Raw genomic sequence first — 65,670 nt, 5'->3', positions numbered from 1 at the left:
AACATGGAGAAACTCATTTGAGTCTCGCAACAGCCACAGGAGGCCCGGGCACAATCGAGATGCCCGTTCCAAGTGCGGGGATGCAGGCAGAGAGAAGTGAGTCATCAGCTCAGGGTCACAGAGCTGGCAAGGACAAAGCCAGATCTGAACTGGTCATTTTGGGACAGACCCACAGGGCAGAGTCCTGTCTGGGAAAGAGTCCACACAGCACGGTCCTGGGCAAGTCCTTTGGCCTCTCTGAGCCTCCTGGGGTGTTTTTGCTTTTGTTTTTATTTTTGTTTTCATCCGTCAAATGGGATCTACTGTCTCATGTAATACAGCCAGCAGCAATTCTAGGAAATAAGGCATTATTCTTACCTCTTTACAGGCCAGAAAGCCAAGGATTCAAGACTGAAGGCTCAGGTCATAGGACTGGGAAGTGGTGGAGCAGAGATCTGAACTGAGCTCCGCCTGACCCCAGGGCTTCGATTCTGAATCAGGTCACCTGCAGTTGCCCAAGTGCCACAAAGCAGGAGAGCAGAGGTCCTCAAGCTTGGAGAACTGGTCCCACACGGCCCCACCCCCCAGGGTTTCAGATTCAGTAGAGCTTGCTTTTTGAGTAAGTTCCCAGGCCATGCGGATGCTACTGGCCCAGGGACTACACGGAGAACCCCTGCAATAGAACCTGGTGTCAGATCGCGTGTCCCTGGGTTCAAATCCTGGCTCTGGCTGTTGCTGGCTCTGTAACAGAGGGATGGGGGTATGGGGGGGGGTGTCGCTTAACCTCTTCCTCTGAGAAACAGAGAGAATGTAACATCTGTCACTTCAATTTGCTGGAAGGATTGAAGGGAATAATGACAAAGGGAAAGCTGTTCTCAAGGTGCTGGCACCTAGTCAATGCTCAGAGATGCTCGCTGGCATAACGATCCTCTAGCCGGGAAACTCCCCGCCTCCCCAGACAGACTGGAAGCTTCCAGAGGGCAAAGGACTGATGCTTCCTCTTCTCCTGTCTACGGGCCACCTCCCGGGGCTTGAACAGAGATGGTATCTCGGAACAAGCACAGAAGGCGCAATGGGATGTAGCCCTCATTTATCAAGGCACCCCAAGGGGCCTCTGAGCCACAGCACAGGGCCTCCTGGAGCAGGACGGGGAGGAGGGGCACAAGCAGCATCGAGGAGCCCCAGACTGACCTGGCCCTCAACCTTCCTCCAAGCCCTGCCCACCTCCAGTAATCCCTTTTGGGGCCAGTGCTGGCCTCCGGAGATCCTGGTGGAAGAGTTGATAGCCAAGCAATCAACACAGCTCAGTCCTGCTATGCTGTGCCACTCTGAGCCAACCTCTAATCCCTTTCGGGTCTTAGTTTCTTCATGGAAAAATTGAGCAAGAACTCAGAATAGAAGGTAAGGGTAGGGCCTCTAGTCCCAGGATAATTGGGTTCACCCTCCACCTTTCCCCTGATTTACAAGCTGGATGACTTTTAGCAAATCACCCCACCCCCACCCCCGGGACATTAGGGAGCTTCTGTTTCCTTGTTGGTAAAACAGACTTGTTCGAAGCTCCCAAGGGCGCTGTGAAGGGTCTGCGAGATGATACGGTGAAAGAGCTAAGCGTGGCTCCTATCAGTAGAGTAGGCAGCTATCCTGTGCAAACGAGGAAAGAGAATAACCCTCACCGGTGACCACCACACACCATCTCTTGATAGGCTCCCCTGGCCGCCTGCCCTCTACACCCTTGGGTTTGAGACTGTCTTCATTTTCCTTCCCAGGACGGGGTGGGGAACAGCCTCTCAGAAAAGGCACATCTCAACAGAGGCTTGGAAGAACGAGGGGTGCAATCAGTTATCACCCACTGATGTAGCTGAGCGTCTTTGTGCCGCGCTGGACTGTAAGCCGTACAAGGAGCTGCTCTTGCTGCCATTTTATCCCCAGAGCCTATGACAGAGACTAAGCGCCTTACAAATCCTTGCTGCGTGAATGAAAGAGGAGCCCAGGTCCTGTAACAGACACACTCCCCGCCCAGGAGGGCAGGCCAAAGAGTCTCCTCTGGCTAGTGTGGTTAGGAAGAGAGCATCCAGGGACTCCCAGATTCTTTCTTTGCCTGCAAAAGCCTCAGACACTTGGAATCGTAAATTCTTTGAATCCTGGAATCTCTGGGTGGAGAGAAGCTTTGCTGTTACCCAGCCCCACCTCCTCCCAGTAGCGCCTGCCCTGGGGCAGGGCTGGGGAGGCCTGATGGCTGGGCTAGGAAGGGAACTTCCGGGAGTGGGCCGGGGGGAAGGGAAAGTTGAGGGTGAAAATGCAACTTTTTCATCAAGGCAGAAAAGCAAATCAAAGGTCGGAGAGGTTTAATCCTGGCTCTGCTACTTCCTGGCTTTGTTCTTTTAGGCAAATTCCTTCACGCCTCTGAGCCCTCAGTTTCCGTATTTATAAAATGGGGTTGATAATGACAACACCTAGCCACGTGGAATTTGGGGGAGGATTAAATGAGATAATGCATGAAACTAAGCCAAGCCCATATAAACACTCAAAAAAGTTTCGTTATTAACATTATTATTATTATTGCGGAGGGTTAGTAATTCACCAGGGACTCTGGCCCCAAACCTCACACCCACGTTCACATCTGACAGTCCCCCCGTCCCCTTCACTATTTACATAGCTGATTTCATGTCGCTTTGAGAGGTCACTGACATTTCTGACAGATAGAAGACAGGGTGGTTGTTTTTTTTCCTCCATGAAGAAGCCCAAATAACAAATAATATATAAAGAAATAAAATCAGCTGGAGTGTCGTTGTCAGCCTTGACCACTCAGAGAAGGCCTGACAAAGAGCACAGGTGGCTGGAAGGTAGGGGGAAAGAGCCCAAGACTGAGGACCTGGGTTCAAGGCCAGGGTCTGCTTTGATGTACTGTTTGGCTTGGGGGCCAGGGAGGGGGGAGGTTCCTGCCCTTTGGCAACAAGGTAAAGCTGAACTTTGGGGACTCTTGAGCACCTTCCATTCCCCCACATCTGCGGGTCTTAAATCTGTAATGACCCAAACATGCCGTCTCCTCAGAAATGGAAAGAGGGTCAGGTGAGCCAGACCTGGACAAAGCGCAGGACGCAATGCCCCCTCACCTCAACTCCCCCCCGACCCCGTCCCACCCACTCAGAGTCAAGTGTTCCTCACCCATCCCAGCGTCCCTGTGACCACGCCACACCACCTTCTCTGAGTGGCTCTGAGAGGGAGGGGAGAAAAAACAGGTACCAGAGATATTCACGAACTTACTGGACTGGGATCCAACCCAGGAGCGAGAAACTCTCAATACTCCTCTGCTGCTTTCTAAAAAGTAATTTTCAGGGTGCCTGGGTGGCTCAGTGGTTTAAGCATCTGACTCTTGGCTTTGGCTCAGGTTATGATCTCAGGGTCCTGAGATCGAATCCCACATATGGCTCTGCACTCTTCACGGAGTCTGCTGGAGATGATCCCTCTCCCCCTCTCCTTCTGCTCCTTCCCTGGCTCTTGTGTTCTCTCTCTCTCTCTCTCAAATAAATAAATAAAATCTTTTTTAAAAATAAAAAGTAATTTTAATCATTAGGGCAATCCTAAGTGTCTCTCCTGGTTCTCATTTTACAGGTGAATGGCTGTCATCCTCAACTTGAGCTCTTTACAATAAGGAAACAGGCCCTAAGAAGTGGCTTGCAGAGGCAGAGCTAGATTTAAATGGAGGGCTGTTACAGGCTCCGTGATAGACCCCTTCCTCCCTTGGGACTCAGTTTTCTCCTCTGTAGAATGGGGTGGTAACTCCAGAATCTGTAAGATCCAAGTTGGGACTTTTTTGCTGCTCTGAGCCCAGGTCCGCACCCAGAAGCCTCCAACAGCCCTGTGGGCCTGGGCGGAAAGAAGGGCAGGTGTAGACCTGACTGTCCCGCCAGGGATGTGGGGGAGGGGGGACACCCGCGCCAGACTCACAAAAACAACTAAATAAATCAGGGCCGGGAACTCCTAATTCTTCCCGGCTGTAGCTGCTACCGCTACGCCTGCCCAGCCTGGCCTGCCATCGCCTGGCCAGTTCCTGGGGCCTGGGAGGGGGACAAGGCACGGCCAAGAGCGCAGAGTCCAGCCAACAGAGCCGGAGTGATGCCTGGCCATCAACTTGGCCCCGACTCCCAGAGATGAGGGGAGGCCCCGGGTGCTGGATGACTCAGACAACCCAGACCCCCTCCTGGGTGGGCACGTTTGGCGCCTGTGTCTATTTTTAGAGCAGGCTCCAGGCTTGAGCGCAGAGGGGCAGGAAAGGGGAGGGGGAAGCCTCATAGGGGCGCAGGCGCCTGACCAGCTCCTCCCGCTCTGGGCTCAAGCCCCAGGTCATCCAGCTGTCTATCTAGAAAAGAATGGAAACACAATACCAGGTGGGGAGAATTACAGGGGGTGAGGTGTAGGCCCGAGAACGCATCCCCCGCTCCACCCGCCTCCCTGCAAGGCCTGGCAGTTCCAAGGAGCTGGGCGTGGCCTCCCCAGAGAAATGACCTCTCTTAAGTAGGGCCAGGAGCCTCGCGACGGCGGGTCTGGCTGGCTATGGGACTGGGGGCCAGGGCGAGAGCCAAGTGGCTAGGGAAGGAGGAGAAAAGGCTTCCAAGTTGGGGGATCCCCATCACATCCCGCCGTCGGCCACGCCTCCAGCCTACTCTGGTCACGCCCCCCTAGGCCACACCCACAGCCGCTGGCTTCGCGGACTCCACACTAGGCCCCGCCTCCCATCTGGTTCCGTCGGGCCCTGGCCAACCTTGCATCCTGCCTCCAAGGTCCAGAAAGGCCTAGATGCCAGGCGTCTGACGGCCTGGGACTGGACCTGGGCCTGCCTCGGGAGGCCGGGACTGAAGAGACAGGAATGGGTGCCTCCTCCCCCAGCATGGGGTCGGGGAAAAGGAGAGCGTCGGGGGGTGGCGGTCAACCACAACGCCATTGACAGGGAGGTCTCTAAGCTGAGGGCGTATCTGTGGGAGCCCGGCGCTTTTTGAGGCCCAAGTGGCTGAGGCCCCTCGAAACACAGAAACACTACTGTATTCGCGGGCACAGAGCGGTATGCTGAGGCACCTGAGGCAGACGTCTTTGGACTGATACCCCCACCACTGGACCCTAGAGGTTGAGTGCTGGGGCGTGGGGGCAGCTGATTGCCCCAAATGCTTGAGTTCTCTTGGCGAGTTCAGGGTTTGGAGAGGCCCAAGTGAAGGCCAATCCCTGGGTGGGGGGAGGGGGGAGGGGGTAGAGGATTGTTGGGGGGGGGAGGAGCTGGTCTCTTAGCACCAGCCCTCCATCTAGTGGGAAGTTTGGGAATCGCAGAGGGGATGCAGAGTTGGGGTGAGGGGGAGGTGTTCTTTGCACTTTGAATCCTTCCTCTCCCTGGCGGTCCTGCTGACCCCTACCGCCACCATCCTCCCCAACCCAATCTGCTCCATCTCAGGGATTCGCCCCAGATAGTCATTTGAAGCTCTGTCCTCCCCTCTCCCCTATCCATATGGATGGTGTCCCCTTCTGTCCAGCGAGGCCACCACCCCGGGGGTTCAGGCAGCTGCCCTCCTTTGCCTGGATCTCTGCAGTTCCCGCCAACTGCTGCCCTTGCCTCCAACTTTCCCCTTTCCCCCTCCATTCTTCTACTGCTAGCCAACTAGAGTTTCTGAATCAGAAATCTGGTCCTGTCACTTCCTTGATTAATATCTTTCAAAGATTTTTTTTATGATCAAGATGAACAGCCAGACCTTGGCTGGGGACTTGGGAGGCTTTTCACCACTTAACCCCATCTCCTTCACACAGGCCAGCTGTCAGTTCTTCACACATTCCTGCTGGCGCTCACCAAGAGTCCTTCCCACCTGCTGTTCCTTTCTCCCGGAACACTCTTCCTTGCTGTTCTCAAGACTCAGGCTGGCAGAAACTCTGCTCCTTGGGAGGCCATTCCTGGCCCCCTCTCAGAATGAGTTTGGTGTCCCTTGTCTGAGTTCCCACAGTCCTGGGTGCCTCCCTGCCCCTCTCAGAGCGTCACTGCCTGGGTCTCATCACTTATGCACTCCTGTGACAGGATAATTTATAGAGATGTTCATTGTTTTGCTCCCCTCCCAGTTCCATGCTGATAGCCCAGCCCTTTGGTTTTCCTAGCCTCGGGGAAGTGTGCAGGGCTGAACACAACAGTTGTTTGAAGTCTGATGGCTCATCCTGACTTTGGAAAAAGCTAACCTTCTGGAAGTGACTGTGCTGGGTATTCCCAAGGGATGGGGAGAAGAGGAGGGCCAGTGAGGGCTGAGAACAGAGGCAGAGCAGCTAGCTGCAGAGTGGGCAGAAGGGGGATCCTAGGAGTGGTAGGGATGTGTGTCCAGCAGCCCCACCCCTGACTGGTGGCAGGAGCTGTGGAGGACTGAGAGTGGTGCACGGGGGTAGGGAGAGGGCACAGAGAAGGAGCCCAGGCACTAGGTTCTAGCCTCAGTGCTCCAAACTGGCAGAGGAATGGCTGAGTTGCCAAGCCTCGAACCTTGAGCGACCACATGAACCGAGACAATGGGCATCTCTGTGATTGAGGTTGCCGGAAGACAGGTGCTGCCTCCTCCCTGCTTAGCCCCAGTGGGACAACAGGTCCTTGTGCAAGACTCTGGAGGAGGTGGCAAAGGGACCCCAGGGATGGTTGAGATTGCATTTGCTGCCAACTTGTAGGACAGGGCTTAGCGTGGGTCAGATTGGAGCTGACTTAACAAGAATACAGAAATGGAGTGTTTCTTGAGTTTGTCCGCCAAGATTTCTCCCTGGCGCACCTGTCTGTTGTATCTGCACCACGGGGCTGGGACTGTGCCCCATCCTGAACTGAATTGTTGGGACTTAGCAGGGTGCCTGGCACATAGTAAGTGCTCAAAATACATATGCTGAATTCACTTTTCCTTGGTAGCTACAGAAATCTTCCTAAAACCTATGTCCGTTTCAGTGATTCCCCTGCAACCCTCAGAATAAAATCCAAACTCCTATCCTGTCCAGCAAGGCCCACTGTGATCAGAACCCTTCTCCCTCACCGCCTCATCAAGGCAGCCCATCTCCTCCCCTCACTCCACCCCTACTCTGCACTCTCCTCTCCTCTCCAACCAAACCACAGGATTCACAGCTTCCCAGACCTGCCAGCCTGTTTCAGGCCCGTGCCTCCTTTGGTTACCTGGCCCCTGCCCCTTTCTCCACCTACTGAGTTTTCAATCAGTCTTCAAAGCTCAGCACAAGCATTTCCTTCCTTAAGAAGACTTCCCTAATGTACTCCCCACAAAGGCAGAGGAGACCCCTCCGGCTCTGGAGCGGACTGCTCACGTCGGAGGTCAGACTCCCTCTTCCCCCTAGCCCCGGCTCCCAGGTGGCGGTTTCTTTAGTGCCCCGCACCCTGCCATGTACACCGTAGGCTTTCCAGAAATGCTCACTGTTCACTGAACCTTAGTCCTGACCCTCCACGGACTCACGATGTAATCTCGAGCCACCTCTCCCCTCTGTGGGCCTTGTTTTTCCTCACTGCCCTATGGGGGTGGGAGTGGAATGCAATGGTCTCTCATGGCCCTTCTTTCTCTCAGCTGGGTAGGGCAGTGATGGTGCATGGAAGACCATTCACCTGTGTGTCCTGCCGGCTGGCCAAAGGCAGAGCATGCTCAGATGTGCAGCTGCACCTGTAGATCCCCGTGCGCGGCCACCTGAGAGCAAGTCCTTGCCTATATGGGGGCACGTGTGCAAAGGCGTGCATGGTCTTCTGGATGTTGATCCTGTCCACCCAACCCCCCTCCCCAATCAACCACTGGCCCTGACAGTGAGAAATTCAGCAGGAGCCAGAGATGCCAGTCCAGCAGCAAGTTAATATGCAAGGAATGAGCCTCCTGCAATATGCATGGCCTGAGGCTGGTGTCCCATGGGGCTTTGTCCTTCCCAGGCTTGCGCGTGCAATACCCTCCCTCCACCCCCAGGTCTAGACACAGACACGGCCAGCCTGTGGTATGAAGAGCCAGAGATTTAGCTCCAGGTGTCCCCCACTTGACGTCCTATGGGAACCTTAAACTCCACATTCATTCCTTCATCCATTCAACAATGGCTCTTAAGTTCACATCATGTGCCAAGCAGCGACATATATGTCAATGAATATCACCCTGTCCTGCACTCAGAGGTTCGCAGTCTAGTGGGGGAGACAGACAACAAACAGGAAACAGGTGCTGTAGTTTCAAAAAGCAGTACTAAGGAAATATTAGGCTGATGGGATACAAAATGACTCAGAGGGGCAAAGTGTATGTAAGGAAGGCCTTTCTGAGGGGATGGCTTCAATCAAAAGATGAGGAGCCAGCAAAGCAGATAACTAGGAAAGAACGTTTCAAGCAGAGAGTACAGCACATACAAAGGCCCTGGGGTAGGTGAAAGCATGAAATGTATTTGAGGAGGAAAAAGGAAGCCACATAGCTAGAGCTCCATCAGTGAGGAGAGAGTGGCAGGGGACACATCAGAGCTTTGGACACAGTAGGGAGCCTTAACTTTATTCTGAGAGCAAGGGAATGCCCCTAGAAGGTTCTGGGTAGAGGAAACCAAATCTATCCTTTCTCTCTGTGCCTCTTCTCCTTGGTATCCTTCTTTATTTTTTTTTTTTTTTGAGAGAGATTTTATTATTTGACAGATGGAGTGCACAAGTAGGGGGAACAGCAGAGGGAGAGGGAGAAGCAGGCTCCCCGATGAGCAGGGAGCCCAATGTGGGAGTCAGTCTGGGGACTCCAGGATCATGACATGAGCCAAAGGCAGACACTTAGCGACTGAGCCACCTAGGCGCCCTCTTGGTATCCTTCTTAAAGACTATGTCTTCCTCCTCATCATATCATCAGTTCCCAGCACAGGGCTTGGCATGAGCTGGCATCAGACAATGTTTGCTGAATGAATGAATGGCCGGTTCAGGCTGTCCTGGCTCAAGGCTTGAATAAGTGAGTGGCTCAGAGTGGGTGAGCTGGGCCACTGGGGAGTCCTCAGGCAGCTCAGATGGGAGTCATCTGAGCAAGATTAATATATTTAGGAGCCCTGCCCACTGAAAAGAATCTGGTGTTCTTCATACATAATTCATAATAGAAATAATACTATTCTGTGAAGCATAATACTTACAAGCATGCTGAAATGGAAACAACTTCTTTTTGGGGATTTTTCAATTGCAAAATTCTGGATAAGTTCATCGAAGCAGAATTTCTTTCTGTGTGTGTGTGTGTGTGTGTGTGTTGCTGCTGGCTTGCAGGTGCCCCAAGCTGGATTATCTGACCCTTGGGTCAACCATGCTAGAAGGCAGGCCTGACCCAATGGTCCCCTCAGTGATATGGTCTTGGCTTTGAGCTCAGGACAACGTCAAATGCCAAAGTGGCCCCAGTGGCCCAGGCCTGATAGCAAGTGGCCCACAGAAGCACTGTTGGCAGTTCCTCAAGGCTGCGCCTGATGTGGCAGGGGCTCAGTGCAAGAACCCATGCCACCCCCTGGGCCACCAAGGCTTTGATGCCCCTGCCCATCTCTGACCCTCTGAAAACTGTACAAAGTAACCAAGGCACCAAGAAACTTCTCAGAGGAAGAATCTAGGGCTCAGAAAGGTTGTTTAACTTGCAGTCACTCAGCAAGTGGAGATCAAGTTGCAATTTAACATGAGACTGGCCCCCAAGCTGACTTCATTCCCCTCCTCCTCTGGGTGGGCCAGACAAGGCAAGAGCACCAAGAGGCACAGCCTATCTGTCCAGATCTGATTCCCAGAGATGAGAAGAATGAACTGTGGCGCTGAACCCAGCTCAGCCTTGTGGTGGGCTCTACAATGGGCTCAGCCTCTTTAGATGCCCGCTGATCTCTAAGCTCAAAGCACTCCTAAGCCATTCCCAGGGCTTACCTTTGTCTCCAGGTCTCCATGTGGGTCCCACAGCATTATATAGACACAGTGCTAGGGACACAGAGGGTCTCCAAAAGCTTGAACAGAAGCTCTGGGCTTGAGCTCTGGGTCCTAGGATTCACTTTTACTTCTTACTTACTCCCACAGTGGCGGACTTCACAGGTTCTATCCATCATTCAATGCCAACCACACATGCTCTGCTTATGGACCCTGTAGGGAATTAGACTCAGTCCCCTCGGGGGAGGAACATTGACCTCCCTTCCCCACCTCAATGCACTCCCTGGAGACAGGGTTCTGGAAACTCAAACAAAGCAGATCAGAGATTCTCAGGGAGAATGGGAAGGCGGGTGGCTCAGAGCAGCACCCCCACGTGCAGTCCAGTTTCCCCAAGGCAACCCCGGAGTAAGCTCTGCCTCCACTGGGCTCTAGCACACTCCATCCCCGCAACCCCCAGTGGGTGGGAAGTGACAAATGAGCCTGAGGAAGCGGAGAAGGGGAGGCAGCGATCAATAGCATTAACATGATGCCCAAATTAAATATTGACTTTCCTGGTTGACTCTAGGGATGCCTGGATTGATGGCTGGGGCTCTGCCATGCACTGCAGGGAATGGGGACACACCAGCCTGGAGCAAGCCCAGCGGGGAGGCTTGGGGGGAGGGCTCCCCACTGCTCCTCCTGACCAGGCAGAGAGGGCTGCAGAGAGCCCTGGGCACATGCCTGTATCTCCATCTTGTACCCTGGGAACCCCCGGGGGAATCCAAAGTTTCCTCCTCCCAGAGGTCTTAGAGCTGAGGTTTTGTTGAACACCCACCTCTACCCTCCATCTGCTCTGCAGGACTTGCCACTGGCCTGCAGCCCAATAAATGAGTAGAATCAATCTCCATGATGATATCCATTCCCAGGTCTCAGGACCCTGCCTCCCCGAATGGCAGAGCTGGTTATTTTTGGTCTGTCATTATGTAGGATCTTGGGGACAGGGTAAGGATGACCTCTTCATTGCTTGGAAATATTCCATCATCCTTACCAGCTAATTTACCTTCAGACCCTACAGCGGACCCTAAGCTTCCTGTCCCTTTTCGTAGCCCCACTGCAAGAGTTGTCTATACCGTCTTCATTTCTTTACCTCCTGCTCACTCTATAGCCTACTCCAATATGGCCTCTTGCCGCACCCATGACCCTAGTCCAGCTCTGTGTTCCACTTCCGTGAGTCTGACCACCTACTTCCTACTTGAAATTCCCCTTTGACCACCTCCAAGGTATTTCCAGGTTAACACACTCAAGGCCAAAGTCATAATGTGTCTCCCCCAAAGCTGGTTCTCTTCTGGTGCTCCAAATCTAATGGCACATCATAAGAAAGAAGCCCATGAGTTGTCCTTGGCTCCTTCCCATACTGTCTATATCAGGGGCCGACAACTCCACCCACTACATACATATAAATTCCGTGCCCCCTCTACTCTAAGTTCCCTTCGTGGATGGTCCCCTCACTGGTCTCTCTGCATCCATCCTTACTCTTCGTTAATAACCCACCCCTATCCATTTCCCATCCACTCAGTGCAATCCTGTTAATAAATAAATCTGATCATGCCGGTGCCCGGCTTGACACCCTTCTTGACTTCCCACTAGCCTGCACACCAAAGCCCTTATGGGAGGCTCCCCTGCCCTGGACATTAAGATGTATGTTGAGGGCCTGAGAGGGTAGGGGTCTTCCTGGGGTTGGTGGCCTTGGAGAAGTGCAGGGAAGAATAACAGGGGGTGCTAGGGACTGGCCCTAAAAAGCCCAACTGTGTGACCCCATGAACTGCCACAGTAGGCAAGAAGCCTTGAGGGAACTAAGTCCAGAGAGGCAGAAGTTCACAGCATCCTGCACCCAGAGTCTCCCTCAGGCCTCCTTGATCACCTAATTTCTTTTTAATTGGTGCCTAATGAAGTGAATTAAACCCTACCAAGTTTTATGTCTGTTCAAGTGCCAGTCCTAACCTGCCTCCCTTCTCCCAGGGTCTGGGGCTGCAGGTAGAAGGAAGGAAGACAGGCTGTGAGGTAAGGGAAAGGTCTCCTTGGGACACCCCCTCCCTGTCCACCTATATCCCCTGAATACCTAGATTCTAGGAACACTGACTTAAGACCTACTTCATGCTGGTACTGTGCTGGGACTCTTCCTTGCGTCACCTTCTTGAACCCTCACCATGACCCAGTGAGGCAAGTGGTACTTGTGACCTCCTTTCCACAGATGACACTAAACTAACTTGTCCAAGGTCACTGTCTTTATTCTAACTAGAGCTGTGCCATCCAGTATGGTAGCCACTAGCCACACATGGTTACTGAAGACTCAGAATGTCACCAGGTTGAACTGAGATGTGCTGTTCATGTGAAACGAACACTAGATTTCAAAGACTTAGTATGAAAAAGAACAAAAAGTATGTCATTGGTAATTTATGGAGTATGTGTTGAAATGATGTTTTCTGTATATTGGGCTAAATATATTATTTTTTAAAAATCTCAGGTGCCTGGGTGGCTTAGTTTGTTAAGCATCTCCCTTTGGCTCAGGTCATGATCCCCGGGTCCTGGGACTGAGTCCCCCATCAGGCTCCGTGCTCAGCAGGGAACCTGCTTCTCCTTCTGCCTGATGCTCCCCTTGCTTGTGTTCTCTCTCTCTTTGACAAATAGGTAATAAAATCTTTAAAAACAAACAAACAAATAAAATAAATCTCACCTCTTTTTAAAAATGGCTACTAGAGAATTTGGAATTTACAATTGCATATGTAATTTTCATTTTCTTGTTGGACATTGTCCCAGGGTCTGTTCTTACAAAGGTAGGGCTGGTTTGCTCACCCATGACCCTGCCATGGCCCGGAAGGCAAGGGAAGCTGCGGCTGAACTTGGGTGAGCCTCTGGGGCTGTCCTATCTCTTGGGAGGGTGGCCTGTCCCTTTCAGCACCCTGGACAGCGCCCTGGCTCCCCCTCTGGGCCTGGTACTGTGTACATGTCACCAGCAAAATGCTCCCCAGGAATAATACCAGCGAGGAAGGCTGGATAGTAATTATCGATATCTTCATTCTGCAGATAAAGAAACCAAGGCTGGTTTGTGCATTCCCTCTGTTCAGTCAGTAAAGATCTGCTGATGCCTACTCTGGAGCCCTCGACTGAGCTCACAAACATGAACCACATCAACGTGAATATCACCAGTTCTGTGAGCAGTGTGACAGTGAAAGTGCATGCGAGGTCTGAGATGGGGGGTTCAGGGATGGCTTCATAGATGGGCCACTTGGGCTGGATCTAGAAGGGTGAAGGGATTTGCCAGTGCGAGCAGGAGGGAGTTCCAAGCAGAAGAAATGGCATGTGCCTAGGCACAGAGGTGAGAGAGACAGGTTAGGAGAGGTAGACAAGGGTCACATCACCAAGGGCCTTGAATTCTAGGCTAATTCTAGGATCCCTAGGAGGCTTCTGGGCAGGGCAATGGGCAGGCCAGGTGGACAAAATCCTGGAGACAGGAGGCAGAGAGAATAAGGAGGATGATGAGCGGACAGATTCAAGTACAGGAAAGAAATGACAGGTTGATTGCTATCAGCCCTAAAAGAAGGGCTATCAGGCCTACAGATAAGGAAACTCAAGGCTGATAGGGCCTGTCTAAGGTCACACCTGCTGCTGCTAGGCAGTGCCTGGGGGAGTGAGGACTGCGGGGGCCAAAAAGCACAGAGCCTCAGCCCAGGAAAGCTCTGGCCCCGACCACAGATGTGAGTCTCCTGCCTTGGGAGCCTCTGTGCTACAGCTGTGGTTGCTGCTTGAGCAGAATCAACAAGGTGAATACTAAGCTGCCTTAATCCAGACACAGGGCGAGAAACCACAAGAGGGGAGGGGCAAGTGCATGGTAGCTCAGCCCCAGAGAACCCCTGGTGGCCAGCGAAGCCCAGAGCCAGGAAGAAAGGAGACGGGAATATAGGAAAGACACTGAGAAGACACTAGGTGGTAGCTCAAAGGAAAGCCTGGCCCGTGGTTGGGCGGGGGCGGGGAGGGGCGGTGGTTGGCACTGCTGGTCCAAAGTCAAGGCCAGGGGCTTTGTTTATGCCAGCCACGCCCATCACAGCACCCCAACCTCTACCTGGGCCATGCACAGCCCTTCCTTGGGGAGTTTCTGATTGGAATTTATGAGAAAGTTTCTTCCTCTCTGGGGGCAAAGCCAGTGACGGGAGCTAGGAAGCCTAGTTGCGGGGAGTGAGGAAGCTTGCCTAAAAGAATGAAGCTGACACAGAGCAGCTATAAGGCACAGAACATCTGGAGGCACTCTCACCCTGGGTCACAAGACCTATGGACAGCTACACATGCCCGCCACTATCTTCCCTGCAGCTTGCAACTCCTGAGTGAACAAAGTTCTCTTTTATGCAGGCTGGCTGGGATCAAGAGTCTGCCACTCACAGTCACAGGCCCCAGTATAGTCACTTACAAGGTGTGTGTTTGGGAAAGTCATGTCCCCTCTCTGAGCCCTGATTTTCTCATCTGTCAAATGGGGGAGTCACAGTACCTACCTTGAAGTCTCAAATGAGGTCGTTCCTGAGAGAGCCCTGTGCACTGTGTGTGCCTGGGCTGCCGGGGGCGGGGGGTAGCAGGGAGGCCTGGAAGAGCCCAGGGCCTAGAGGCACAGGTCTGAGGACTCTGCTGCTGCTCCTCTGACCAGGCCCACAGCAGGCAGGATTCAGAGAAGACTGAGGGAGCCTGGACCTTGTGGCCAGCCCCTCCTCCAGGGGCTTTTAGCTGTGACCCCTGCCGCAACAGCCAGTCCCTCCCCCCTTCTCCCCCATCTAGGCTCCCACAGCACCTAACCCCTCCCTCTGAAGGGTTGACCACCCCGAGACTGGGTCCCTGGGGAGTGGCCCAGGGGTGCCTGTGCTGCTGAATGACCAGGCTGGCAGCCGCACCCGTGGCCCCTTCCCAATGCTGCCTGACCACAGGAGTGCCACTGCCCACCCTCTAAGACATTTCCATGTGCCAATCCTACACCTCTTCTTCCTGGGCGCCACCATCCACTCGGGCGATGTGTGAGGAATACAACCCAGCACAAGCCTCCCACCCTGGCCCTCTGGCCCCTCCCCTCTACACCCACCCTGAGCCCTGGACCCCGAGGCTCCATGGCCACCCAGTGCCCTGGACCCCGAGGCTCCATGGCCACCCAGCGCCCTGCCGCTCCCCTGCAGCCAGGAAGCTCAGGTCCCAGGGAGTTGAACTCCAGCTTCTTGTCCTGTCAGGGGGAGACTGATAAAGATGGAGGGCGGCTCCGCTGCCCACGGAGCCTGGGCTGCAAATCCCAGCTCTGACTCTGATAGTGGCCTTGAGCAAATCACTTCCCAATTCTGGCCTCGTTTTCCCACCCAGAGACCTAAAACCTTCCAGTTATTCTGAGGGATCAGGGGTTGTGTGTCCGAAGCTCCTAGCACAGAGCACAGCTCGAGACCAAGTGCCAAGAGATAATAGATAAAAGCCTTTAGAAGTGTCTCCCGCGCCAGGCCCTCGCTCAGCGCTTTGCTCATATTAACATGCCTCATCCTCTCAACAACCCTGTGAGGTGGGTACTATTACCAGCCCTATTTCACAGAAACCAAGGTCACTATGCTCTGCCTTGGCTCCAGCCCTGGCAGTCTGGCCTGTGAGTCCCAGGGAATAGTAACCATGACCACCACAGCCAAGGGGGAAGGCCAGCTGCCAGGGGCCCCATCCCACATTCCCAATCTGCTTACCCCAACCCAGGCCCTGACAGGAGACAGGATGTGCCCAAGGTCACCCAGGGAGTCAGGGGCAAAGACAGAGTCAGAGCCCAGGTGCCCCCTCCCAGTCAGGGTAGGCCTGAACCCATAATACAACTGGAGGAGACCCAGTGAGGTGAACCAAGGAGACAGGGGAACAAAACTGGGGTCCCGGGGCTGGGCCTTCACCCGCGGGAAGCAAACAGCTCGGCAGCAAAATCCACAGAGTGAAGTTTATTCCCGACAAAGTTTCCCTCCCCCCTCCCCAGCCCGGGACAGGGACAGACAGCTGGGGTGAAGATGGGGGGCCTCTGAGAAACAGGGAAGGGCCATGGCCCCCCCAGGCCATGCCGTGTCTGGCTCCCCCAGCCCGGCTGAGTCCACTGCGCCTCCCTGCCCAGCCCTCGGGAGAGGGGAGGGGGCGCCGGCTCCTGGGTGGTTCCAAAGTGGAGTGTGAAAATAGAGAGATATATATATTTATACGCAGTGGGCAGTCCGGTGTGCACTCACACCTCTGTCTGGAAGTCACCATCAGGTGGCTCTGCGGGCTCCCAGGCGGCTGCTCGGTGCAAGCCCAGCCGTTCTCGGGGCTTGGGGGGAAGCGAGCCCAACGTCATCGACTTGAAGGTGCTCCAGCTCTGGTGTCTCCGCTGTTGGGACAAGCTGGGATGCTCCCCAGGGCTGGGCTTCTCCTGTGAGAGGCAGTGGGAAGGACCCGTGGAGATGGGCCCATACCCTCTCGCTCGTTGGGCAGGACAAGCGGAGGAGGCCCAGAGAGGGCCAGAAAAGCCCAAAGTTACCCAGCATCCAGGCGCCTGAGTAGAGTTCAGACCCGGATCTGCTTGGCTCCAGAGCTGGAGGAATGAGCCCTGTGTACTGAGAGGCCCCTAGGGTCATGTCTTCTGTGTGCCCATCCTCCTCGAGATCCTGCCGGAGCCCCGGCAAGGCTCCCCATGCCCAGGCAGCCCCAGAACTGTCACTTATGCCATGGGTAGGCCCTTGGTGAGGTGGGCGGAGGTTGCCCAGGAAGGGGAGGAGGACTGGGAGGGAAGAAACCCCTCAGAACCCGCCTGACTCTGACTCTGACCCAGCCCGGGGGACTTATACTACACATGCTCCACTCGGCTGTCCCACCTGAGGACACACTCCACTGCTTCTCCCTCTGCAACGGGGGCCACGGGTCCAGGTCGGACCCTGGGGGGCCCTGTGTCGGGGTGGGCCCTGAGCTGTGGGCAGGGAACACTCGGGAGGGGCCCTCACCTTGGCTGTGGACTGGCTGCGGTAGCGGTCGAAAGTGTGGAATTTCTGGTTGAGCTCGTGGTAGAGTTCCGAGTGCCGCTTCCGGGTGTGCATCACCTTCTGGGAGCCGCAGGGGGTCAGAGGAGGGGGAGGGGACTGCACCGGGGGGCAAGGTGAACTAGCCCCTACCCCTGCTCCCCAGCATCCTGGCACCCCACATCTCTGCCTGCCGCTGGCCCTCTAGGACAAGGCCCGGCTCTCCCTCGACTTCCCAGCTCTGGGCTTGGGCTCGGATTGGGGGATGGTAGGAAGATGCCCACAGAAGCCACGTGCTTGGGGTCCTTGGGTCAGGCTCTGCAGTGAGGTTTTGGCTCATGTTAGGAATGGACCCTCTGGGGACAGACAACATGGACAGATGCCCCCCAACACACTCACACACACACACTCACACACACACGTGCACCGCTTACCTCAAAGTCCAGGTCTGAATATCGTAACTTCTTTCGCTGGGAGGGAGCAACAAGGAGACAGTGAAGGAGAAGAAAGTGTTTTAACTGCACGCGGGGGCTTTAGAGCAGGAGCCCTGGTACTCCACATCTGCCCTCACACCCCCTGCCAGCCCGGGCCCAAGAGCCAGGAGCTCTTAAGGGGAGCCCTTGGGACTGGAGCAACAGGACAGAAGCCTGGGGGATGAGGAGCTGAGGTGTGACCCCACCGCAGGCCCGCACTCCCACCGCTCCTGCAAGGCCCGCACACACCCAGACCTGCAGGCAGACACACAGGGAGTGCACACACACAGACACACCACAGACACTCCAGCCAAGTGTCACCGAGACATGGATTTCTACATGGGATCACAGAGCAAACTGTCCGTCGTCTGGGCCCCGGACTCTACCCTTTCGCCCCATCCTGCCCCATTCTCTGCCAGCCACAGGCACCCCTCTCCTTGGAACCTTCCACTTGCCCCGTGAACACAAGGACTCGGTTTTCAGTCCTTCCTTGGACTCCGCCTTGCTGACAAACCAGGTCTTGCCTCCCTGGCCTCTGCACCCCTCCAGCCCCTCGCTTGCCCAAGAGCACGTTCAAGGCCCTGTGCACCTATGCAGCGTACAGTGCCGTTCAAGAACGAGGACTTAGAGTCTTAGTGTTGGCACCAGGAGTACTCATGAGAGCAACATCAACTGTCCCGGGTTACACTGGGTAAACTGGGGTCCGGGGAGGGGAAGGGACTTCCCCCAAGGCCCTCAGGGATGATGCTAAGACCACCAGCTAAGACTTCCTAAGTCCTGGGCCCAGCAGACGTGGTCATCGCCACTGGCCTCCATGACACTACACCTTCCTGGTCTTCCCACCATCCCTGGCTTCCCCCGCATGAGGCCCTCCATGCTCAGCCCTAGACATTCTCGTGCCCTTGACCAAGCACCACCACGCGTGTGCCCTCCCTGTTCTGGCCACATCTCTCTTTCTGGAGGCAGCAGGACATCTCTTCCTGTCCCCTGTTGCCCACAGGCACCACACACACAGCTGTGCCCAACTAAAAAAACTCCGAATTCCCCACCCCAAACCCATTCCTCCGCCTCCACTCCACTGCAGTTGTCTGCACCAGAATCCTGGACGTCATCCTTGACCCCTCAAGACACCGCCACATTTATTGCTACCTCCCACACACAGAGCCCAAAACTGGCCCCTCCTCCGTGGCCCAGCCCCGGGCAGGTGTCCACAGAACAAAACCTGCCGTGACGCCGACCGAGCTCCTCCCTGGCTCTGGAGTCGTTTTGTCTTTGTTACGCCTTCCTGTTTCTGCCATCTGCAGCAGGAGCGGGCACCAAATGTTCAAGAAACATTTTTGGGAGAGAAACTAAACTTGCAAACCTCTAGCTGCTAACTTAATTTCCTTTGTGCGGAGGATGAGGAGAGATGTCGGAGGCCAAACACGAGCAGCCTACGGTGTCTGAGCTGTGACTCCAGCCCGTCCTTATCTGTGTTTCCATCATCCCTCCAGGGTTCTAGAATGCCCTAGAGTTCTGCAGTGGCCCACTGCTTGTCACCTGCTTGTTCCCAGTAATTCCCTGAGGAAGCTGGAGGGAAGGTGGGGCATCCACAGAAAACACACAGACAGGGAGACAAAGGGGCTTTTCTCAGGAAGAGGGGCTTTTCTCAGGAAGACAGGCTTTTCTCGGGGGCTTTTTTCAGGAAGAAAGGGTCAAGGACCAGAGGCCTAGGGCCAGTGCCTGAGACTAATTTCATGGATGTTAACAGCATCAATTTCCAATTATCCAGCACTTTCTACTTGCTCCACACAGAGGCAAACATTTATACCACTCAATTAGTCCTCGGAACAACTCTACAAAGAGGCTGCCCTCTTTACAAACAAGGAGACTGAGGTTCGGACCTCACGGCTGATCGGTAGTAGCCGGATCCAATCTCAGACCTGCCAGACTCAGCGACCTAGGCTCCCAGCCCGATGTGGCTTCCCTAACAACCCAACACTGCGCCCCTCCAAGGAAGACCCGTCCTAATCAGTCACCCCAAAGGAGGAAACGAAGCAAGGAGGAAAGCATGAAAAGTGTGCCCTCTGCACACGGAGTCCCAGCCCATCTGAGTCCAGAAAAGTCAGGATTCCCTTGTACCAGTGGGAGCACACACCGAGGAAGAAAAGCATGGTGTACACACTCCCAGCCACTTGGTAGAAAGGAGCCGCTTGGCAGGGGGCAGCGCCTGCTGTCCCTCCCTGGCTGCTGCCTGCTACTCAGACATCATCTGAGGCGCATGGGGGCAGGCCTCCCCCAACCCACCCCACGCCCTACAGCCCCTCACCTCCAAGGAGCCCAGCTTCATGGTGGAGCCTGGCACAGTACGGGGCATGGTCCGGCTGCGCTCCCCCGGCTCAGGTATTTGGCGGGCACTGGGTGTCGGCGGGGGTGGCTGGAAGGTCATCCCGTAGGGGTTCTGTAGGGACCCGTAGGCAGGGCCCAGCCCCAGGCCTGAGTGGTCCACAGACAGGAAGCTGGGGTAGCCTTCAGGGTGGGGCAGCGTCTTGGCAGCGCGCCGAGGGGTGCCCTCGGGCCGGGCCCTTGGGGGTTCTTCGCCAGCTCCGCCCCCACTGCCGGGCTGCAGGCTCAGAGTCCGCCGGGGCAGCACCATGTAGTCCCCCTCGGAGCCCGGCTCAGGCCGCAGCCATGTGAGGTCCAGCTGCCGCAGGCCGCCTTCACCACACATGTACACGGGGTTGGCCTCCTGCGGGGGCGGGGGCTCCCCCAGCCCTGGCGAGGCCGCCATGGGCACCAGGATATTCCCGGGCAGCGGTGAGAAGCTGAGGCCGCCCTCAGGACCCACGAGGCAGGACTTGGGCTCCTCGTCCTCGTCCAGGGACAGGCGGGAGAGTGTGCCCGTGATGGTAGATGGGTTGCAAGTGTTGACCTCCTTGAACAGAACTGAGGGCAGGAGTGGGAGAGAGGTAAGTCCTGAGGAGGAGGGGTCCCCGATGCCCTGGCCCAGGCTGGGTGGGTTCCAAGCCCCTGAGCTTGGACTGAGTCCAAGGAGAGGAAACTGAGTCCTGGAGAGATGGCTAGGCGGGAGGCACTCTCTCACATACCAGATGGGTTAAGAAGAGGGGTCGGACCGGCCCAGAGCCCCACAGCAAGGCAGGGCAAGGGATGAAGCCAAGGCCTAGCTCCCACAGGTCAGCTCCCAGTGCAGTCCTGACCTCTGACCCCCACAGCCCCAAGGCCATCAAAATGGCCTTGCTCCTTTCCCTGCCTTGGCCCGGTAGCTCCTCCCCAGGAGCCAGAAGTGGAAAGTGGATTCTGGTACGAAGCATGGAAATCATACAACAACGTGACAGCCACTGCATACCAACCATCCTGCTGGGCATCTGATGTCCCCTAATTCAGTTAAGGCTCCAAGAAGTAAGCCCTTTGCCCAAAGTCACACAGTAAGTGGTGTTCACAGCTCTGACTCCAACTTCGGGCCCTCTGACTAAACTCCACAACCAGACCGTTAACAGGCCCTCCCTTCCCGCCCACCCTCAGGGGCCATTCTGGGCCCTCAGGCAGACTCACCTGTCTGACAGGCCAGATCCACATCCTTTTCAAAGTCTGACTATAGGCAGAGAGGAACAGAGCAGATGGGCAGAGAGAGGATCCATGTATCAGGGTGGGGGGAGGGGGCTCGCCCCTCCCCAGCCACCCAGAGGGGCTGCCCTTGGCACAGTGCCTGACAGAGCCCAGAGCGGCCCCAGACGGGGTCTTCTCCAGCCTCACCCAACAGGTGGGAACACTGAGAGGGGAAAAGACCTGCCTGATGCCACCAAGCTGTCAGTGTCAGGGCCTCACTCCAACCCGGTCTCTGTCCCCTCCCTGTCTCTCATCCCGGGGCAGGAGGACTGGAGAGGGGAGCATGCTCAGAACCCACCCACAGCCTGCTTCGGCCTCCTCGCTCACCAGGATCTGCAGCTGCCCGTTCTTACAGGAGTCCGGGGAGTCTTCACTTTCATCCGCCCGGCACACGCCCATCTGGCACTTCACCACGTCCTGGACCTGGGGGCAGCGGGTGCCCGCTGGGCTTTAGGCCACCACAGGCCCCCTGGCCACAGCTGGCTGTGCCTCCCACCCCAGGCACCCAGGTGGGTGTGGAAGAAAAGAAGTGCATCCAGTGTAGGGGAAGGTCAGAGGGGAGAAGGAGCCCCAGAGGCCCAAAGGCCAAGGTCAAGACCTCCCCAGGCCACAGGCTTCCGCACCCAGCTAGGAGCGCCCCCTCCCCAAACCTTGGGGCTTGGCTCCGCCCCGTCCGCACAGGTGAGGCGGATGGGAAGGGGCGGGGAGAAGCCCAGCCCCACCTCCCGGCGCAGGAAGCAGTGCACCGCAGTGATGACGAAACCCTGCGCGGAGTTGAAGACCGCGAAGAGAGCCTGGAAGAGGACGGAGCGCCGGTCTGTCATGGCCAGGACGGCCGACATCCAGGTGAGCGCCAGCAGCGGCAGCACCACGCAGGAGCTCCAGAGCGAGGCCCTGAGAACGGCAGCAGAGGGCCCATCAGAGTGACCCTCCCTGGACGGGGTTACTGAGTCCAGGCCCGCGATCGGCCTGGGGCCTGTGAGACGCCCAAGACTGGCAGAGGGCCAAACTCCAAGACCTCAGCCATGTCCCCAAGCAGACAGAGGCCAGGAGCCCACGGCAGAGAGACAGAGACCAGAGACAGAGCGGAGAAGGGCTGCAGCGGGGGCCAGTGCGCGGCGGAGGAGAGGTGGGAGGGGTCGGTAGGGCGGGGCTCAGCCAGAGCCAGGGCCGGCGTCCAGGCATGGAGACTGAGCAAGTGGACAGAGCTGGGTGGGAGAGAAGACCCGGAGGGAGGCAGATGCAGATGCTGTTGACTTTCAGCCCCAATCTGCGCGGAATCACAGGCCTGGGATGCACCCCCAGAGATTCCAGGAGAGGCGGGAGGGGGCCGGACATGGAGAGACAGCAGACGCAGGAGGGAGAGAGCATGAGACAGGCCGACACAGAGATCCAGCAGTCAGAGAGCACGGAGGACGTGAGCGCACACATCTTTGGGGATGGACCCAGGCCCAGGGCAGCAGAGCCTCTTCCCCCTCAAGGAGGCTGTGCCGGGCTCCAGGGTTGGGGGGGAGGCACTCAGAGCCCTGGGCAGAAAGTGCATAGCTGGGGCTGGCCAGAAAAGCTGGGGTCATGACCAAACCCACACATCCCCCCCCCCACCCCCTTGAACAGGGACGGCCAAGGAAAGAGGCAGATGTGCCCTGGCATCCGGGCCCCAGCGCCAGCCCACCCTCACCAGCTAGGGCCCACATGGGCACAGCAGGGCAAGCTTGCCCTACTGGGCCAGGTGCCACGCCCAGCCTACTCTGCCTCGTGAACACCCCGGTAGGAGAGTCAGGCAGGGGTGGGAACAGCCCCGGACAAGGCAGAGAGATGGGCAGAGGGCCAAGACCTGTCCTAGGAAGAGAAGCTGGGGGCTATTCAGCCTGGCAGGGGGCGGGCACAGTGGTCTCCACAGCCCCCGGGGGCGCAGCCAAGACTCAGAAAGGGCCTAATCACAGTCATAAGAGCTACCATTGATTAACCACCAATCCTCTGCCAGGCCCTACACTGAACAATTTACATACATTAGTTCACACTGTGATCAAAACAACGCCAGTAAACAGGCATGGGGATTATTATCCCAATTTACAGATGAGGAAACTGGAGTGTGCCCAACTGGGAGAGAGAGACAGAGCTGGAATGCAGACCCAGCCTGGCTGCCTCCAAAGCCCAGACTTTTAACTGCTAGTTCTGAGAGACTGGGTCAGGGAGGCAGACGGAAGCCCGAGGGAGAGGGAGCTTTCTACCACGCACAGCTTCCCAGAGATGGTGCCAGCTGCTTCCAGAAGCCATGAGCTTCCCTGACCCAGGAGGTGTGCAAGATAAAGCTGGACCCCCACTGGTCAGGGAGGCTCCGATGGATTTCTGGCCCTGGGTAGGAGGAGGTTGGGCCCAAGGCCCCTGTAGATTCATTCATTCACTCATTCTGCTCTTAAGTGGCTCTGATTTTAGGATTCTCCGCCTCCGGGGGTTATGTTGGTGAAATAGTTCTCCGTCTGTTAGATTCTCTGTCCCCCCAATTGATTGTGAGATTCAATGCCTCTAAAATTCTAAACCTCAGATTCTGTGACAAATGATAAGACTATGATTCACTCATTCTAACATTCTTAGCTTCTGATTGTTTTATTCTAAGATTCTATCATTCTAAGGTTCTATGAGCTCAAGAATTCTAAGGGCCTAAGATTCTAAAAGCCTCTGTAGGTTGGGGGTGGTGTAAGGAGGGCTCTGCAGCTGTGCCTGGATAAAACATAAGCTGGGAGTGGGGGGCAGGGGTGGGAGCAAGGGGTGGGCACAGGAACCCAGCATTTTCCAAGAGGCACAGACATTCACTCCCCATTGCCCTTTGCTGCATCAGTGCCAAGCCCTTGAGAGTGTGTGGCAGTTGGCAGGGCAAGCTTTTCAGGGCACTGGGCTGATATCCCTCCTCCCCCCAACCATGGGCACTGCCCCCCATTTCTTTTGCCCCTGCCCACCCCCACCCCCTCCCCCCCGGGGGGCACAACTAACATGGCGTTCCTGGCCGAGGCTGAGCTGAGCAGGGGGCTGGGGACCGCTCCACACGCTGAGCAGGGGAGGAGCAGGCTGGCCCAGGGGCACCGCTCCGACCTCGGGGGCGGCACAGACACGGGAGAGGAGGGGAGACACATGGGAAGCGGGAGGAGACGGGGCAGCATGAGCCCCAAGTGGGGTGGGAGGGGGAGGGCAGACGAGAGAGAAAGAGGTGGGTTAGGGTGGGCGAGGGGATGCAGTGGAGCACTCCAGGTGCCCACCTTGCCTGCACCCTTGATGCACCAAGGTCAGGGAGCCCCGGCTGCATTGGCAAGCCCTGAGTCTCCGAGAGGCCCGGCCTGCCCTCCCTGCACCGTTTCCCACAAGGCCAAGTCGCAGCCCCCTTACCCGGCCCTCTGCTTCTTAGACTTGTCGGAGATGCCATCACGTGCCATGAGTTTGTTGAAGACGATGATCCCAATGAGCATATTCACCTGGGGGCCCAGTGAGGGGTGGGGGGAGAGACGGGATCACCAGGTGCCCCCTGGTAGGAAAACCCCCAGGTGGGAGCTGGAGTGCAGGGAGAAGGTAGAGCCCCTACGGCCACACCCTGCCCAGGATGCTAACGGGGCACATACCAGGACAATGACAGCTGCAGGGCCCACAAAGGCATAGAGCAGGCCGCCCTCCAGGGAGAGCCAGCAGCTGGGGTGGAGGGAAAAGAGGGGGCATCAGACACACCACCGCTCAGTGCCCCCTGGGCTGTCGGTGGGGCAGAGCCTCCGGCTGGGTGACAGTAAGCCTTGGGCTCCTGCTGAGCCTGTTTCCTCTCTAACAAAGACCCAGCCTGAGCCCACCATGGGTATCGAACGGTGGTCTGATCCCTGAGCTAAACAGTTCTTAGCGATTATCCCCAATCCCGACACATCCTTCTACAGTCAGGGATACAGAGGCTCAGAGGCAAGATTTTGCCCCAAGCACAGCAGGCAGGGGCTAGGACCGCGGCCTGAGTATACCCCACGCCCTGTGTGACTCGCAAACAGGTCCACTCATCGCCCTGCTGCCCACCGCAGGAGGCCCACGTACTAGCTGGATGTACCGTATCCTTTGGTGCGGGTAAAGCCGACAGACACAGCCACCACTAGGGCCGGCAGACCTGGAGGAGCAGGGGAGGGCCACAGTGAGATGGCTGCGGGTTCTCAGCGTCCTCTCAGCCTCCCAGCCCCAACACAGCTGACCCTGGGCCCAGAGAGCGGGGCCAGGGCCAAAGCTGACCCCGTCCCGTTGCTCCTGCCCCCAAGGCCCACCGACAGAGTCCGGCACAGGCCCTGCTCACCCCAGCCCAGGCAGAGGAAGCGCTTGCGAACGAGGCGGGTACGCATCCGTCCGATGACAGCCAGGTAGGACTGCCAGGCCTCCGTGAGCACCCAGCAGAAGGAGGAGAGGAAGAAGAAGTGCAAGAAGGCGGCAGTCATGGTGCAGACACCCTGCAGGGAGACGGGAGGGAGGGAGTGGCCCTGAGCAGCCACCAGGGCGGGAGGCGCCGGGGCTTCCCACATCCACCGCTGGGCGCTGCCACGGCCGCCCACCCGAGCTCCACCCTACCCCCCTACAGAGCCCTGTCAGGCACCCCCGCCTCTCTGCACCCACACACAGCACGACACGGGCCCGGTGACATGCACACAGCACTCGACATCCGGGAGGCGGGCGGGCAGGCCACCCACACGCAGACAGGGCTGGCAGGGAGGGGACAGACAGGAGCCGCTGCCACGTCACGGCCAGACGGCCCCGCGCCTCGTGCTTCGCAGAGCCGGCCGAGGGGGCAGAGGGGACAGCCAGTCAAGGTCACCCACAGGCAGGTGGCACGAAATGCCCTGCTCGGGCTCCCGCAGACCCAAGGCGGCCCAATGCATGAGCACGGGAGCTCAGCTCACAGACGTGCTCCCAGAGGCACACGGACAGTCACCCCTCGGACACACACCCCTCTCCAATGGCCCCACGTGCACTCACACACACTCCTTCCTGCTCAGTCCCTCCCCCAGCACAGGGCTCGAGTGTTCACAAACAGCTGCCACGCGCGCTGTCCCCAGCAAGCACTCTCTGCCCTCAGCCCTTTCACTCCTCCCTCACCCTGGCACCCATGACCTGCACCTGCCTTGCTCAGCACCCGGGACTGGCCCACGAGGATCAGGATGTTGGAAGCCAGGATGGACAGGCAGAAGTTCAGCAAGATGATGGAGCGCTCGGATTTTATGAACCTGAGAGGGCACGGCAGGCAGGGGCAGAGGAGCTAGCCATGGCACCCAAGCGGGGCTGGCTGGCCACCCCCCAACCGCCTCACCCCGCCCAGCATCCCACCTACCTCCAGAAGGCGGCGTAGATGGCAAGGAGGGTGAGCAGCGCCATGCAGGACACGGCACAGCCGATCACGAGGGGGACCGAGGGGGAGCCTGCCAGCTCCAGGGTCTAGGGAGGATGAGTAGGTGGTCCATGAGGGCACAGGGCTGGGCAGCTGCAGGGGGGCCGCCCCCTCCCCACACCCTGTCTGGCACCAACAGGGCACCTACACCTTCACCCACACTCACACACGGGATGGAACTCCCTGCCGCATCTATGTGTGCACGGGCAGACACAGTCACACACGCGGATGTGCATTTAGGCTCGGTCACCCACACTCTACTACATACAACCAGACATGTACGTGTGTATACAAACATGCAGTTGCCCCCAGGCACATGTTGTCCCTGTGAGCACCCTCCCAGTGGCACGGACTTATGTGTGCAGTCCCCCAAGTGCACCTGCTCGGACCCGCATGCGGGATCACCCAGGTCCCCACCGACACCGCCACATATGGCTCCTGGCAACCCGGGAGCATCCCCTGCCACCCACCCAGCCCAGGCAACTCCCTCCTGCTCACCAGGTCCTTGGGCGGCTGGGCCAACACAGCAAAGGTGGACAGGTGCTGGCACTGGCAGCGAGTGTGGGCTGCTTGTGTCTCCAGCGTCTGGCAGCTCTCAGTGTCCCAGTCCCCTGAGCTGGCATCTCTGGAGTCAGGGGAGAGGTGGAGTGATACCCAGCCCAATTCTGCAGCCCCACCCCCAGAGCTAGAAGAAATCCAGGGTAAGGCCAGTGGCTGGGAGCCCCAGGATGAACCCTGGATCCCTCCAGCCGAGGACAGCCCCAGAGAACTCTTGCCTTCCAGGTGAGACAGCCCCCTGACAGAGAGGTGCTAGAGCTGCACCCCCCACCCCAGCAGAGCCCCCACCCAACTCACGCTCTGGAGTAGTCCCAGCTGGCGCAGTGGGGATCCGTGGTGCCCTAGGGAGCAGAAGTCACGAGCGTAGCATGGGGCGGGGAGCTCCCCCAGACTCCTACCCATCCTGCCACAGCAGACCCCTCACAGGCCAGAAGTTCAGCCTGCTATAGGACAGGGCTTTGGCTGCCCTTGATGGGGTACCCCGAGGTTACTGTCTGGACCCCCACTCACGTTGATGATGTAGGAGAGCTCCACTGTGATTAGGGGCTCAGCTGGTGGCTGGGTGGGTGGCCGCACGGTCACTGTCATCACCCTGGATGTGACGGCCAGTGGGGGTCTGGGGACAGGTACTGAGGTCAGCTCGTGCCAGCGGGGCCCAGTCCCAGGCAAGAACCCCAGAGGCGCTCTCGATCAGGGCCAGGGGGCCACCAGGGAGCCATGGCCCGGGAAAGGCCTAGAGTTCAGTGGGGCTCGGGACTTCATATGAGCTGTAGAGCTCAGTCCAACAGCCCCAGTCCCCAAAAAGCCTCTGAGAGCCCCTGTGTCCCTAGCCAGGCAACAGTGACCAAGGTCCAGGAGGCTGCGGAGGGAGCTCCCCGTGGCCAGCACAGACTCAGTCCTCCTTCTCTCACCTGGGTGGCCCCATCCACCCTTCCCCGGGGACTCACCTGGGGGGAGGCAGGATGAGGCCAAGCGTGCGGTAGAGCACAGCACCGATCACAAAGTAGGAGGACGATTCCTCGGGGTCTGCCGGCAGGAGGCGCTGGTGGGAGTGGCCGGGGCCAGGGGGCACCGTTCCTGGGCCCCTCCCCCTGCCAGGGCTGCCCGCTGGGCCAGAGGCAGCTGGCTTCCCCGGGGAGGAGAGGCTGAGCACCTCCTTGGGTAGGAAAAGACGGTCCTCCGAGTGCCGCACCCAGTCCTTCATACCCCTGCGGCCGCGCATGGGGAATGTGATGTCACTGGACACGGCCGAGACCGGTTCACGCTGAATGCTGATCACTGCGACCGGCACCAGAGACGGAGGGACAGAGGCAGCCGGGAGAGTCACAGGAGAAGAAACAGATGCCAGGAAGGCAGACGCAGACACCAAGGTTGGTACAAACACGCGGGTGGGGGACACGGGCACAGAGAAACAACCGGGTCAGGGGAGGGAGAAGGGAAGAAAAGACAGGGACAGAGATACAAAGAAGGGGTTAAATGAAGGAAAGAGAGGACCCAGAGAGACAGAAAAGTAGCAAGAGCCCCGCAGAAACCATCCCTCCCCCACAGCGGCCTGGGTTCTGCCTTCTCCAGCCCCGGCTCCCTAGCCTGCCTCCTGGTACCCAGGTTGTCTGTGACAATCAGAGAGCTCTGGAAGGCCTTGAGGGCATCGCCCACCAGGTGAATGAAGTCCTCCACGACACGCAGCAGGTGCACAGAGCCAGGGGATACCTGGAGACAGAGAATATATAAGGGTCCCAGGCAGGGATGGGGCGGGGCGGGGTGGGGGGGGGGGAGCCTGCAAGCCCCGCCCCTCACCTGCTGAGCGTCATCCCACTTTTCCTTGTTCTCTGCGTCCACCATGAAGCTCACCACCTGGAAGAAGCGCTGGGGGCAAAAGCCGCAGGAGTCAGGAGGTCCCAGCCCCAGGGACGGTGGCTTCCCCTGCCACCCCGAACACAGACTCTGCCATGGGGTCCCAACCCCCCACTTCAGTCTAGGGTGCCCTCCTTCCTTCTGGTGGGGCAGGGTGGCACCTGCACATCGTCAGCCGAGGGCACATAGGTGGCCCTCTTGAAGGTGTCCGTGACGTTCCGGAGAATATCCACAGAGAAGAGCAGGTCTCCGCTGTAGTAAGTACGCCGGGCCAGCAGCTCCTGCAGGCTGCGCACTACCTGTGACATGCCCTCGCCTGCCAGCATGCGCTGCCCCTTGGCCAGGTGCTCCCGAAGCTGCGGGGGACAGGCGGGCTGCTGTCACCACGGGGTCAGGAGCTGGGACTGGCCACGGGCCCATCCCACTCAGGTCCACCCACTGCTTGCATCCAAGAGGGAGAGAGGGGGGGAAAAGGTTAGAGAGAGCTGCTGAAAGGGGCTCATAGGAGACAGAGTCCAAGAAAAAGACCTAAAGATACTTGAAAAAGACAGAAATAGAAACAGCTAGAAAAGGGAGGTGCTCAGATGTGCACAGAAAAGATGACAAGCATGGCACAGGGACGAGGCGCCTCCCTATCTCAGAGGGGTCAGGCATGCTCCCAAGCGTAACGCACCCTCACTATCACTCTCTCTCTCAAACACGAGCTCTGAGTGCAAACACACAGGTACCAAATACAGTCAGACACGCGCGACACAGAGGCCACATTCGCTACCGACATTCTTACCACCCCCCCAGCAGGCCCTCCTGGGCTGGGCACTGGGGACACAAAAATAAATCCAACTTTGTGCCGCCTTTAAGGAGCCCTCAGTCTAAGGGGACACAGACACTTCGATGAACATTCACGACACCTCATGACCAGGAGGCTCGGGGGACCAGAGGAGCACAGAAGAAGCCACCAGGAACAAGGGAAGACACTTGATGGTTGGGCCTTGAGATGTGACTAGGAGTGTGCTGGGCAAGGAGGGGCACAGCCAGGCAGAGGTACAGCCAGACAGCATATGTCTGCCAAGGCACATGGGCCAGAGCAGGAGGCAAGCTCCCCCCACCCCCCAAGCCTGGGACAGATCCTGTGCTGCCCCAGCCCCACGGGGCACACTCACAGACAGGTACAGGTAGCGGTACTCGTGGGAGATGCAGCGGGCGAAGCTGGGCAGACCCCAGTATGCCACACCCTGGGCACTGAGGAGACAGCGGCGGCTGGCAGACCCTGCGTGGGGGATAGGACGGGACACGGTGTTGGGCGTGGGGGCTGGACTCCTACCCACTTCACTCCACACCTGAGCACGCAGGCTCAAACGGGCAGGGGGTGGGAGCAGCAAAAGGGGGTGAGCAGGAAGGGCAGGGGTGGGTGCTTTGGGGAGAGCCACCGCAGCCCTCACCTGAGGCGTTGGGGGGGCACTTGTTGTAAATGATCTCGCCAGCAGCTGCCTTCTTCCACGTCATCAGCATCACGTACTCGTCCCTGCACATCTCATGGAAGGCTGTGGGGGCAGTGAGGGGCTCAGCCAGGCCCACAGGCTTGCCCCTCAGCCTCCCGGGGGGCCTGCGACCAATACCTGGACACCTCTTCTCGCTGCAAGGCTTCACCTCCTCTCCGGTGCCCTCACAGGGGTAGCCCTGCGCACCCGAGGCCTGGCACATGCGAAAGCGGCGCTGCCACCCTGTGTCGCACGTCTTGGAGCACAGGCTCCATGCATTCCACGGCCCCCACTTGCCATCCGCGGCTGCGGGAGGAGGGGGGGCGTAAGTGGCCCCAGTCGCCCCCCGGAGGCGGGGCTGCCACCTGCCCCCCGCCCTGGCAATGAACACTCACCCGGGCATTCGAGGTTGCTGCACTCGCGGGTGTCCGTGAGTGCCCCTGTACACGTGGCCCAGGCTGGGCCTGCCACACTGCACTTCCGGCTGCGCTGCTGGGTCCCATTGGCACAGGAGGTGGAGCACGGGCCCCACGGACCCCATTCTAGCCACTGGCCTTCCACTGCATGGGGAGACACAAGCAGGGGTGGCTGTTGAGCAAGGGGCGTGGGGAACAGTGGGGGCAGGGAGGAGGCAGAGCCTGCTAGGCATTCCGATTTGAACCAGGCCAGACCCACGGGAGAGAGGTGGATGCAGGGGGGCTGCAGTGAGTAGGTGGTGCCTGGGCCTGGGCCTGCCTGCCTGTCACCAGCTCCAGGAACACAGGATCCCTCTGCACTCAGCACCGAGGTGGCACCTGCCCTCTCCTGGTTAGGGAAATGGGCCCCAGGGATGCCTCTGGATCTCTGCCCACTCTTAAGCCCAGATTTGTGTCGCCTCACAGCCAGGCTGGCCATGAGCACCAAAGGGTGACGAACAGCAAGGGTATCCGGGGACTTAGGGAAAGGGGCAGTCTTCTTTCCATGGGGTTGCAGTGTGCCAACTCCAAGTCTGGGCCGGGCCACATCACCTCCCATGCTGGCCAGTACACTTCGCCAGTCTCCCCATGCTTGGTTCAAGTTCATGGGCCCCCAGGGGCAGGGCACTGGACCTGACTGCCTCCCCTGGGTCTCCCGACCCCCACCCGGCTGGGCAGCGCCCGCCTGGCAGCCCACGGGCGCTACTGACCCGGGCAGGCAGCCATACTGCAGAGCTTAGTCTGCAGCTCGGGACCCTCGCAGGCCTTGCCGCCGTGCTGGGGGGGCACGCAGGTCCGCATCCGGCTCCGGGACCCCCGCCCGCAGCTGCGGGAGCACAGGCTCCAGGAGCCCCACTCCTCCCACACGCCGTGCACTGCAAGGAAGCACGTGGCCGGTGGCTGGGCGGCACCTTGGCCCCGCCCACTGCCCATCCGCCCACTGCCCATCCGCCCACCAATCAGGAGCTCTGGCAGCTCTGCGACAGCTCCTCATTGGCTCTACACTGGGCCCCAGGACTCCGCCCTTGGTGGGGGGGAGTCAAAAACACAGGCTTCTAGTCCCAACTCACACAGGATACTTCCTGCGGACACCGGGACAGGGAGACTAGGACTGACCCAGGAGGGGAGCGGGGGCTCCTCCTCTCCTGGGGGGCACAGGAGAGCCCAGAAAAAGTCTCCATATCCGCCCCAGCCTATCCCACTCCAGCCCTCCCGATCCCCAGACCCAAAGCAAGAATCCAACATGACAGGCCTGGGGCAAGAGTAGCGCCCTTCCCGATCCCAAGCGCATGGACACACAAAGAGACACAAACCTCTACACGGACACTGACACAGAGAGCTCACACTCTGGAACACAGCTTGGCCCCAGCCTTCCGCAAGCTCTTGCCACACCCCGGGTGCCAAGACCCCTTCCCAGATAGCCCTATTCTAAATCCCTGGCCAGGAGCTGGTCATGGCCTAGGCACCGCTGCGCTCCCTCGGGGAACAAGGAACAGGACTGGCGGAAGCGGTCCCCCACCTCCCCCTGGCAGACCACCTGTCCCAGGCAGGCGCATGCAACATTCTCAGTACTCCATGCTGGACTGAGGAGGCTCCCTGGGGACTGGGATGGGGAGTCAGAGGAGGGAGGGGATGGTCAGGCAAGGTTTCATTTAGAAAAAAAAAAAAGAAGAAGAAGAAGAAGTGGCATTTGTCTTAGATCTTAAAGGGCAGGCTGAATTGTAACAGCCAAGGTCGGGATAGGATGAGAATAAGCCAATGCTGGGAGACCGGAGAGTGAAAGAGGCACTGGTATGGCCAGAGCGCAGGGAACACACAGGGCAATGGCGGTAAAAAGATGAGCCTTGATTACTGGGACACAGGCATCAGGAGAGTGCGGGGCCCAGAACCGTGCTCACCGGTTTGGGCCCTGGTCTGATTCACCTGTGTCCCCAGTGCCCTGTGTAGGGCTGGGCACGGTGTGGGGGACAATCAAGTTTGCTGAATTAAAAAAGGAGGCGACCCACCATCTTTGGCAGATAAATCTGCCCGAGCCCCAGGCCGGACCTACCCCTGCAGGCCGAGCGGGTGGGAGGACGGGCATACCTGGGCAGGTGGCCGAATTGTTGCAGGGCCGGGTCTCCCGCAGGGGCCCGCTGCACAGGGTCCCATAGGGGGAGGACACGCAGGAGCGGGTCCGCACCTGCAGACCCTGCCCACACGTCAGAGAACACACGCTCCACGGGGACCACTCCTCGGCCGCCGGGTCGCCTACGAGAGAGGGACAGCGTCGGCGGCAGGGGGCACCTCCCAAGCACTCAGCCTCCTAGGGATCCTCCTGCCCTGACCCCAGGGGACAGGCTCGTAAGGAGGCCGCCCAGCCCTGCCCACAGGCCTCACGTGGCAGAGATGTGACTGAGCTCTAGGACACAGACACAGACGGGCACACGCCAAGCACACATGCCACCAGACACCACACCATCGGGCCCCCGCCGCAGAGGAAGGGAGGCGGGCCCGAGTTACCTGTCTGCGCCATGTATAGCCCAGGCTCATCTGCAGACCTTGGCCACTGGGTTTTCACCTTGGGTTCCTCTTCCGGCTCCTCACCTGGAACACGGAGAGGGTGGCAGGGGCTCAGCAAAGGGAGCTCTGTCCTGCCGGAGAGGCGCAGAGAGGGCGGCCTGGCTCGCCCTCAGCCCGAGGGTCTGGAACCGACAATAGGCGATGCAAGTCATGGCCCCTGCCCCACCACCACCGTTGAACAGACAAGGCAACTCAGAAGGCCACGCAGGACTCGCCCACAGCCTTACAACCGTCTTCTCCTCCTCTCGCCTCAGCTGGACTGAGGGACACCGGAGAGGAGTGGCTGCTCACGTCAACAGGCTCCGGGAGGCTTCTGGGCCATGTGTTACCCACACCTAGCTCCCCCAATCCTCCTCCAGGACGCAGGGACCACCGTCTCTGTTTAAAGATGAAGACACTGAGGACCAGAGAGGGGACGTGACTTGTCTAAGAGCACACAGCTGAGTGAGCCTGAGGCCCAGGTGCTTTCCCCTCGGAGTCCTCAGGCTGACAAACGGACAACCGCCACCCCCACCCCCCAACGCCCCACAGACACCAGTCACTGGGACATGATTCATACCAAGCCAGGGGCTGAGTGTCAGGCCTGGATTCTGCTCCCATGCGGCCCTGGACTGGGACCCGGAGGCCCAGGTCAGAATGCTGCTCCGCCGAGACCCCAGGGCCTCAGGCAGGTGCCTACAACCCCGTAGACCCTCCTCCCCACTGCCCCTGCGGTTGGGAGAACAGCAGGTGCTCTTGGAGGCCGCTGCCAACTCGGCCCCAGCCTCACAGGCTCTCAGCTGACCACCCTGATTTATGTGTCTGGTCTAGGCCTTGGAAGCACCACCAGTGCCGGAGGAGGGGCTGGGAGCTCCCATTCTCCAAAGCTGGCCCCTCCTGCTCAGACATGAGCTCATCCAGGCCCTCTCCCACAGGCTAGGCAGCGAGGATGGGGGCTGACACAAACACAGAGGGGTAAGACCCAGCCCATGTAGAGGCTACTGAGCAGGGAGGAGCAGCATTTGGGATGAGACTCAGCCCAAGCTGTCACTGGACTAGAAGGTACTGCTGGCCCCCAGCCCCAGACCCTCTTCTATATCCCAAAGCCAGGTCAGCACCAAGAAGGCCCGGTGTCTGAAGGAAACCAGGAGGGCTATGCTCTTCCTGCCCCCTGCTGCCCAGTCCAGGCTCTGCGTCTGAGAGAAAGCTCTATCTGACCAGGCGGGAAGAGGGCCACCTTGAGCAAACCCACTGGGCTGGGGGCTCTGAAGTGCCACTCAGCCCAGCTTCTGGTCTCATCAGCTCCTGAGTCCCTACCTCCATTTCAGCCACGAGTCCCAGAACTCAATCTACACCTCCCCGAAAACTTCTCCACCAGCTCAGAAACTTGGGCCCCCAGGACAACTCTGGAGTCAGACAGTCCTGGATCCCAACTGCGGCACGGCCCTGACATGCTGTGTGACCTTGGGCAAGTGTCTTTGCCTCTCTGACTCTGTTTTCACCTCTGTAGAACAGTCCTCGGAATACCGCCTCCCTCGAAGGCTCACTTGAGGGCTCCGTGAGAGGGGGCCATGAAGCCTATAGCACCCTGCTTGGCATGGCGTGAGCACTCCAGAAGGCAGGACCCATCTGGCTTATTTTTACCATCTCCCCCTCCCCTCACGACCTGCCTCTCTTCTGCACCCTCGCTTGCCACCCTTCCGGTCCCCGGGCCTCCTCCCTTCAAACAGCATCTGTGACTCCTCCCGGCCTCACTTTGCGCCCTACCTCCAGCGGGACCACAGAGAGGGTGCCCGTGCCATGCTTGCGCACTCCCGAATTCCCTCACCCAGCCCTTCCACCACACCCGCTCAGCCAGTCCCCAGCCCGGGAGCCTTGTGACAAGCCGCCTTCTCCACGCCCACCCCCAGGCTGCTGAAGAAATCCACAGCTGTGCCAACTGGCACCAGGACAGATTCAGGGCTGCATATCCGCCTGGGCGCCTGGGGCTTCTCAGCAGCACTCCCCAGCTCCCTGCCTTCCCCGTTCCCCACCTTAGCTGTGCCAGACCCTGACCTCTCTCCTTGAGCTCATCTCTGCCCCCTTGCTCTCTGCAAGGAGCTCCTTTACAGAGAAAGCAGGCGCTGTGACCTAGGAACCCCCCTCCCAACCCTGGGCCCTGACTTCTTGTCCTACCCCTCCAACTCCCAAATCCCCTGAAGTCCCTCTTACAAAGGCCAGCCCCCCACCCTGGCCTGGCCCAGCATTCCCTGCTCCTACCCCATCCCACCCACTGTCCAGGAGGGCTCCACCTATGACCCTCTGGCTCAGCATTTGGTCAGCGCGGGCTTCTCACGGCAGCCCCAAAATGGACCTCCATTCTGGGAGAGCCCTACTTCAACCCTCCTTCCTCCACTAGCCACTGTCCCCCACCCCACTCCTCCTCCCCATCAATAAGTGTTCCACAGCTGGCACTCTGGTTTCTCACCTGCCACTCACATGCTGGCGCAAATGTCACCTCGCCTGGTAATGCACCGCAGTCTGGCTTCTGACCACATCTTTATGCTGAAACTGTTCCTGACAAAGTCATCAGCGCCCTCCTTATTGCTCAGTCCTGTGGCCGCTGGCTTTGTCCCACTTGACCCCATGCCAGCATGGGGCCCCATTGACTCTTCCTGCCTGGGAACACTCCCCTCCTCCCCGACCCTCCTGGTTCTCTCCTACCTGTCCGGCCTCCATCCCAGTCTCCCCGACCGCTCTGTCTTCCTGCTGCTTCCCACATGGGGCAGCCGCGCTTTGTCGGGTTTCCACTGCACCCCCCAGGTTTGACTTAGCCCCTCTGAGTGGCTGCTCCCGGGGCACCCCTGCAGCACCCCCACGCTGGGCTTCGCTCCCCTCTTGCCTCCTGAACAGGTCTCCTGAGGAGGGGTCCTCCAATTCAGCCCATCCAGAATCGGACCACCGTTTCTTCTCAAATATCTACCTGCTGGCTTCCCATCTTTTTCACCTCGAAAGCTCCTACCTGAGGTTCAAAACCCAGCTCATGCAGCTTCTCATTTGTGAAGCCTTCCTCGTTCCCCACTCCCTGGGCAGAGTCAGCTGTCCCCTCCCCTGTGGGCCCTGTCCCCACGGAGGATTTCGCCTTCCAACCGTCCGAACCTCCCCACGCCCATGGACCCCTTTGAAGGAAGGTTGTGGAAGCCGTCTTCCCGAGCACAGTGCACGCTGGCCCCAGAGCAGGCCCAAAGGCATACCAGTGAACACCAATGAACACGCCACTCCCAGCTTCTTCCCCCAACCCCACAGGGGTGGCTAGAAATGGTCCCTTGTAAGCCTTGAGTATCAGCCCCGCCCAGCAGTCCTCTGCCTGGACCAGCCCCCATCCTGACACCCATGTCCTAGTAAACACTGCAGACGCTGCCTGCCCTATCACCAATCCAGCTGAGAATCCCCTCATTCAGCTCCTGCTTTGGCGTCTAGACCATCCCTGTGGGGCCAGCAAAGCAGGACGCGATGAGAGAGCTGTCTGACCCGCTTGCCGTGGACCCCCACCACTGCCCAGGGTCTCCACGGCCTCTACAAACCGGGCGCCCAACCCTTTGCTGGCCAGCCCCAAGAAAGAACCAGAGGTGATGGTGGTGGTTTCTAGAATGCACCCGATTTGAGAATCAGAACATGTCCCAGCTCTTGAGTCCCTCTTGTGGCCTCCTGCGCTGGACCAGAGAAGGGAGGGGACAACCCCAAGGCCACGGGTCCTACGTGGACTGCCCTCCCTTCCATCCCCACCTCACTTCCCTCCAAAGGGAAGCCAGCAATTCATGTCCCCACAGGTGAGAGGCAGTTCTACCGGAAGGGGAGGAACACAGGTAAGACCAGAGAAGTCACTACGGAAACCACGTTTACTCAGCCTATACCTCGGGCAGGCCCAGCCGGCTCGGGGCCCACCACTGGGGAAATCTAAGAGGCCGCTGAGCCAACAGCACAAGAAGGGGTCCAGGAGGAGGTGTGAGTAGCCCCCGGAACTCCCAAGTGTCTTGTCCATGGAGCAGCACGAGCTTGGAGGATCCAGGGCTCAGATGCTCACAGTCCTGCAATCTGTGGGCTTTGTCACCCAGGAGCCCACCCTGGGCAGGAGGGACCTACTGCCCAGAACCCACATCCCTGCTCAACCACCGATGGGCTCTTAACTGTTGTGTTTGATTCTGAATGAGGCAACGTTTACTACACAACCCCTCCCCGCCAGTCACCGTGCACACGTGGAGCCTCGCCTCATCTCATCCTCACGAGCATGGGTTCTCCCCATGTTACCGACTGGCACTGCGGCTCTGAGGTCCCATGCCACAGAGAGCCTGAGTGCCATTCGAACCCAGGCCCGCCTGACTCCTCGGGCAGCCACACTCTTTCTTCTGAACCACGCCGACTCTAACACAATGCAGTCCAACTGGGACCTCCTCAGAGACGCCTTTCTTAATTCCCATAGGACCTCAAGTCACTTCCGCCCACCTGCTCGCTCCCCAAAACCCCTCACACTTGCTACTGTGATCCAGTCTTCACACCACCACCTTCTAATTGTTCCTTTGCACATCCACTCCCCACCCTCGAGCCTGATTCTCTTCTGTAGCCTCCAAAGTGATCCTCTGGGAGCCCAGCTCAAAACCACCCCCACCACTAAGGAATCTTCTGTGGCTCTGTACTGCTACCAGCGTGAACTTCGGGGCCCGGCACGTGCTGGCCCCTGCTGACCTGCCCAGTCCTATTTTCCTCTCCCCACCAGGCAGCCAAGCACACTGCAAGGTCATGTGGGCCAGTGTGAAGGACACAGCTTTAAGAGCCAGACAGACAGATGCAGATTTGATTCTCAAATTCACCTCAGAGGCTTGCTGTGTGCCCTTGGGCAAGTTGCCTCACTTCTCTGAGCTTAAACATCTTCAACTGAAAATAGAAATGATACATCCTATCACAGTTCAGAATTAAAAGAAACAAGAAATATGGACTGCCTGGGTGGCTCAGTGGGTTAAAGCCTCTGCCTTAGGCTCAGGTCATGATCCCAGGGTCCTGGGATCGAGCCCCGCATTGGGCTCTCTGCTCAGCAGGGAGCCTGCTTTCCCCCACCCCCCGCCTGCCTCTCTGCCTTCTTGTGATCTCTGTCAAAAAATAAACAAAATCCTAAAAGAGAGAGAGAGAGAGAGATGGACTGCCTGACTACAATAAGAGCTACGTGGAAAGGGAGCGCCACCTCCTTCTTGTCATCCACATGCTTTCCTCTCTGCGATTGGTGTTTCCTCCCCTTGGGATGCCTCTCCTCCACCTCAATCTGCCAAAATTTTCTACATGTTAAATGCTGCCTCCTCCAGGAAGCCTTCCTAGGTTGACTACACAGGAGTTTGGCGACCCTGGTCCCTTCTGTGGCTGAGACCCTAGATTGGTGCCCCCTGCAGCTGTGAGTATCCTGGACTTGTCCCTCTTGTGAGCACTACAGGAGGGTCTCAATCTCCCTCACTCCTCTCCCATTGAGGGCCTAGCTCTGAGCCGCTAGACAGAAGACAGGCGTTCGGGAAACACAGGCCAGATATCTCTGAGTGTTCCCCCAGCCCAGTGATACAGGAGCCGCTCTTGTTTCCCCCCTGGTGCTGGCAGGCAGGGTGGGTGCAGGCTCTCTGCCATATGAGCAAGGACTGCAGACACCTGCTCCCCCCATGCTCTGCAGACCCTGCCCCCAAACCCCATACAGTGCAGCCCCTTCAGCCTCCTTTGTCATGAATGTGTTAAAAATAACCACGATAATCATCACTTCCACGGGGAGAGCAGTGCGATTTACAAAGCGGTCCTCCCTCCCAGGGCTCTCTACATCCTCCCTGAGGCTGGTCCCGGGGCCCTGAGTAGGCACCAACAGATCCCCTTGAAACAGGGCTCTGTCATGTCCCTCCATGGTTTCCCACCGCCAGCAGTGCCTCCCAGCCCTGCAGGGAGGCTGCCCTGGGAGATGGCTTTGAGAGCCCCAAGCTCTTCCTCTGCAGTCCAGTGCAACTGGGTATCCCCATGAGAGCAGATGCCCAGCCACAATGCCAGCTCCCCGCCAATGACTCCCTCCCCCGAGCTGCGGGCCTGTCTGCCCAGCCTCTCACCAGAGCGAGCTGGGGCATTGCCACCTCCCCCACGTGGCCAGCCGCTCCTGGAGAGCAGGGACCACATCTGACTCATCCAGACTCATCCATCCTCCTGGCCTCCCCCATGACACCCAACTTCTTGCTGCCTTATGGCCCTCGGCCAGTGGGGGCAGGGTCCCAGGGTCTGGGGATGGCAGTCAGAGCCTGGCCCCCATCTCCCATCTCCAAGGCTACTGCCCAGTAGCGCCAGTCTACTAGGCCCCCTGGAACCACATGCCCACCCCTCCACGTTCTTGCATGGGCTGCTTCCTCCTGCAGAGCTGCCCCAAAGCATGCAGTAGGACATGACTTGGGGTGGCTCGCAAACATTCCATTAAACAACGCTGGATCGTGGACTGAGGCAGTTCCCCCTTCCGGGTCTCTTTTAATTAGGGTGACTTCCTACCAATCTGCCTGGGGTGGTGTAGTTTGTGCCTGCCCTGATGCCAAGAATAGGACCCCTTCCCTTACTTTAAAACCTCAGAAATGTCCCAGTTAAATGATAAATTATAGGACTGCTTTACTTTTAATCCTTCCAAACGCACACAAGATAAAAGTCCCCAGCACGTGCTCATTTCTCTTTCTAACAAATCGAGAGGAGAGACAAGCAGCTAGTTAGAATTTACTACCGTCGCTTTGTTTTCACTACGGTTGTCTCTTCCGTTATCTTCTCCTTCAAATAAGTGATACTCCCTTTCTGTTTATGATGTGAAATTTCTTCCTAATACATTCGACTTTAAAAGTGATTCAATTAAAAAAAAATTTCACGGGCTAGTGGATTCCTATTCACTCCTCAAAACCCAACTCCGAATCACTTCTCTAGACTGCCTTCCCCCGACTTTGTGGTTGAATCCCTCACTCCTCCTCCTCCCTTGACCTCTGGTCCATGTACATTACACCTACTGAACTAAATTAGGACACCAAGTGACGATTTACTATGTCTCACCATGTGTGAGACACTGGGCTAAGCACTGACCCATAGTCTCTTGCTTCATCTTCACTGTTACTCCGTGAATAGGCTCTACTAGCCCCATTTTACAGGTGGTAAAGTGAAGGTGAAGAAAATGGCCCATAGTCACGCAGCTAGTCAGTGGTGGGGTTGGGGACTGAACCGGGGGCTGGGTGACTTCGGCCTGTGATTGCTGTCCCCTAGCGGTGGCTCTCCCCCATCAGAGGGCAGGTGTGTCTGGCTCATCTCGGATCTCATCCACTCAGAGACGCCCTGAGGCCTGGCACACACTCCACTCTGATAAAGACACGAAGATGTGCCTGTTGGACGGGCTGGGACTCGGTCCCTGCTGAGATGTCTCAGGAATCCGGCCCCCACCCTCCCCATCCTGTGACGGAGCACACAGAGCTCCAGCGGCACGGGTCGGGACTGGAAGGACCTTCTCTATCTAGGTCTCCCTGCCCTCCCGCTCCCGCCCTGAGAGAGGCCCAGTCTCCCCAGTGTTTGAGCCCCAAACAAGCAGTGAAGGCTGCATTTCCTGCCACCAGACGAGGCTGGCCAAAAGAGGACAGCAGGGCGTGAGCGCCCGGGAGGAGAAAGACCAATGAGGACTGGGTTGGGCAGGTAGAAGTAGCTTCCCAGAGCAAACGGGGCGTGAGCAGCTTTGGGAAGAATGGGGGAAGATCTGGATAACCGAGGGCAAAGGGCATTCTAGGAAACAGCCCAAGCACAGGTGGGGAGTTCAGCAAGCAGGGGCTTGGCGGCCAGTGAGGAGCCCTGGTCGAGGGCAGGATAGAATCAGAGGGAAGGCTGAATAGCAGGGGGCAGTGGGGTCTGGGGTGCAGCCGGAACGCCAGATTCAAGAGTCTAGGACGTGACAGGGAGTCTGGGGGTTGGATCAGGGAAGCGATGCGCAGAGGACGAGAGGTCCCGAGGCCCCCAGGGTCAGCCCCTTGTCCAAGTCACTGGGCAGCAATGGCAGAGTGGGGATGTGAACCTTGGCTGCAGGAATGGAGCCGGGATGATGGGGAGGTGGGTGAGTGGTAACCAGCCAAGGATGGCACAGTGGATCTGTGTGAGAGAGGAGGGGGAGGGCTGCCAGAGCGAAAGACACCTTCTCCCGGTGTCACTCCACACAGCCCTCCCCACTGGCCTGTGCCTCATCAGGTCAGGAGGGTCTGTGGGCAGGAACTGCAAGGTGGCAGCTCTCTCTTCCACCCCCCAACCCCGCCCCCGATTCCTGCCCCGGCCCCAGTCGGCATCCGCTGAGCTCCTTCCTGCCTGCTTCCCTTTCTTCCTCTCTCCCCACTTAACAGATTGCGGCAGCAAGATGGCACAAATTTATGGCTCAACTCACCAAAAATAACAAGAGATCTATCAAAGGCAGTTTGCGTGAAATTAACAGGCGCCTGTACCCTCTTGTCAAGTGCACTCAGCTCTGAGGCGGGCCCAAGCACTCCGCTCCGGCGCTGCCCACCCGCGCCCGGCCTCGTGGCCCTTCCAGCAGCGCCCCAGCCCTACTCTACTTGGCCTTGCCATGCATTCCACTCAGGGTCTCCCAGGGAAGGGGAGCACCGTTCCCCTGCTGCAGTACCTGGCAGAGGGGCCAGGCCAAGGGTCTTACTCTCCCTGCTCGCCACCATCCCCACCAATCTTGTCCTCAATCTGGCAGTTCCACGTGCGAGCTGGTTCTCCCCGGGCTGGTACGTGTGTCCAGCTGGCCCGGCGGGGCAGGGGTGGTGCTGCCACCAGTCCAAAGTGCCCTGAGCCCTGATGATGTCCTGGCCCTCCGACGCCCCCTACCACATGGAACGAACTAAGCCATATGTCCATTGTCTCTTGCCCCCGAAGAGATTGAGCAGAAGGGAGGAGATGGCAGAGAGGGAAAGTCTCCTGCCTGCCTGCCAGGGTAGAGGAAGGAAGTCTGGGCAGCAGTGTCCTGTGCCAGCCCACTTAGGAAGACAGACGCCACCTCAGCCCTGGCAACTCCCCCCAAGGGCCCTCCCTGCAGGCAGCCCCAAGGAGCATCCTGAAAACAGGCCAGCAGGACAAGGAGCATGAGCTGAGGTCAGGCGTGGAACAGCTGGGAGCCTGAGGTTCCCTGCTCGGAGATGACACCAGGCCTCGTGCCCAGGGACAGGGAGCATCCAATCTCCACGTATCCCCAGTCCCAGAGGCCCCTGCAGAGGCTGTGATGATGATGGCAACCATGGTGGCCTTCCCATAAGCAGCCCTCTCTGACCCCCAAAGACACCCCAACTATCAACCAACTCCTGCTTCCGGCTTCCACCAAGCCCAGCTGGCTGCTCCTGGCTCTGTGCTCCACATGGCAGCCTGCCCAGATGCTGCTCGCCCATGAGGGGAGAGCATTGCTCCGTCCACTGCGGACCACTGGGCCAATGGACCACAGGGAAAGCCAGACAAAAGGGCCTGCCCTCTGTTGAGCATGATGGGGGAGGCCCCCACAGAGTCCTAGGCAGTGACCGCCAGGCAGGAAGAGCCATAAACCTCCTGATATACGCCTGGCACTCTCCGCCGATGTTCGACAAAGAAGCGAAATTCAATTTCTTCCTGCAGGCACTAAATCCTAGGCCGGCCTCCAGGGCCTGTAACCTGCCCACGGCCTGGCTGTCACTCGGACGGCTTCATCGACCAATGTTAAAGGCCAAGCTGGCCAGGGGGAGAGGCCAGAGCAAGGCCACTGGGCACTTGCCATGGATAGGCATTGTGCCAGATGTCTCCTGGGGGAGGCTGAGGAGGCCCTCCCCACCCACCGCATTGGGAGAGGCCATGGTCATGATAACTAGCCCCTCTAATAGAGAGATATATCCCCATTTTACAGATGAAGAAACTGATGCCAAAAAACGGGATCCGCTGAAGGGAACGGTCAAAGGCAGTGCCCAACTCCAGGGCTCTGGCCTCCAAAGTAGGGGCAGGGACAGGTCATACTCCAACATTCCTAGTGGCCCTCACACAAGACCCCTTGCCTCCCTCTGAATACTCTCAGGCAGATCTAGATGCTTCTTCTGACTTCCAGCCCTGCAAGACATCCTCATACTGGTAGGCCAGGACCTGTTACCCCAAATGGGGAAACCAAGGCCCAGAGAGGGAGGGAACTCCCTCTTAGTACCAGAGCTGGGGACCGGATCCCAGATTTGCCTTCCTCCCACCCCACTCCCTGCCAGGCCCCCTGGCCAGTCTCGGGACACGGGATCCAGATGAGGGGCTGGGGGGGGCTTGAAGCTGCAGGAAGGAGGGTCGGCTGAAGGTGGCTGTGGTGAGGGAGCTGCGGTGGGAGCAAGAGCCGCCAGGACTCGAGGGCTCACAGAGCTTTTGCCCAGTCAGCAGGAAGCTCTAGCAGCTGGCAGCCTCGGTCCCAGAAGACATGGGCCCAGAGGGGGAGATAGGGGATGCTGGGAGCTGAGCCAGTCCAGCCCTCCAAGGCAGCCTCGAAGCCCGGGCCTCTTCACCCAGGCACATTCTTCTACACCTCCCTCTGCCCTGACCCTGGGGCCACTGCCAAAAATCACTGACCCGTGTGGACAGGAACACGTCCCTGCTCCCTGCTGACTCTCCAGCCTCCAGGCAAACTTGTCAACTTGCAGTGCCAGAACCTGCCATGCTCACTCCCAGCTTGGGGCCTTTATTTGCACCACTCCCTCTGCCTGGAATGCCCTCACCGCTTCTTTGGCTTGGCTGGCTTCCACTTGCGTCCTTCAGATCTCTGCTCCTGTATCACTTCCTTCAGGAAGCCTTCCTTGATTGCCCAGTGTGGAGAGTCCTCTCCCCGGGTTCACCACACCGCACTGGCCGATCTCTGCCCCCCATTCACCCTGCCCAGACTGCAACCTCTTGGAGAGTGAGGTCTAACCCAAATTCATTTCAGGGACCCCAACATCAGGACAAGGCCGGACACAGAGGGGACGTGGCTGAAGGACCACATGAATGGCCTGGGGTATCTGTCCAGACAGGCACCAGAGGGCCCCCCAGGCCACCTTGACACACCCACCCCACCAGGGCCCTGGCTCAGACTCACCATATCTCATCTCGGTGGTAAACAGGTCATTGCTGCTCCCTGAATGCAAATCGGCCTCAGCGGGCGGGGCCGGGCCCCCGGGCACCAGGGCATTGGACAGAGTGTGGGCTGCAGGAGGGCCTGGAGGCGTGGTGGTGGCGGGAACGGCCCCCGCCTCCCCGGGGCAGCTGCAGCCCGGCTGGGCGAAGCCACAGGCCCGGCCAGCGGCACGGCCGCACTCCTCGCTCCAGCGGCAGAGGACACCGCAGGTGAACTGGCTGGAGTTGTTGTTGTTGATGAGCAAGACCTCCACGAAGCGGAAGGCCAGGGCGGCGGGCGCTAGCAGGCGTGGGGCCTCCGAGGGCTCTGCCGACAGGCACAGCTGCACGAAGTTCTTGTCAAAGTGCAGGAAGGTGAAGGGGCCCGAGCCGCCGCACAGCTCCAGCCCCGCTGCCGCCTCCTCTTCCTCCTCTGGCCGCCCTGCCTCCGCCTCGGCCTCAGCCTCGGCCCGGGCCCCTGCCGCCGCCTCCTCGGGGCTAGGCCGCAGGCAGGTGAAGTTGACCAGATAGTGGTCCAGGGGCAGCAGACGGGGGGCAAAGTGAGCGCACACCTGCTCCTGGCGGTTGAAGCGCAGGTAGAGGGAGTACTTGGTGGGGTCGGGGTTCTCCAGGGTCCAGGAGCAGCCCGAGGCGATGGTGGGGAAGAGGTCCTGCAGTGAGAAGGCCCCGTAGAGCACGCCCGAGGCCAGGGCGGAGCAGGCGCTGGGGGCAGGGTCGAAGGCGGCGGCCAGGCTCAGGGACAGAATCACAGATAGTAAGAGGGGACAGGCTGGGGTCATCCTATGTCCCTTGCCCTGTGGAGAGAGATGGTGGTCAGCGGTCCCAGGCACGGCCAGCATGAGCTCTCAGTCTCCTGTGGCTCACTGCCAGGAGGGGGCCTCTCGGTGACAACTCTGAAGTCACCCACGTCCACCTGTGTGGTCTTAGATGGGGGGACTCCACTGCGTGGAGCCTCGGTCACCGTACCTGTAAAATGAAAGCACGCGGGAGAGTGCCTGACTCTGGCAGCCCTTAAGAAAACACATCAGTTGTTGTCTCTGTGATCATCTCTGCTGTCTCTGTCACCCTGTGATTCCTCAGTCAGTCCCACCAGCCACGGGCACCTGGCCTGACTCTTGGATCTAGCCCCGTCCCTGCCACCCAACTGGAATTCTCCAGAACCCTTGCTCTCAGTCGCAATGTATGGTGATCAGCTGTGAGGCGTGTCACGCGTAATCCAGTGGCAATTGTCAAAGGAGCAAGGTTTGACAACAATTTGCTTTTTTATAAATCAGAGCAACTCAAGGTTATTCCCCGGAACAATGTCATTCTCACTTGCTTTACTGAGTGGGTGGGGAAAGGGGAGGAGTTACTGGCGAGCCAGGGGCTGCGGACAACCTGAGCCACGCCCATGGAGGGGATCATCTCAAGGATGAATGTCATGAGTACCTATGGGGTGGGTTTCCTAATGGAAACAATGGAGGGAGACATCTGCAAAATGGGTGCACTCTTCCCCTTACCCTTTCTTCCCTTCCTGCCATGGGTTTATCGTCCCAGGCCTGGCTCAAGGCCCGCTACTCCCAGTGAAACCACCAAGCCATCCCCCAGCTCGAAGCTCCTGCAGCCCTTGCCTGCGAGTCCATAGCCCCAGTCATCACCTCTATCCCCTGCTGTCTCCCCAAGGCTAGCTCACTCATCTCAAGGAGTCTTCAATCTCCTAGGAGTGGAGACAAGAGTTCACCGATTTCTCCCTCCCGGCCAAGTGCTGCATTGAGCTGAATGCCCAGCAGGTGTGAATGTACTCCTGGTGTGGGCAGGCAACCAGGACCTAGGCTACACCCTGACAGATACGCAGGGTGGTCAGGCCCAAGTGGACAAAAGCTGGTCGGCAGGGCGCCTGCAGGTACCCTCACACCCACCGGGCCAGGCCGGAGCCACTGCCCACAGCCCGCCCAGCCTCCACCCTAGCTGTCCAGAAAACAGAGCCTGGCACCTAGGCTGGCTCAGTCCTGCTTCCAGCCCTGCCCCCGAGGTGATCCACGCTGCCTCCCTCCTCCGTGCCAGCAGCATAGCTCACAGCACTGAATGGGCCCCTAGAGCCTGATTGCTCCACATTAGAGGAGAAAAGATGAGGCTCCAAAAGGGGCGGCGACCTGCTCAAGATCACACAAGAGAGATCCAGCTGGGACTGGAAGCCAGGACCTGAAGCCCCCGGCCTGTGGTTCCCTCTGGTCCACCAACAACCTCTTGCTCCATCCCCTTCCTTGCCCAGGCTTCAGGCCGGAAGGACAAGCCATTAGCTCTGGGAACTGAGTCACAAACAGAGGATAATTCACAGGTGTGGCCAGATGTTCCCAAGACCCGAAGGCTTCCCAGGCACAGATTTCCCCTTGGCTTTTTGGGATCCTCAACAGAGGCTGGCAGGGCAGGGGTGGGCGGGCAGGAATTAGCACCCCAGAATTCCAATCCCTGTGCAGCATCCAAGGAATGCCTCACTGCCCCAGATCCCGCCCACCTGCCCCTCCCCAGCCATGAAGGAGAGGGGGTGTGGGGGGGACCAGCTCAGGCAGCCTCATTTACTGGGGAGGAGCCACCCCACCCTCCTTCCAGAGACCCGAGTGGAGTTATTCAGCAGAAGTCAGAACAGGCTGCGTCTCCACTGCTCCCGCCAGAACTGACAAAGGGACGCAGGAGCCCTGCCATCCCTGCCCCACATCATTCCTGTCCCAAACCGTGCAGCCCGCCCTGCCTGCTGCGGCACCAGCAAAGCCAGGAGCTGATGATGAGTGACATCCGATCCCCCCCGCTGCCCCCAATTATTTTTAAGCAGGCTGCAAAATTCAGGCCATAGCTGCAGCTCAGCAGAGGGGAGGTGGGGGCTCATTATAACTGGCCTCGCCTCCCCCACTTAGAGCAGGGTGGGGAATCTACACACGCACGCACGCACGCACGCACACACACCCAGGCTTGAACATTGTTTTGCCGTGTGCACCAAGGCACATATGCACAGACTCATGAAAAGACAGGTGTTCACAGGCATTCTGCATGTGAACAGACACACATGCACACAGACACACACACAGATCAGTGAAGGCACTGTGAATTCACACGCACACTAGGGTACAGGCACTCACATGTACAAGGCGTAAAGAGCCAACCACTTAAACACTTGCACAGAGAGGCAAATGTACTCTGCTCTCGTGAACACATCCAGGTAGCTGGTTCTTTGAGGCTTTAGCACATGACAGCTAAGTGTCAGGCAGGATCTGACTTGCAGCTCCTTCCTTTGTGTGCAGTTCCTAAAGCTGGGGGTTCAGACCCCGCCCCCCAACCCTGTCTCCTGGGCCTCAGCGGCTCCCTCCTCCACAGCCCTGACCCATCAAGAAGACCTAGGTCTAGACCCTCCGAGGTGCAGCCCAGCTTCTGCACAACTGAGCCATCTTGAAACCCTGTCTAAGCCCCCTCCTCCGCTCAGTCTCCTTCAGACACCCCCTTCACACCAACTGTGAAATTTCACCTGAGGTCTGTATGACCCTCGTGGTTCCTGCGGTGACATAAGACCTGCGGGGCCCTTTATTTTAACATCATTCCCCATCCATAAAAAAAGGCAAAAAGCCCAATTCCAAGCTAAGTCAGAGAGAGCCTCTCCTGGGAGGGGACCTAGAAGAATCCTTATGTCACAGGCAGCCCAGGTGGTTATGGGCCATGATCACCCTCCCTGAGCCTCAGTTTCCCCCTCTGTGGAATGGAGACCATGATCCCTGCCCTCAGGACTGGGCCACCCTTCTCATTCAGCCTCCCGGTGAGTTCCTAGCACAGAGCCTGGCCCAGGCTCACTTCCCCTTCTTCCCTCCTTCTGAGAACCTCACAAACTCCCTGACTCCCTGACTCCCTACTGAGGTCCACCACTATCTCTGGGAAGGCCCTTTGGGCTGAAACACGGAAATGACTTTGCCACCTCCAAGCCCAGTCCGATCACAAACGTGCCCAAGAGCTGGAGAGGACAGGTATGGAGCTCAGCTCGAGGAAGAACTTCCTGGGTCAGGAGGTTAATGGAGAGGATAATCAAAAGTCCTCCTCCCTCAGGACTTCAGTGGGCTGAGATGGGTGAGCTGCCGGTTGGCATAATCTAAGTCTCCTTTGGGAGACTTGGGCTACCCCCTTGGGCTACTTCCACCACATGCCTGTCGCCTGCCAGCAGAACTGAGAATCCCACCCTCTGCCCAAGCACACTGAGACCCTGTTCCTCCCCAACCCGACAGGCCGCCGACCTCGGGCTTCCCCTTCTGTACCGAAGAGGGAATCGGAGGCTTTCGCAGCAGCTGGCAGGGACAAGACTGGAGGCGGGGGGCACCTCAGGGCAAGGGCTGGGACTCTGGGATCCCCGGGATCGTCCCCCTTGTGCCCTGCGGGCTGAGAGCAGCGGTGCTGGGCGGCCGAGCGCCAGGAGGCCGGGCCGCGGGCGGGGGAGGGGCGGCGGTGGGGGAGGGGGCGCGGCGGTGCGCGCATTGGTCGCGTTTATCCACCTGGCAGCTCCAATTCGCCGGCCCGTCACTCACCCTCCGCCTCCCGGGCACTCGCTGCGGGGCCGAGCCCAGGCCGACACGCGGGCGGGGACCCCCCACTCGGGGCCTTCGGGTCCCCTGCCCATGCACCGGCCGGGTGGCAGGGTCCTCAAGGACCCCTCTCCCGGAGCTCTGATACCCAGGAGGGCGCGCACCTCCATCCAGTTTCTGGAGCTGGTGGGCAGGACCGAGGGGAGGGGGCTCTCCGAGTGCGGCCCCGCCTTCTCCACAGGGCAAAGAGGGCCACTCCTCCTCTAGCTCTGGGGTCTTTCGGTTGGGGGAGGGGCCCTCCCGCACAACACTTCTGGGGGGAGGGGGCGGGGCCGCGAGGGCGGCGTAGGGGGGGAGGGGGCGGTGACTCAGCCGCCCTCCGCCCGCCTCCCCGGAACTTTGCAGCAGCTGGAGCCACCGTTGCTACAGGAACCGAAAGCTTTTGTTCCCCAATGTCAGGGCTACCCGGGCAGACTGGAGGCTGGGAGGCTGCTACTCCCCGGTGGGACCCAGGCCCAGCCACACTGCCCGGAGGACTTCCAGCAGCCAAACGCCACGGATTCGAGCGTTCTCTCTCCCCCTCACCCGCCCTTCCTCCCGGCAAAGCCAGGTTTCTTCGAACTCTTGGGATCCACAGGCCGGGTCGCCCCCTAACTCTGACCTGGAGCATTAACTGTCCTGGAAAGTTCCTGATGGCATCTGACCCCCTGGGGAGAGGTAAGAGGTTCCTCTGTGCACCATGTACTCTTCTGTGGCTGATTTCCCACGTGGGCCCCCCTAACAGGCAAGCCTACCTTTGGGGACCTTGTCTTGGGTTTCTTCCTTGCATTTATCCTACCTCCCCAGACCCTACACTTGGACCAGAACCTCAGAAGCCTTGGCCTGGCTTTCACTGATGAGCCTGTGGCCAGAGCTGATCCCAGAGCAGTCCAGTGGGATGGTGAAGGATGGGTGAGAGAGGGGAGAGGCTGACAGTCACAGGCTCCCTGGACCCTCTCTGGGAGCTGGGTGATTTCTGGCTTTATGATCCTGGGGGTTAGAGTGAAGTCACTAGAACCTGTTCTGCACTTTTCCTCTGGGAATAGGAATGGTGTGGAGAGGGGCCTGACCTTGCTCTTGAAGACAGCCCAATAAACCAATCGTTGTTGAGCATTACGAAGTGCCAGACATTCTATACAATCTAATTTCATTCTCCCAGCAACTCTATGAGGCATTTATCACTGACCCATTTTATAGAGGGCCACCTGAGGCTCAGAAATGTTACACAGCCTGCCCAGGTCACAAAGCTTTTTGAACCCAGGTCATCTGGCCAAAAGCTGACTTACTATCTACTTACTCAGCTCCATTACCTGGGTGTTGGGAGGGGGAGAAGAGGGCAGAGACCAGCTGAGACTTCACTTGGGGTTACAGAAATGCCTACCACACACACACACACACACACACACACACACCCCAGGCTAGACCTCTCCCTTTCTCAAGAGTGATGGGGGAAGGGGGATAGAAGAGAAGAGAAGGCAGAGAAGAAGAGGGGGGGATCTGTCGATCTCAGTCCAGGGAAGACCCTCCCTCAAGCCTCACCACCACCACCATCAAGGCATAACCCATCCAGAGTCCCCACTGACCCCTATGGCAACAGGGCCACAGTCCCCAGGTGCCTGCTCTGTTCTAGGGCCAGGTGGACTCCCCCACCGCCTATGCCATGCCCAAACAGGACTAAGCCCACCTTTGCCCCCACCCACCACCTAGTGGGGGCTGCCATGGGGTAGACAGAGGCTCCCTGGGGACACCTGCCCAAGCCCAAAAGAGCCCATCCAGACCATCTCAAATCCAGCGGCCAGTCCTGCTGGTCTGTCCCTGCTAGCTCAAAGGGCTCCTGAATTCCTGCTGGGATGAGCCCTCTACCCCACCCCACCCTACCCCATCCCCAGAGCAGAGGATCTGACAACCAGAACTGTTCCCACACGGCTAGCACGAGGGGGCACCCGGCCTCGCCCGCCAACCTCTTCTTCCCCAGGGACTTCCCAGCGCCAGTCCCGCAGCCACCACTGCTGCTCCGGCTGCGGAAACCTGGGGCTACCCGCGGAAGGAAAAGGGGCGGCGGGTCCAGGACTGCGGGCAGGGGGCGCCAGAGGACGCCCAGGGGCCCGGCCGGCAGCTGGCGAGGCGGGCAGGCGGACAGTATCTCTGGCCCGGGAGCCCCTCCCCCCGCGGGCACCAGACCCTTCACCCGCTCTGCACCGGCCGCGGCGCAGAGGACTTCCCTCGGACCGAGCTGACTGCGGGAGTGGCCGCCAACTTCACAACCTACACCCCCCCCGCCCCCACCCCATCATGCCAGTACCCGGGGCTGCGGGAGGGTGCGTCTGGTGCCCGGCTCTATGCCCCAGGGGTGGGAAGAGAACGATGGGGGATGGACAGACTCCGACCAGAGATGGACACGGGAGCCAGGGATGCAGGGCCAGTCGAGATCCCGGCCGGGGAGGAGGGGGCTCAAAGCAGACATGGGGTACACGGCCCCAAGTCCAGGCTGAGGGGGAGGAGACCTGCAGCAGAGATTGGCGAGGGATAGAGAGACTCCAGGCAGATATGGGGGAGGAGGCATCGGGACAGAAATAAGGGAAGCATGGTCGGGGTACTGGCGCGGGGAAAGGCAGTAACTATGGGCAGACATGGATGGGAATAGGAAGGACTCTGGGCAGAGATGAAGTGGAGGGGAGGAGCAGGGTCCGGCATCCAGACGAGGAGGGGCGATTAAGGAGGAATACACAGTCGAGCTGCAGGTTGGAGAAAGGGGCTCTAATCAAGGTGGGGGGCGCACTGCCAGGATCCAGGCTAAGATAGGAAGAGACTACAGACAGCAATGGGGGTAAGGTCTGGGTCAGGATTGTGGGGGAGGGCTTTAGCAGAAATGGGTAAGGGGAAGAGGGTGGAAAAGGGACTTACCAGAGATGAAAGGGGCCTCGGCCCCAGGCTTGGAAGTTCCCAAAGAGATGGGAGTGGGTAGATGCAGAAAGAACTCAGTTCGGGAGGGGGAGGATTCAAAAGAGATGGGGCAGGGGAGCGCCCCGAGTCCGGGCCGGTGCGGAAACTCGGGACCGCACCGGGAGGGCTCGGTGCGGGGCCGGGTCGAGGTCTGGGACCGAGCACTCACCTGGGCGCCGTCAGCAGCAGGAGCGGGGGCCGGCGCTGGCGGAGGCAGCCACGGGGCGCAAGTTTGCCATCCCTAAGGCGGGGGCCTGGCCGGGCGCGGGGCAGCTCGCGGCAGCGGCGCGGAGGGGCCGAGGCTCCCGCTCCGCGGAGCGGCGGGTGCAGAAAAGGCGCCGCGGAGCAGCGCGGGGCGGGCGGGCGCCGGGCCGGGCGCGGGCTCCTGCCGCCGCCTCCTCGCCGCGCCGCCCCCCCCCCGCTCCCCGCTCCCCCGCCCCGAGCACCGCCCGCGCCGCGCGCCGCCTCCTATTCGCGGGCGGCGGCCGCAGCCCCGGGCTCCAAAAGCCGGCGCCGCATCCTCGGTCTCTGAGCGCCGCCGCCGCTGCCGCCGCCGCCGCTGCCGCCGCCAAACCCGGTTCCTCCGGCCGCTCCGGCCGCTGCCCGCAGCGCGCGCCGGGCCGAGTGACGGCCGAGGCGGGACGCGGCGCCTGCGCGGGCTGGGCCCGGGAGGGGGCGCGCGCCAGGCCGGGCGCGAGGAGCCGCGGGAGAAGGGGCGGGGGGCGGGGGCGACGCGCGCCGCCTCCTGTTAAAGGGGGAGCAGCGCCAGCCGAGCCAAGCGCACCCTCCTCCTCCCCGCCCTGGGCCCCAGGCGCCGGCGCGGGAGAAGCCCCGGGTAAGCCCCCGCCCCGCCCGCGGCCTCCTGGACCGCAGGATGCGGCGATCCGCGACGCCCCTCCGGCGATACCCCAGGTCGGAGGCAGCTCGCGCAGCCAGAGTCTCCGGAGCCCCGGGGGGCTGAAACATTCGCCCCACCCTCCCCCGTGTGCTTTGCAAATTGCATATCCCTGTGCATGCAGGTGCCACTCCCGTGCGCTGAACTTTGCATATGCTTGTGCACACAGGTGCCTGTGTGTGCACTGCAATGTTGTCTGGCTCTGTGCATGCATTTGCTACACACGTACACGGTGTGTTAACATGTGTTCAGGTCTTGAATGTATGTTGGCCGTTCATGCGGGTAGGGATGCTATATGTGGACAAGCTTACAAGTGCCACCTATGTGCTGAGTGCTCTGGGTCACTTGTATGTAGGAGCCACATATGGACACTGCAGTGTGGTCCCCTTGGTGCATGAAACTCTAGTGTAAACTGCAATGTCGCATGTCCCAAGGCACGAGGATGCTACACGTGTGCAGTGTGTTACATGTTTTCCTGAGTGCCTGTCTAGTCCCACAAGTGCCTTTTCCTGTGCCAGGGGCGCCCCCATGTTGCATCTGTTTGCGTAGAAGCAGCCGGAATGTACGGACCTGCCCCCTCCCCAGCCTGGCACCGTGCAGTTGGGTGGGGCCAGAGCCCACATGGTGGAGGTGGTTCCCAGGGAGATGCCTATGGCTCAGGGCCCTGGTCCGGTGGTTTTGTGGCCTGGGGCATGTAGCCACCAGGAAGGTGGGCAGACCAGGGACACACCACTTCGGCCAAAGACAAGTAGGTTAATCGGATGACTCTGGTCAGAGGAGGAGCCAGCAGGGGGCAGCTTTGCAGTGAGGGTTGGGACGGTTTCAGGAACCCTACTTTTTGAAGGTTCTCTGGCCAGGAGGGGACTAAGCCTGGGAAGCAAGGAAGTCCCCAGTCCACCCAATCCCAAGCCCGCCTCTCCACTGAAGCCCCTTGAGTCGTCACCCCGGAGACCATGACAGGGCGAGAAGATTCCGCGTCCCCCCAGGGGCAGTACCAGGAAAAAGGCAGAGAGAAAAGCCCCCTGTTCACTTCCTCTGTCTCCCCCCGCCCCCAGTAGTCTCGATGACGTTTGTTGTGAGTGATTGTGAGAGATTATCGACTTTAATGGAAGGAGGTAATAAGGGGCAATGAAGGAATCTCACCCGTCACCTTAAGGGAATTTATGAGGCTGTATGAGGCAGGGAGGAAGGCTGGCACCTTTCCTTTCCCAGCGGGAGCCCAAGGAGGCCTGTGCCTTAAGCCTGGCACTGGCAGGCAGGGCTCCTGGGTTCCTGCTGGGCAATCTCAAGCAAACCCCGGTTCTCTGGGTTTGGAGGCTCAGCCGCTACTGTGAAAGCCAAGGCAGGCCTTGCCATCTACAGTGTGTCGAGCCACCCCAAGGGCAGTGGGAGATCCCAGGCCGCCTTCCTTGGGCATTGCAAAGGGCAGTGGGGTGTGTGTGTGTGTGCTAGAGTTCAGGCCTTAAGGAGGTGGGCAAAGGTGGGGAGAGTGGTCGGGACAGGAGGTACGCACAAGGATGTAAGGACAGGTCCTCAGAAGCTTCCAGGACCCAGTACTTCAGAGAGCTCCAGCCCCTTCCACTCCCACAGGGAGCCTGCCTCCTTCTTTATGAATATTCATTGCATTAGCATACTAGAGACCCAGAGCCCAGAGAAACCCAGGCAGGTCTCTCTCGCAGATGTAATGCAGCTGGATCCCTGAGGCCCTCCCTCTCCCCCTAGGATCCAGCTGGGTGCAGGGGTAATGGGAGGGGCTGGGTCTGGAAAGACAGCAGCATTTTGTCTGTCTCTGTGTTCCTTGGTAGCCCTCTGACTTCTCAGCCCCACTCTTTCAGCCACAAAAATGTATGCGCTGGGAAAGACAGGCAGTCAGACAGAGTGAGGGACTGACAGAGATGGTACCCCGTCCCTGGGGGCTCACGGGGCACGGTGTCGAGGTCAGCAAGGCAGCGAGGGCTATGGGAGCTGGGTGGAGAGAACAGACCTCCAGGGGATGTGCAGTAGCAGGCTAGATTAGGGCCAACCTCTAGAAGGCTCTCCCGGAGGTGCCTCCCCGCATGAGGGCTTCCCCACCTCCTTTCCCAAGAGCCCCTGCCCTTCCAGACTCACTCTGGTGATAATGCTGCCCCGGGAGGACTTGGAGTAATTACAAATCGTTTCCATATTCAAATCCAGCTGGTTGAAGAGAAATTACTTCTCTGACAGCCCAGGCGGGGGTGGGAAGAACAAGTCTAAGCCCCAGGAGGGGCCTCTAGGGAGCCTAGGGCAGAGACTGGGCAAGGGAACGTGCCCCAGCCAGAGCCTGAGCACCGAGGGGGTAGACAGAAGAAAGGGATACCACCTTCCCACCCCTCTGCTGAAACACAAAGACTGGGCAAAGGACAATGACCCCCCCAGCCTTTTAGCCTCATTTGGGGCTTCCTCTGGGAACCTCTGGTGGGAGGTAGGGGACCCATCCCCCAAGGGCAACTAAGAAGTCAAGCTCTCTACCATGCTCTCACGCTGCCTCCCTAGGTGACCTTGAGAAAATCCCTCCAGCTTTCTGAGCCTCTGTTTGCTTACCTGTGAAATGGTATAAATGATCCTACCAGGGCTCCAGGGAGATAACGGATACGGATTAGCAAGAGCAGCATTCCTGAAAGGGGCCTTTTTAAGTCATTGTTTTAGTATCAGTTAATTCGTATTTTGGTTAACAATGACAACCACTAGCGGTCCATTCCGTAGGCAGCACAGCCCTCAGCGGGGTGGTTCAGGAGAGGGTAGTGGGTCTGGGGGGGCGCAACCCTGGCCTCCCGGGCCTGGCCTCACCTGCCCGGCCTCAGCCCTGCCTCCCACTGGGCCAGCCACTGTTGTTCTTCGTTGCCCTTTGAACAGATGAGAAAATGTTCTTCTTCTCTTCCCAATGATTTATTTGGCTCAGAGCCTGGTCAGGTTTCCTTCCAGCTGGTGGGACCTGGGAGCGTCCCTCGGTCAGCCCCTAACCTCCCCTGACACTCAGCCAGGCACCCATGGCAGCCCAGAGCTCTGAGTACCAAGGTCCCCTTTTAGTCCCCCAACCCCACTCCAGATACCGATCAGAAGCTCATAACATGTTCCCAAAGACACCCAGATCATGTGGCAATCTTCTATCAGGGTCTGTCCCAGAGCTCATGTGACAAATACCTCACTGCTCTAGATGTCGTGGATCCTGGAGCGGCATCCTGGAAAAGGCGGACTGGTCCTCTCTGCCTGTGGGAAGTCCTGCATGTCCAATTTCCATCCTTCCTGCTGCAGATGCCAAATGGGTTAGGAGCCTTGGGCAGCCCGGGCTGGGTGTTAGCTGCTCTCTAGCCAGATCCTCCCAGAAGTTTAGAGTCTGATTCGTATGCAGCCCTCTGGGCAGTTCCTGCATTCTTTGGTTCCCAGGGCAGGGGGCAAAGAAAACCGTTAGGGTCCTATGCCTTACACTGGAAGGTGCACACAAGAGCCTGCCGCAAAAAGGTGCCTTTGCTCGTGCATTCAACAAATATTTATTGAGTGTTTACTATGTTCTAGGCCCTGGGATCCAGGCCATCAGCAAGTTCCATTGCTTCTACCTCCCGGAATATCCCAAATCTATTCACTCTTCACATCCCCATGGCCAATGTGGGAACCCAAGCCACCAACATCAGGTGCCTGGACCTCCCTTCTTTAATCTCCATGTCCCTACTTCTCCCTCCCAGCCCCAGTCCATTCTCCTGGAGCTCACTGAGCCATCTTTTTAACATGTAAATCAGAGCACCTCTTCGTAAACCCTCCAAAGTCTTCCTGTTGCACTGAGCACCATGACCTTCCAAGCCCCACGTGATCTGGCCCTTACCAGCCTCTCCAGAGCCATTTCCACTACCCATCTTCACACCGTCTCCACACAATATGGGAGTAACCCGGGTCTTCTTGAAAAAGTCCAAATCTTTCCTCCCCCTGGCACTTGCCCCAGTTTACCAGGAAGGTCTCAGTTCCAACATCACCTCCTCTAGGAGGCCTCTGGGATTACACTTCTTTTTATTTATTTATTTATTTATTTATTTATTTATTTATTTATTTATTTGACAGAGGTCACAAGTAGGCAGAGAGGCAGACAGAGAGAGAGGAAGGGAAGCAGGCTCCCTGCTGAGTAGAGCCCGATGCGGGGCTCGATCCCAGGACCCTGGGATCATGACCTGAGCCAAAGGCAGAGGCTTTTACCCACTGAGCCACCCAGGCGCCCCTGGGATTACACTTCTAAAGCAACCCTACCCACCCACCCCCCCATCTCTCCAAACCATGGCCTTGCATTTCCGTCACAACATCATGATTTGAAAATATGTTGTCTGTTTACACACATGTCATCTGTTTCCCCTCTGGACTATGAGTTCTGTAAAGGCAGACCTCGTCCCTCCATTCACAGTGGGATCCCCTGGCACACAGCATTATGTCAAGTACAAGGTAGGTATTTGTCAAGGGAAAGAATGGTCAAAGGGCAAGGAAAGATCCTGCCCTCACCCAACTTCCAGTCTGTGATCCTCGATCTATGTTTGTCCAATAAAACAGTGTTTCGCATTTTCCCATGTGGTAAACGAGGAAGGACTTCTGCCTCTGTCTCTCACTGGTTGTGTGACCTTGAACAGGTCACGTCCGCTCTCAAAGCCTCGGTTTTCTCTTCCGTAAAATGGAAATAATGATCCCAACCTAGCAGAGCTGATGTGAGTCACAAGAGATGGTAAAAGATGAAGGCCTCACACCATGGCAGCCCCTGGGAGTGGTCATCCGCAGGCATGTGGCCCCTTTTGAGACCCACTGAGGGCTGCAGCTGTTCCAGGTTCTGAGGACATGAAGATGACTCAGAACGGGGCTCTGACCTTGAGGCCTTCCCAGCGCCCCCTCCCTCCCACCCAGGGAGCGAGGAATTCTTATCTGTTGAGATCACTGCTGTGAAGGAAGCCAGCGGAGTGAACCGGGACAGTGTGAGTGTGGGATTCCCGCAGAGAAACTGAGTCTGAATCCACTTCTCGGCAGCACCTCCTCTCCTTGTTTGGAAGTCCCTCCTCCTCCCCTGCCTTCCCAGTCTGTGTAAACACATGCGCACACACGGATGCATGTGCTGACAAGCCCGCATCCACACATTTACACAGTCACTGGCCCCCAGACATACATGTGCGGGAAACACAGGTGTATAAATAACCACACACACACACAAACACACAACCCCAGGACTCACACCCTCCCCCCATTTTTCTGGCCACTGGGGACCTGTCTGGCTCATCTATCCGTCCTGTCACCTCCTGCTCTAGGCTAAGGTTAGACTCGACCCTTCCAGGTTGCCAGGTGGAAGCCTACACTCTCCCCCTTGGTCAGTTCTCCCTGAGGCCTAATTTCACACTCCCCTGCTGTAGGCCTTAAGGACAAGGAGCCCCCGCAAGCACTCTGGACACCCAGAAATGACAGCACGGTCCCCTGTACCCACACCCCCCGGCTGGTGACAGGCAGACGGTGGAGGGTGGAGATGCCTGAGAGGAGCTGCTCCCGGCTTCCTACCCAGGTGGAAAGGGAAGGGGAATCCCTCAAGGAGGGTCTGGGCCACTTGGCAGGCATGGGGCACACCGGCAGTGGGGGGCCAGTGTGTCCCCACCATCTGGGATGCTCCATGTTCTCTCCCCCGGGCTCTGTGCCACCTGGATCCAGCTGGACTGGACTCATGCCAAGCAGGACACATTGAGCGTAGCAGGCAAGGGCGGGGGCAACCTAGAGGTCTAGAGGGACCAGCTCATACTGCTGAGCCCCTCTGTGGGCCTGACGCCGTGCCAGCTGCTTTTAACTTATTGTCACAACAAACCCTTCTACCGGTATGGTCACCCCCATTTCCCAGATGAGAAACATGGCTTAGAGGGAGGCAGCAGGAGAACCCAAGCCCCTGTCATTCAGAACGGCCCTGCCTTAGTTCTGTCTCTCCCTCTTCCCCCTGCCATCCCCTCCCCAGGGGGACAGACCAAGCACTGACGGTGGAAAACAATTTAGTTCAGGATTAGGACTGATCTTCCAGGGAGAACCAGCCCCCTCAGGATGAGCGATCCGGAGGGGTCTGACTCCCAGGGCCTGCCCGCTGTAAGGAAAGGCTGAAGCAGGACACCCAGATTTGGGGGAGGCAACCGACGTGGCTGAGGGTGCTGGGAAGGACATCTCACAGGACCATGGACAGGTATAAACACACCTCCCAGGCGCGCACAGCCATGCTCCTTGCTGACACGCCCCAGGAGGACGTCTCCTTTGCTAGAACAGACGTCACCTCATGCAGGCAGTCAAGCGGTCACTGCTGGGTGAGAGGGTGGGCCTTCTAGCTCTTACTGCCAAACTTGACACAACTCTGATCTCTGGGGGCGGGGGGTCCCCGGCCGGGGGGCCAGCCCTGTGGAGGGGGTAGGGGGTTGGGGGGTAGGCTCTGAGTGTTGCGGTTGAAGGGGCGAGGCCCTGGGGTGCATTGCCAGCCGGTGTTCTGCATGTCAGAGTGGGAGTGAGTGGGGCTGAGCTCGGGTACACGTGTGGGTGGTTGTGTGCGTCAATGCGTGGGGAGAGAGTCTGTGTGTGTGTCTGTGGTGTGCCTGTGCGCAGGTTTTGTGTGTGTCTGCTTAGGCCTCGTACGTCAGAAGCCTGGGCCTGGCTCTGGGATCTCTGCTCTGCGTGTGTGCGTGTGTGTGTCTTTGTCTTTGTAAGCAGGGTGTGTGGTGTTTCACGCATAATTTTTCTGTTTGTGTATACGTATGGCATATAATGCATACAGGCACGGGACGCCCGTGTCTGTGTATCCGCTCGGTGTCTAGTGAATGTGGGGTGTGTTGACAGGGCTGGGTTTAGGGTTGTTGGAGTGTGTGTGCAACCAGAATGTGGTGTTTCTTTGTATTCCGTGCTTGAGCCTGTGGTTGGGGGGAAGTGTTTTCAGGCGTGTTGTCTGTGCCTTTTGGCGGGGTATGAATCAGGGCACACGGCATTTGCTGGTCTGTGTGTGACTACCTCTGTGTGTCAGTGTTTGGAAGGTGTCTGTGCCAGCCTGTGGTGTTTCCCTGTGTGTATTTGGGGGGTGTCGGCAGGCACAGGTGGGGTGTGGGGTAAGCACTGTGTCTACAGACCTGTACAGATGACACTGTTGTTCTTGTCTTCGGGCACTTTGTAAGCTAATGTCTCCCAGGAAGCCTCCTCCTTCCCCAAGGCTGAGACCTCTGGCCGTGCACTCCACTCCCAGCCATCTTGGCCAGCTCTGCCCTTGCCTTGAGGGGGAGCAGGGGTGGGCGGGGGAAGCAAGGGAACCCAGAAACTGCCGGCCACGGGTCAAGGTCGCATGGCAGGAAGCGCAGGGGCTCCTCCTCCTAGGGCTCCCCGCTCGCCTCCTCTCTCACAAAGACCCCTACCAGCGAGGCCGCCCAGGTCTCCCCTGAAATGCATTTTAATTTCCGCTCCAGGCGGGCGGCCGTAATGAGGCTGGAGCCAGCAGGGCGACGGCGAGGTGCGGGGCCGCGGGGTCGCGGGGCTGAGGGAGGGAGCGCGGATTTGAATTTCAAAGGCAGCTGGGGCCCAAGTGCGTCTGCGTTGTGCGATCTCGTGTGTGCGGGGCTGGTGTGTCGGCCCAGCCGCGCCTGCGTGTGTGGTGTGTCTGGGTGAGCGTGTTTTGTGAGTGTGCCTCTGAAGGGAGCGCGCGAGCCCCCGCGTGGGCTGCGAGTGCGAGTGCCGAGGAGCCTGAGCGGCCGGGGGCTCTGTCACCGCGTGAACGTCCACAGCCGCGTGTTTGCGCTGGCTTGCGGGCCGGCACTGCATCTGCGAGTGTGTATTTTTAGGACGAGTCTGCACGACCGTGTGTGTGTGTGTGTATCCGTGCCCCAGGCCCTGCGTGTGGCTGCGAGCATGGCCACGGGTTTGGGTGCTCGTGTCTGTGTCACCGACTGGACATCCGCAGGGCTGTGAGGGTATGTCCACCTATCTGTGCCCACGTGTGGACGCGCGTTTGCACCTGTAAGTCCATGCCGGCGTCTGTCTATAGGAACGCGTGTCCGTCTGAGCATGACTGCGTCCAGCCCCGCGTGAGGATGCGAGGGTGTCCGTGCCTCCGTGTGCCGGGGGTCTGTGTCACTGTGGGCCCCTCAGCGCTGGCGCGAACGAGAGTGCGTGTCTGTGCGAGTGTGCAGCGGCCCGGCGCGGGGCAGGGGTGGAGGAGCCGCCGGGGAGGGCGGGGAGAGCGGGGTGCGAAGGCGCCCCCACCCTTTCCCGCGCACCCGCCGCTGCAGTCGCCCGGCTCACCGACCCTCGGGCGCTCAATGGGCTCTCGGGAGGCAATGGCCAGAGAGGATGGGCCGTGAGCCTGAGGGGCGGAGCGGTGGCGCCTGTTTCACGCTCTTCCCCCCCCCCCCCACATCGGAGGGCTTGGGGCAGCTCCTCCGTCGTCGCTGGCCACCAGCCTCTGCCACTGAGAGATCGTCACTGCCCTGTGGCTGCACTGCTGACTCAGGCCAGGACCACCAGGGACCCCAGGGCTGCCATCTAACAGGCACCAGCACACATGGACCCTAACTCAGACACACTGGGCCACGCTCTCGGGCACACTTAACACGCACGGGAGTGTGGGCCAGGCCACCGACACCCACCCCAGGGGTCAGGCCCACTGGTGCAAGCCAGGAAGGCGCACATGTGAGTGAGACCATGGGCACATCTCGCACTCACAGGAACAAACTCACCCCTCCCTGGGTTTTGGACCCTGTGGGGTGAAGAGGGCGAAAGCTCAGAAGTCCTAGGGAAAGGGGGCAGCCTGGGTCACTTCGTTTTCCCTTTACTCTGCCAGGCCCTGGGGTGGGCCCTGACTGCGCTCACCCTGCATCCTGTCTCTCAGAAGCCAGGGGTCGAGGTGCAGGCACAAAGACCCCGAACCCAGTTATTCCTGGTCATTCCTATAAAGTGCCATCCCGCAGCCAGAGGCAGGCAGGAGCCAGGGACTGCCTTCTCATGGGAGGTCCCCCAGGGTCCTGGCTGCAACGGGCAGGTGCTGTCAGGATGCCTAGAGGACAACAAATTAGGAACTAGGGAGGGATGCCAGTTTCAGGTCCTCCTTTTCTGCAGGACTGGGAGCGTTTTGAGAAGGGCTATGCACTGACTCTTCCCAGGAAGGCTCACCAAGGGGCCTGGCACCAAGGGCGGCTCCAAAAACACTATCAACTCAATTTAAAAAAAAAAAAGAAAGAAAGAAAGAAGCGAGTCAGAGAATGTAAAGGACCACCTAAGAGCTGAAAGAGCACCATACAGAGGCAGAAATAGTATACCCAGGCTCCCTGCATGGCTCAGTGTGTGTGTGTGTGTGTGTATGTGTGTGTGTGTTTATGTTGGAGGGAAGGACACAGGAAGCTGGAGGTGAGGCAGGAAACACATCCCTGTGGGCCTTGTAAGCTAAACCAGAAGTAGGTTTAATTCTGAAAGCAACCGAATTCTATGGAGGGTTTCAGATAGGAAACATCATAGTCAAATTTGTTTAAGAAGAAACAGCTGGGCAGCTGGAAGGTGGATTTGAGGAATCCAGGATTGGAGAACAGGAATGGTGAGAGGCTCGTTCATTCTTTCATTCATTCATTTATGCATTCAACAAATATTTATTGAGAGCTTACTAAAAGTGTCTGGCCCTTGGGTGCCTGGCTGGCTCAGTCGGTGAAGCACGTGACTCTTGATCTCCGGGCTGTGAGTTCAAGCCCCACATCGGGCATAGAGACTACTTAAAAAAAGAATAAATAGAACTGTCTGGCAGAGAAAGGGTGAAATGGATACAAGCTAGAACCTCAAGGAATTTCTAGAACCTGATCACTTAACTCCTGAGCTTATGTGGAGTTCATTGCCTAGTGGGGGAGGGGAGGCAGACACAAAAGCGTAAATACACGGAAGGTTAATGTTGATGAGTACAAAGAAGGAAAATAGTGTCCAGTAAGAAAGCAGAAGTGTTAGAGGAGAATGGGGTGGTGGGGGGATTCTAGGTGAGGTGGTCAGGAATGCTGTCTCTGAGAAGGTACCATGGGAGCAGAGACCTGAAGGAGGTGAGGGATTTGCAGAGGAAGAGCAGTCCGTATAGTGGCAATGGTAAGTGCAAAGGTCCTGAGGGGGAGTGCACCATTCCCTCACACACAGAAGACTTATGGGAAGTTGATGATTTCTATTTTGGACATACTGCATTGAGGTGCCTTCAGGACATCCGGGGACAGGGCCCAGGAAACAGGAGAGATGTGGGTAAAGATAGAGATGAGGGAGAATGGAGGCGCGGGTGTGGCTGCAGCAGGAGAGATTAAGGATAGATGGCAGACAGGGAGGAGCCCACGGTGTGGAGTCAGTTTCTGGGAGAATGGCTGTTGGGGATGGGGAAGAGGGATGGGGACCTTGTGGCCAAAATGGCATCCCCACCCCCACAATGGTCCTGGTACTAGCTTTCCCTCCTCCCCATCCCCCTCAGGGCCACAGTCTCTCCTCACTTGCCTGTCTACCCTGCTGCCTGGGAGAGAGGCAGGGAAACAGGCCAGGGTGTTGACAGGAGCCCATTCCCACCAGGAAGTCCCCTGGGCTCCCTCTGCCGCCTTCCTGACCATCAGAGCCAACCTGTCTACCTTCAGAGCTTCTTTCCTCTCACTTCTGCAGCTCCCGCAGCAGGAATCAGTCCCGGGGAGCAGGGGAGCCGGGACTGAGAGTCTGGAAGGCCACAGATTTCCCAGGTGGCCTCTGAGTCTCCATTTCACCCTGTGTTGGGGTTTGGAGGGACAGCCCCCAGCAGGACCTTCAGGCCCTAATGGGATCAGAATTTCTGAGGCTCCTTCAGCACGTTTCAGATGGTTTTGTTGGTGTGTTGTTAACTGTCAAACAACTGGCCCTGGGGAGGGACAGGGGAGGCACAGCCTTGATTTGTAGCATTTGCCACTTTCCGTGATGTAAATCCTCCCATCGTGGTCAACCTAAACAGCCCCGATGTGAAGTCCACTGGCTGGCAAATTCCAAAACATTTAACAACGGGCTCTCATAAACTTCAACCATGTGACATTCTTCCTAGGCGTCTATGCATTGCATTTCCTACAAAAGGTGGACTGTATCCACAACCTCACCCACTTTCCAGCCTCCCTCTCAGAGGGCCCCCCCTTTTTTTCTTTTCTTTTCTTTTTTCTTTTTGGAAACAGAGACCAGACAGCCATGGGCTATGCCACCCTGACCCACAACTAGGCTATGGCTGTGGTCGTTATAGCAGGTGACGTGGATATCTGGTCCAGCTCTGCCACCAGCTCCCAGGGGGTTCCCCTCAGTCTCCCCATCTGTGAGATAGGCAGCTACGGCTGTCTCTCCAAAGGCCCTTTGAACTAGGAGATTCTGCCATTTCTCTCATTCCTTATCTCAGCCCTGATGGCAACTCAGGGCCTCCTCTCTCAGAACATTTCCCCAGCCTCCTAGACCCTCCCTGCTCCAGCAGCCCCCCACCGCCTCTGGTTCCCCAGGCTCCCCGATAAGGGGCCCAACTAATTACATTAGGATTTCATGCCAATTAGCAAACAATTACACGGGCAAATTGGTGCCTAATTTGGAGCAATAACTACAGCTCCACTGGCCGGGGGGGAGATCACTGCACACAAGACCGTTCACCCGGCCTGGGCCTCCTGGAGCCCCTGGAGGTGGGGAGCTGCCTGCTCTCAGCCCCAGACCCAGACCAAAGTCTGCAGTTCTCCTTTAAGGATCTTTAAGTGCTGCTTATGTTGATGACATGGTCTGCCCAGCCTTTGCTACGAGTAGGGTAGAGGAGGGGGAGGAAGAGTGGATAGTAAGGAGAGGGAAGCTGAAGCAGACAAGACCACCTTCATTGAGGAAATGAGGAGGAATGGGAGACAGGAATTCACTGGTTAAAGGCTTGGATGCTTCAGCAGGTCATTTGAGCTCAGGTCCAATGGAGAAAGCATTTAGGCCAGAGCACAGGCTTATGCAGGGGGTGAGGGGTGCCGAGGCTGCCGAGGCTGCCGAGGCGGGTAATTACGGCCAGACAGGGAATGCCATTGCAGCCGATTGAAGCACACTCCTAGAGGCCTGGGAGCCACTGGGGGCTCAGGGGAAGAGGAGGGGACTATGCAGAGACTCATGCTGTGTCCTGATCTGGGGCCACCAGCAACCACTCATCCCACCTACAGCTGCCATGGGGCCCCCTCGAGTCTCCCCTCTTAACATCACTGGAACCTGCTGCCCTTGTCCAGGACCACTAAGACTGTAGCTATAGCTGCCAGTCCTGCCCCTAATCCCCTGTCTGTATTTTCCCCCAAGTGATCACCCTAAGGAAAAAAGCAAATCAGATTCCTCACTTGCTTAAACCCTCAATGGCTCCCCGGTACCCTCAGGATAAGTTCAAGCGCCCCACCTCACTATTCACTGCCTTTTCCTATTCAGCCTCCCTCCCTCCCTTTCTGCCCCCACAGCCACCTGGTGTGTCCTGGAAACTAGATCCCCGTTTCCTGCTTGTTCTCATCATTCCCATCTCCCAGCCTCTGACTCTGCTGTTCCCTCTGCCTGGATTGCTGTCCCAACACCCCTTCTTTGTTACCAAATGCATCATGCCAGGCCCCCCATCCTCTGCCTCCCAGATTCCTCCAGGAAGCACAAATTCATCTCTCCTCCAGGCTCCCTTTGTCACCTTCTTCTGTGCCACTGTTCACTCTGCATCAAAGCTGTTGGTATCAGCGTTGGCCTGTCCCACCAGGCTTGGAGCTGCTCACGGGTAGGGCCTGGAGCTGATTTACTCTGTGTCTCTTTCATCCAGCATAGGAAGCAAACGAACAGAGAAGACAAAGGGATGAGATAAAAAAAAAAAAAAAAAATTTCCCTGGAGGACGGCGGGGAAACTGAGGCAGAGACCCAGAGAA

The 65,670-nt window shown here is 58.4% G+C and overlaps 1 protein-coding gene across 10 annotated transcripts; it reads right to left on the bottom strand.

Moving 5' to 3' along the window:
• Nucleotides 1–16,091: 16,091 nt before the first annotated feature.
• ADGRB2 (adhesion G protein-coupled receptor B2) lies at nucleotides 16,092–48,987 on the bottom strand (the record flags this gene model as incomplete). 10 transcript variants are annotated; one of them, XM_080802485.1, is made up of 31 exons in its annotated part: nucleotides 16,092–16,277; nucleotides 16,691–16,747; nucleotides 16,846–16,944; nucleotides 17,295–17,330; nucleotides 19,642–20,258; nucleotides 20,886–20,925; nucleotides 21,267–21,362; nucleotides 21,662–21,833; nucleotides 23,931–24,029; nucleotides 24,321–24,406; nucleotides 24,551–24,617; nucleotides 24,999–25,068; nucleotides 25,249–25,399; nucleotides 26,068–26,170; nucleotides 26,275–26,378; nucleotides 26,830–26,956; nucleotides 27,187–27,230; nucleotides 27,400–27,505; nucleotides 27,837–28,167; nucleotides 28,491–28,599; nucleotides 28,687–28,755; nucleotides 28,905–29,099; nucleotides 29,904–30,010; nucleotides 30,183–30,284; nucleotides 30,360–30,527; nucleotides 30,617–30,781; nucleotides 31,387–31,551; nucleotides 32,762–32,926; nucleotides 33,179–33,262; nucleotides 44,328–45,159; nucleotides 48,904–48,987. In XM_080802485.1, 30 exons carry the CDS (start codon nucleotides 45,142–45,144, stop codon nucleotides 16,092–16,094), a joined length of 4,737 nt encoding a protein of 1,578 aa, XP_080658611.1. The 10 variants fall into 10 exon arrangements, with proteins under 10 accessions (XP_080658611.1, XP_080658612.1, XP_080658604.1 ...); XM_080802486.1 differs by lacking the exon at nucleotides 48,904–48,987 and having other exon boundaries at nucleotides 16,846–16,941; nucleotides 44,328–45,153; XM_080802478.1 differs by lacking the exons at nucleotides 23,931–24,029; nucleotides 48,904–48,987 and having other exon boundaries at nucleotides 16,846–16,941; nucleotides 44,328–45,153.
• Nucleotides 48,988–65,670: the final 16,683 nt, after the last annotated feature.

Source organism: Martes martes (genome assembly GCF_963455335.1).
Source record: "Martes martes genome assembly, chromosome: 4".
In the NCBI taxonomy this organism is placed as follows: Eukaryota; Metazoa; Chordata; class Mammalia; order Carnivora; family Mustelidae; genus Martes; species Martes martes.
The sequence above is the reverse complement of the archived record's forward strand: the minus strand, read 5'-3'. Positions and strand labels throughout refer to the sequence as shown.